This window comes from Triticum aestivum, chromosome 5D (genome assembly GCF_018294505.1).
Source record: "Triticum aestivum cultivar Chinese Spring chromosome 5D, IWGSC CS RefSeq v2.1, whole genome shotgun sequence".
NCBI lineage: Eukaryota > Viridiplantae > Streptophyta > Magnoliopsida > Poales > Poaceae > Triticum > Triticum aestivum.
In genome coordinates, this window is record NC_057808.1 from 236,614,645 (window position 1) to 236,686,550 (window position 71,906).

At 46.2% G+C, this 71,906-nt stretch overlaps 3 protein-coding genes across 3 annotated transcripts; 1 reads left to right on the forward strand and 2 right to left on the reverse strand.

The window, feature by feature from the left end:
- The first annotated feature begins 31,824 nt into the window (after positions 1 to 31,824).
- On the forward strand, positions 31,825 to 34,214 carry LOC123120387 (bifunctional bis(5'-adenosyl)-triphosphatase/adenylylsulfatase FHIT). The gene is made up of 4 exons (XM_044540364.1): positions 31,825 to 32,179; positions 33,254 to 33,400; positions 33,695 to 33,793; positions 33,877 to 34,214. Exons 1-4 carry the CDS (start codon positions 31,925 to 31,927, stop codon positions 33,991 to 33,993), a joined length of 618 nt encoding a protein of 205 aa, XP_044396299.1. The 5' UTR covers positions 31,825 to 31,924; the 3' UTR covers positions 33,994 to 34,214.
- Positions 34,215 to 37,072: 2,858 nt separating this feature from the next.
- On the reverse strand, positions 37,073 to 38,486 carry LOC123124590 (protein LURP-one-related 8). Its single transcript, XM_044545177.1, has 2 exons — positions 37,933 to 38,486; positions 37,073 to 37,827 (listed from the first exon to the last, which is right to left on the reverse strand). Exons 1-2 carry the CDS (start codon positions 38,242 to 38,244, stop codon positions 37,348 to 37,350), a joined length of 792 nt encoding a protein of 263 aa, XP_044401112.1. The 5' UTR covers positions 38,245 to 38,486; the 3' UTR covers positions 37,073 to 37,347.
- A 4,518-nt stretch (positions 38,487 to 43,004) lies between these two features.
- LOC123124591 (protein LURP-one-related 8) lies at positions 43,005 to 44,721 on the reverse strand. Its single transcript, XM_044545178.1, has 2 exons — positions 44,374 to 44,721; positions 43,005 to 43,828 (listed from the first exon to the last, which is right to left on the reverse strand). Exons 1-2 carry the CDS (start codon positions 44,641 to 44,643, stop codon positions 43,346 to 43,348), a joined length of 753 nt encoding a protein of 250 aa, XP_044401113.1. The 5' UTR covers positions 44,644 to 44,721; the 3' UTR covers positions 43,005 to 43,345.
- Positions 44,722 to 71,906: the final 27,185 nt, after the last annotated feature.

Consider the following 71,906-nt stretch of genomic DNA (forward strand, 5'->3'; position numbering starts at 1 on the left):
TTTCTTTGCTTGATCCATTGAACTTCTTCAAAACTTTATCAAGGTATGTGCTTTGTGAAAGTCCAATTAAGCGTCTTGATCTATCTCTATATATCTTGATGCCCAATATATAAGCAGCTTCATCGAGGTCTTTCATTGAAAAACTCTTATTCAAGTATCCTTTTATGCTATCCAGAAATTCTATATCATTTCCAATCAACAATATGTCATCCACATATAATATTAGAAATGCTACAGAGCTCCCACTCACTTTCTTGTAAATACAAGCTTCTCCAAAAGTCTGTATAAAACCATATGCTTTGATCACACTATCAAAACGTTTATTCCAACTCCGAGATGCTTGCACCAGTCCATAAATGGATCGCTGGAGCTTGCACACTTTGTTAGCATCCTTTGGATCGACAAAACCTTCTGGTTGCATCATATACAACTCTTCTTCCAGAAATCCATTCAGGAATGCAGTTTTGACATCCATTAGCCAAATTTCATAATCATAAAATGCGGCAATTGCTAACATGATTCGGACGGACTTAAGCATCGCTACGGGTGAGAAGGTCTCATCATAGTCAACTCCTTGAACTTGTCGAAAACCTTTCGCAACAAGTCGAGCTTTGTAGACAGTAACATTACCGTCAGTGTCAGTCTTCTTCTTTAAGATCCATTTATTCTCTATGGCTTGCTGATCATCGGGCAAGTCAACCAAAGTCCATACTTTGTTCTCATACATGGATCCCATCTCAGATTTCATGGCCTCAAGCCATTTCGCGGAAGCTGGGCTCATCATCGCTTCCTCATAGTTCGTAGGTTCGTCATGGTCAAGTAACATGACCTCCAGAAAAGGATTACCATACCAGTCTGGTGCGGATCTTACTCTGGTTGACCTACGAGGTTCAGTAGTAACTTGATCGGAAGTTTCATGATCAACATCATTAGCTTCCTCACTAATTGGTGTAGGAATCACTGGAACTGACTTCTGTGATGTACTACTTTCCAATTCGGGAGAAGGTACAATTACCTCATCAAGTTCTACTTTCCTCCCACTCACTTCTTTCGAGAGAAACTCCTTCTCTAGAAAGGATCCATTCTTAGCAACAAATATCTTGCCTTCATATCTGTGATAGAAGGTGTACCCAACAGTCTCCTTTGGGTATCCTATGAAGACACATTTCTCCGATTTGTGTTCGAGCTTATCAGGTTGAAGATTTTTCACATAAGCATCGCAGCCCCAAACTTTAAGAAACGACAACTTGGGTTTATTGCCAAACCACAGTTCATATGGTGTCGTCTCAACGGATTTAGATGGTGCCCTATTTAACGTGAATGCAGCCGTCTCTAAAGCATAACCCCAAAATGATAGTGGTAAATCAGTAAGAGACATCATAGATCGCACCATATCTAATAAAGTACGATTATGACGTTCGGACACACCATTACGCTGTGACGTTCCGGGTGGCGTGAGTTGCGAAACTATTCCGCATTGTTTCAAATGAAGACCAAACTCGTAACTCAAATATTCTCCTCCGCGATTAGATCGTAGAAACTTTATTTTCTTGTTACGATGATTTCCACTTCACTCTAAAATTCTTTGAACTTTTCAAATGTTTCAGACTTACGTTTCATCAAGTAGATATACCCATATTTGCATAAATCATCTGTGAAGGTCAGAAAATAACGATACCCGTCGCGAGCATCAACACTCATCGGACCGCATACATTAATATGTATTATTTCCAACAAGTCTGTTGCTCGCTCCATTGTTCTAGAGAACAGAGTCTTAGTCATCTTGCCCATGAGGCATGGTTCGCAAGCATCAAGTGATTCATAATCAAGTGATTCCAAAAGCCCATCAGCATGGAGTTTCTTCATGTGTTTTACACCAATATGACCCAAACGGCAGTGCCACAAATAACTTGCACTATCATTATTGAACTTATATCTTTTGGCTTCAATACTATGAATATGTGTATCACTACTTTCGAGATTTAGTAAAAATAAACCACTCATCAAGGGTGCATGACCATAAAATATATTACTCATATAAATAGAACAACCATTATTTCCTGATTTAAATGAATAACCGTCTCGCATCAAACAAGATCCAGATATAATGTTCGTGCTTAACGCTGGCACCAACTAACAATTATTCAGGTCTAAAACTAATCCCAAAGGTAGATGTAGAGGTAGCGTGCCGACGGCGATCACATCGACTTTGGAACCATTTCCCACGCGCATCGTCACCTCGTCCTTAGCCAATATTCGCTTCATCCGTAGCCCCTGTTTCGAGTTGCAAATATGAGCAACAGAACCAGTATCAAATACCCAGGCGCTACTGCGAGCATTAGTTAAGTACACATCAATAACATGTATATCAAATATACCTTTCACTTTGCCATCCTTCTTATCCGCCAAATACTTGGGGAAGTTCTGCTTCCAGTGACCAGTCCCTTTGCAGTAGAAGCACTCAGTCTCAGGCTTTGGTCCAGACTTCGGATTCTTCACTTGAGCAGCAACTTGTTTGCCGTTCTTCTTGAAGTTCCCCTTCTTCCCTTTGCCCTTCTTCTTGAAACTGGTGGTCTTGTTGACCATCAACACTTGATGCTCCTTCTTGATTTCTACCTCCGCAGCCTTTAGCATTGCGAAGAGCTCGGGAATTGTCTTATCCATCCCTTGCATATTATAGTTCATCATGAAGCTTTTTAGCTTGGTGGTAGTGATTGAAGAACTCTATCAATGACACTATCATTAGGAAGATTAACTCCCAGTTGAGTCAAGTGGTTGTGGTACCCAGACATTCTGAGTATATGTTCACTGACAGAACTATTCTCCTCCATTTTGCAGCTATAGAACTTATTGGAGACTTCATATCTCTCAATCCGGGCATTTTCTTGAAATATTAACTTCAACTCCTGGAACATCTCATATGCTCCATGACGTTCAAAACATCGTTGAAGTCCCGGTTCTAAGCCGTAAAGCATGGCACATTGAACTATCGAGTAGTCATCAGCTTTACTCTGCCAGAAGTTCTTAACGTCATCAGCAGCACCTGCAGCAGGCCTGGCACCTAGCGGTGCTTCCAGGACGTAATTCTTCTGTGCAGCAATGAGGATAATCCTCAAGTTAAGGACCCAGTCCGTGTAGTTGCTACCATCATCTTTCAACTTAGCTTTCTCTAGGAACGCATTAAAATTCAAAGGAACAGCAGCATGGGCCATTGATCTACAACAACATAGACATGCAAAATACTATCAGGTACTAAGTTCATGATAAATTAGAGTTCAATTAATCATATTACTTAAAAACTCCCACTTAGATAGACATCCCTCTAATCATCTAAGTGATCACGTGATCCAAATCAACTAAACCATGTCCGATCATCACGTGAGATGGAGTAGTTTTCAATGGTGAACATCACTATGTTGATCATATCTACTATATGATTCACGCTTGACCTTTCGGTCTCAGTGTTCCGAGGTCATATCTGCATATGCTAGGCTCGTCAAGTTTAACCCGAGTATTCTGCGTGTGCAAAACTGGCTTGCACCCGTTGTATGTGAACGTAGAGCTTATCACACCCGATCATCACGTGGTGTCTCGGCACGACGAACTATCGCAACAGTGCATACTCAGGGAGAACACTTATATCTGGAAATTTAGTGAGAGATCATCTTATAATGCTACCGCTGAACTAAGCAAAATAAGATGCATAAAGGATAAACATCACATGCAATCAATATAAGTGATATGATATGGCCATCATCATCTTGTGCCTTTGATCTCCATCTCCAAAGCATCGTCATGATCACTGATACGTCTCTAACGTATCTATAATTTATGAAGTATTCATGCTATTATATTATCCATCTGAGATATTTTATATGCATTTATATGCTATTTTATATGATTTTTGGGACTAACCTATTAACCTAGAGCCCAGTGCCAGTTTCTGTTTTCCCCTTGTTGTTGAGTTTTACAGAAAAGGAATACCAAACGGAGTTCAATTGACGTGCCAATTTTTGACGATTTTTATGGACCAGAAGAAGCCCACAGAGCATCAGAGATGGACCATAAGAGTCCCGAGCCGTCCACAAGGGTGGAGGGCGCGCCCTACCCCCTGGTCGCGCCCCCTATCTCGTGGACGACTCGGAGACCCCCCTGACGTGAAACCGACGCCAAAAATTCCGATAAATACAGAAACCCTCAGAAAATAACCTAGATTGGAAGTTCCGCCGTAGCAAGCCTCTGTAGCCACGAGAAATCAATCTAGGCCCTCTCTAGCACCCTGCTGGAGAGGGCTATCATCACCGGAGGCCATGGAGGAGGATCCCGGAGGGGCCATCATCGCCATGAAGGCCAAGGACCAGAGGGAGAACCTCTCCCCATCTAGGGGGGAGGCCATGGAGGAGGAAGCACAAGGGGGAGAACCTCTCCTCCTCTCTCTCGGTGGCGCCGGAGTGCCATCGGGAGGGGAATCATCGCCGCGGTGATCGTCTTCATCAACATCACCATCATCATCACCATCCTCATCTTTTTACACGGTCCACTCTCCCGCACCCCGCTGTAATCCCTACTTGAACATGGTGCTTTATGCCACATATTATGATCCAATGATGTGTTTCCATCCTATGATGTTTTGAGTAGATATCCTTTGTCTTTGGGTTAATTGATGATCTAGATTGATATGAGTTGTATGTTTTATTTTGGTGCTGTCCTATTGTGCCCTCCGTGTCGCGCAAGCATGAGGGATTCTCGCTGTAGGGTGTTGCAATACGTTCATGATTCGCTTATAGTGGGTTGCTTGAGTGACAGAAGCATAAACCCGAGTAAGGGGGTTGTTGCGTATGGGATAAAGGGGACTTGATATGTTAATGCTATGGTTGGGTTTTACCTTAATGATCTTTAGTAGTTGCGGATGCTTGCTAGAGTTCCAATCATAAGTGCATATGATCCAAGAAGAGAAAGTATGTTAGCTTATGCCTCTCCCTCATATGAAATTGCAATGACGACTACCGGTCTTGTTAACAATTGCCTAGGATAATTCCACAGACCGATCCATCATTATTCCACACTCGCTATTTATAATATTTAGTAATATATTCTAACTTTATGATAACAACACCTACTATTATGTTTTAGCTCTCCGATATCATGCAAAGTTATCCTCTTCATACCCACAACGTAGTTTTATTTCTCGTTTCTAGTTGGAAGCAAACGTTCGGTGTACGTAGAGTCGTATCAGTGGCAGATAGGACTTGAGAGAATATTGATCTTACCTTTAGCTCCTTGTGTGTTCGACACTCCATACTTATCACTTCCACCATTGGGAATTGCTACGATGATTCCCTGCACTTGGGGATTATCAAGCTCTTTTCTGGCGCCGTTGCCGGGGAGCAATAGCGTGGGGTTTGATATTCTTGTGTGTGCTTGTTTGCTTTCTTCACTAAGTAGATTTTGTTTTTCCTTTTTGTTTCTGTTTCGTTGTGGGTGAAACATACAAAAAAATTAAAAGAATGAAAATACAAAAAAAAATTACTTGCCTTTCATGCCTAAAAAGTTTTTCAATAAGACAAGTGATTGGAAGATTATGCATTGAAGAAGTGAGGGTCGACCTTGAGCACTTGTGTTCATGCTCATGGAAACAATGTAAATTTTTTCATGGAAGCTTCTCTGAAAATAATTATCTCCTTGTATATATCCATTGTATTATAAAAATAATGTGCCAAGCTTTGGTTTTAGGATGATTAGATTGCTTGTTTACTATGTGCAGTACAAAAACAGAAACTTTGGCTGTAGTGCGTGAATTTACATTTTTTACTGGAAAGTCAAATGGGTCTGAAACTTTTTGCACATTACTTATGTACAAATTTTTTAAATTTTCATATTTTGTTAGAATTTTTTTGGAGTTACAGAAGTTTACTAAACTTCCATATTACTACAGACTATCCTGTTTTTGACAGATTCTGTTTTCTATGTGTTGTTCGCTTATTTTAATGAATCTATGGGTAGTATCGGGGGGTATGAACCATGGTGAAGTTGGAATACAGTATATAAAGTGCTAATATGAAATTGGAATGAGTTTGCAACAGTACCTAAAGGTAGTGATTTGCTTTAGTATACTAACGGATCTCACAAAGTTTTTGTTAAGTTTTTGTGGATGAAGTGTTCGAAGAACGAGGAGTTACCGATGTGAGAAGAATAAACAGAGGCAAGAGTTCAAGCTTGAGGATGCCCAAGGCACCCCAAGTAAATATTCCAATGATACTCAAGCATCTAAGCTTGGGGATGCCCCGGTTGGCATCCCATCTTTTTTCTTCAACAATTATCGGTATACCTCAGTTTTTGTTTTGTTCACATGATTTGTGTCCTTTGTGTTTTTCTTTTTCTTTAAGAACCATGCTAGTATGAGATGTCACTTCATCAATATATAGAATGATTCATGTGCTTCACTTATATCTTTTGAGTATGACCTTATAGAATGCTCTTTGTGCTTCACTTAAATCTTTTGAGTATGGTTTTATAGGATGCTTCGTGTGCTTCACTTATATATTTTGAGCTTGGATATTGGTTAGTCTATATTAATTGTAGAATGCTCCATGAACTTCACTTATATCTTTTGGAGTATGAATAATACTATCATCTAAAGCGGTTTTGGAAGAGTGTCAACTTTAGGAATTAGTGATCCCACTATTCCGAATGAGAAGAATTTTGCTAATGTGGAGAGTAGAAAAGTTTCTATGCTTGTAGATCATGAAAAGAATGCTTTATGTGATGGTTATATTGTTGAATTCATTCATGATGCTACTGAAAGTTATTATGAGGGAGGAATATATGCTTGTAGGAGTTGCAATAATATCAAGTTTCCTCTCTACGTGCTTAAAGTTTTGAAGTTATACTTGTTTTGCCTTCCTATGCTAGTTGTTTCTTGTTCCTATAAACTATGTGTTCACAAAATCCCTAGGCATAGGAAGTGTGCTAGATTCAAGTGTGCTAGTCATATTCTTCATGATGCTCTCTTTATGTTTCAATTCTTTTCTTTTATGTGAGCATCATTGAAATCATCATGCCTAGCTAAAAGGCATTAAAGAAAAGCGCTTGTTGGGAGACAACCCAATATTTACCCTTACTGTTTTTGTGTGTTTACATGATTAAGCTACTGTAGTAATAATGTTTTATAGCCTTTTGTTTCAATAAAGTGCCAAGTAAGACCTTTGGGAAGACTTGGGTGAGAGTTAATGTGATCTTGCTGTAAAAAACAGAAACTTTACGCTCACGGGATTAGCTACCATTTTTTACAGAAGAGTGCTTTTGAGTTGATTATTTTTGCAGAAGATTAATAGACAAATTCCTCACGTCCAAAAATTTATTTCATAATTCTTGGAGTATCAGAAGTATCGTTGTTGTTCAAATCATTACAGACTGTTCTGTTTCTGACAGATTCTGTTTTCATTGCATAGTTTGCTTGTTTTCTAGTTTCTATGGATTATATTTCTAAATATAAATTGTAGAAATGATATGGTACAGTAAGCATTGCATGAGAACAATTATGAATCTTGTCTTTGACAGTACCAAAGTGAATGGTTTACTCTTTATCATACTAACCTATCTCACGAAGTTTCGTTAAGTTTTGTGTGATTGAAGTTTTCAAGCTTTGGGTGAGATATCGATATGAGCAGAATAAGAAGTGGAAAGACCCTAAGCTTGGGGATGCCCAAGGCACCCCAAGGTAATATTCAAGAAAGACTCAAGCGCCTAAGCTTGGGGATGCCCCGGAAGGCATCCCCTCTTTCGTCTTCAAAACTATCGGTATACCTTACTCGGAGCTATATTTTTATTCGTCACATGATATGTGTTTTGCTTGGAGCATATTTTCAATTTTACTTGCTGTTTGAATAAAATCATTGGATCTGAAATCTTGAATGAGAAAGAATCCTCCCATGGCTAGTTAATTATTTGACTACTTAGTGTTTTTCACTTATATATTTTTGGAGTAGTTTGTCATTTACTCACGTGCTTCACGTATATCCTATGAGTAAATGGTTGAATGAATTGAATATCATAAATCTGAATTTATATACGTTTCATATGCTTATAACATGGGGAGTAATGACTTCACACATAATAAGTATAGGTAGTAAACTTGTTAAAAGTTAGCAAATGCAGAATTGGTCACTTGAACAATTCATGAAAGAATATTAAAGGAAGAGAGATTTCACATGTAAATACACTATCTTGGACATCTTTTATAATTGTGAGCACTCATTAAAAATTAAAATATGACATGCTAAAAGGTTGATGTTGGACAAGGAAGACAACTTAATGGGTTATGTTTTCCTATATCCGAAACGTTATATTGTCTTGGATCATCCAACATGTTGAGCTTGCCTTTCCCTCTCATGCTAGCAAAATTCTTTGCACCAAGTAGAAATACTACTTGTGCTTCCCAACATCCCTTAAACCAGTTTTGCCATGAGAGTCCACCTTACCTACCTATGGATTGAGTAAGATCCTTCAAGTAAGTTGTCATCGGTGCATGCAACAAAAATTGCTCTCTAAATATGTATGATCTATTAGTCCGAAGAAAATAAGCTTTATACGAACTTGTGATAGGGAAGAAATAAAAGCAACGGACTGCATAATAAAGGTCTTTATCACAAGCGGCAATATAAAGTGACGTTCTTTTGCATTAAGATTTTGTGCATCCAACCATAAAAGCGCATGACAACCTCTGCTTCCCTCTGCGAAGGGCCTATCTTTTACTTTTATCTTCTACCCTTATACAAGTGTCATGGTGATCATCACCTTTCCTTTTTACACTTTTTCCTTTGGCAAGCACTTTGTGTTGGAGCGATCCGGATATATATATCCACTTGGATGTAGGTTTTCATAAATTATTATTGTTGACATTACCCTTGAGGTAAAAGGTTGGGAGGCGAAACTATAAGCCCCTATCTTTCTCTGTGTCCGATTAAAACTTTGAACCCATAAATATCACATGAGTGTTAGCAATTGTGAAAGATTAAATGATAGTTGAGTATGTGGAGTTTGCTGAATCAAAGCTCTTACATAGACCCTTCCCGAAAATAAGATGAATTGCAATTGTTTGATGACTAAGGGCACGGTTTGTTAGTTTTCAAGAAAGTTTATGATCTATACTTTAATATGTGAATAGCTTGTTACTTGATCATGAGAAGTTTTATGAGTTGAGGAACTGTTATGATATATAATGATGCTAGAAAAAGTGATTGAAACAATCATTGATCAAATTTAGGCACTTTCTAGCATTCACACTTCATAAATTATTTCTTTTATCATTTACCTACTTGAGGACGAGCAGGAATTAAGCTTGGGGATGCTGATACGTCTCCAACGTATCTATAATTTATGAAGTATTCATGCTATTATATTATCAATCTTAGATGTTTTATATGCATTTATATGCTATTTTATATGATTTTTGGGACTAACCTATTAACCTAGAGCCCAGTGCCAGTTTCTGTTTTTTCCTTGTTTTTGAGTTTTACAGAAAAGGAATACCAAACGGAGTCCAATTGACGTGCCAATTTTTGACGATTTTTTATGGACCAGAAGAAGCCCACGGAGCATCGGAGATGGACCAGAAGAGTCCCGAGCCGTCCATGAGGGTGGAGGGTGCGCCCCCCTATCTCGTGGACGACTCGGAGACCCCCCTGACGTGAAACCAACGCCAAAAATTCCTATAAATACATAAACCCCCAGAAAATAACCTATATCGGAAGTTCCGCCGTCGCAAGCCTCTGTAGCCACGAGAAATCAATCTAGGCCCTCTCTGGCACCCTGCCGGAGAGGGCCATCATCACCGGAGGCCATGGAGGAGGATCCCGGAGGGGCCATCATCGCCATGAAGGCCAAGGACCAGAGGGAGAACCTCTCCCCATCTAGGGGGAGGCCATGGAGGAGGAAGCACAAGGGGGAGAACCTCTCCTCCTCTCTCTCGGTGGCGCCGGAGTGCCATCGGGAGGGGAATCATCGCCGCGGTGATCGTCTTCATCAACATCACCATCATCATCACCATCCTCATCTTTTTTACACGGTCCACTCTCTCACACCCCGCTGTAATCCCTACTTGAACATGGTGATTTATGCCACATATTATGATCCAATGATGTGTTGCCATCCTATGATGTTTTGAGTAGATATCCTTTGCCTTTGGGTTGATTGATGATCTAGATTGGTATGAGTTGTATGTTTTATTTTGGTGCTGTCCTATTGTGCCCTCCGTGTCGCGTAAGCGTGAGGGATTCCCGCTGTAGGGTGTTGCAATACGTTCATGATTCGCTTATAGTGGGTTGCTTGAGTGACAGAAGCATAAACCTGAGTAAGGGGGTTGTTGCGTATGGGATAAAGGGGACTTGATATGTTAATGCTATGGTTGGGTTTTACCTTAATGATCTTTAGTAGTTGCGGATGCTTGCTAGAGTTCCAATCATAAGTGCATATGATCCAAGAAGAGAAAGTATGTTAGCTTATCCCTCTCCCTCATATGAAATTGCAACGACGACTACCGGTCTTGTTAACAATTGCCTAGGATAATTCCGCACACCGACCCATCATTATTCCACACTCACTATTTATAATATTTAGTAATATATTCTAACTTTATAATAACAGCACCGGTAATTGCCTTTGGTCCCTAGGTGCATATGACCCATTATCGAAATACACATTTTGAAAAGTTAAAAAATTCGAAACAAAAACCCCGCATGTATATCCGGACATTTTATGTGCGTGCACAAGGTTTCGGTGAAAAATGACGTTTTTTTTGGCTTGTGTAAAAAAGACAATTTCTGATGCTTCATTCTAACTATTCACGAGGCATTTTTTTTATCTTTTTTACACAAGCCACAAAAAACGTCGTTTTTCACCGAAACCTTGTGCACGCACATAAAATGTCCGGATATACACGCGGTATTTTTGTTCTAGATTTTTCAACTTTTCGAAATATGTATTTCGGTCTGATATCATGCAAAGTTACCCTCTTCATACCCACAACGTAGTTTTATTTCTCGTTTCTAGGTTGAAGCAAACGTTCGGTGTACGTAGAGTCGTATCAGTGGCATATAGGACTTGAGAGAATATTGATCTTACCTTTAGCTCCTTGTGGGTTCGACACTCCATACTTATCACATCCACCATTGGGAATTGCTACGATGATTCCCTGCACTTGGGGATTATCAATCACCATTGTCACCGGCTTGACACCTTGATCTCCATCGACGCATCGTTGTCGTCTCGCCAACTATTGCTTCTACGACTATCGCTACCGCTTAGTGATAAAGTAAAGCAATTACATGGTGTTTGCATTTCATATAATAAAATGACAACCATATGGCTCCTGCCAGTTGCCGATAACTGTTACAAAACATGATCATCTCATACAACAATTTATATATCATCACGTCTTGACCATATCACATCACAGGATGCCCTGCAAAAACAAGTTAGACGTCCTCTACTTTGTTGTTGCAAGTTTTACATGGCTGCTACGGGCTTAGCAAGAACTGTTCTTACCTACGCATCAAAACCACAACGATATTTCGTTAAGTGTGCTGTTTTAACCTTCAACAAGGACCGGGCGTAGTCACACTCGATTCAACTAAAGTTGGAGAAACAGACACCCACTAGCCACCTGTGTGCGAAGCACGGCGGTAGAATCAGTCTCATGAATGCGGTCATGTAATGTCGGTCTCGGCCGCTTCATCCAACAATACCGCCGAATCAAAGTATGACATGCTGGTAAGCAGTATGACTATTATCGCCCACAACTCTTTGTGTTCTACTTGTGCGTATAACATCTACGCATTGACCTTGCTCGGATGCCACTGTTGGGGAACGCAGTATTTCAAAAAAATTCCTACGATCACGCAAGATCTATCTAGGAGATGCATAGCAACGAGCGGGGAGAGTGTGTCCACGTACCCTCGTAGACCGAAAGCGGAAGCATTAAGTAACACAGTCTTCGTTGTCCAACCGATCAAGTACCGAACGCACGTCACCTCCCCGATCTGCACACGTTCAGCTCGGTGACGTCCCATGAACTCTAGATCCAGCTGAGGCCGAGGGAGAGTTTCATCAGCATGACGGCGTGGTGACGCTGATGATGAAGTTACCGACGCAGGGCTTCGCCTAAGCACTATGACAATATAACCGAGGTGTGTTTCTGTGGAGGGGGGCACCGCACACGGCTAAAAAAATTGTCAACTTGTGTGTTCTAGGGTGCCCCCTGCCCCCGTATATAAAGGAGCAAGGGGGAGGTCGGCCGGCCCTATAGGGAGCGCCCAAGGGGGGCAATCCTACTCCAAGTTGGAGTTGGACCCCCCCCTTTCCTAGTCCAACTAGGAGAAGAAGGAAGGAGAGGGGAAAGAGAAGGAAAGAGGGGGCGCCGCCCCTCCCCCTAGTCCAATTCGTACTAGGCCCATGGGGGCGCACGGCCAGCCCTTGGCTGCCCCTCTCTCTCTCCCCTAGGCCCAATAAGGCCCATTACTTCTCCGGTGGTTCCGATAACCCTTCCGGAAGTCTGATATTTATCCGGTGACCCCCGGAACTCATCCGGTGTCCGAATAACATTGTACAATATATCATTCTTTATGTCTCGACCATTTCGAGACTCCTCGTCATGTCCGTGATCACATCCGGGACTCCGAACAACCTTCGGTACATCAAGTCACAAAACTCATAATACATATATATCATCATCAAACGTTAAGCGTGCGGACCCTACGGGTTCGAGAACTATGTAGACATGACCGAGAGTCATCTCCGGTCAATAACCAATAGTGGAACCTGGATGCTCATATTGGTTCCTACATATTCTATGAAGATCTTTATCGGTCAAACCGCACAACAACATACGTTGTTCCCTTTGTCATCGGTACGTTACTTGCTCGAGATTCGATCGTCGGTATCATCATACCTAGTTCAATCTCGTTACCGGCAAGTCTCTTTACTCGTTCTGTAGTGCATCATCCCGCAACTAACTCATTAGTTACAATGCTTGCAAGGCTTATAGTGATGTGCATTACCGAGAGGGCCTAGAGATACCTCTCCAAAAATCGGAGTGACAAATCCTAATCTCGATCTATGCTAACTCAACAAACACCATTGGAGACACCTCTAGAGCATCTTTATAATCACCCAATTACGTTGTGACGTTTGATAGCACACTAAGTGTTCCTCCGGTATTCGGGAGTTGCATAATCTCATAGTCATAGGAACATGTATAAGTCATGAAGAAAGCAATAGCAACAAACTAAACGATCATAGTGCTAAGCTAACGGATGGGTCTTGTCAATCACATCTTTCTCTAATGATGTGATCCCGTTCATCAAATGACAACTTATGTCTATGGCTAGGAAACTTAACCATCTTTGATTAACGGGCTAGTCAAGTAGAGGCATACTAGTGACACTCTGTTTTTCTATGTATTCACACATGTACTAAGTTTCCGGTTAATACAATTCTAGCATGAATAATAAAAATTTATCATGATATAAGGAAATATAAATAACAACTTTATTAATGCCTCTAGGGCATATTTCCTTCAAAAGGTTGCAATATTTGCATAAAGGATATAAAAAGAAAGCTTGTCACGATAGCAACTATATGGCTTGTTCTGCTAAGCCCCCTGTCTGTAACACCAAAGTCATAAAAAATTTAAATTCCTCTTATTGCAAGGTGGATCCAAAGGTGTGCACAGAAGAGAACCTTCTACAGAAGAAAGCTAAGAGGGGAGGAAAGCAACCAGCATGGAAAGACTAAAGCTTGTGAGAGAGAGGGACTTAGACCTAGTAGGAGGTCTCATTTTGGGTGTTTTAAGCAGTTTATGTAATGGAGCTTTACATCAGTTCACTTTTGTAATTGGCACACTTTCTGCTTTTCTTGCATTCCAAAGACTTTGCTTGCTATGGGTTTGTAACAGTGGTGACTGTCTGATATACTTTAAGTGCAAGAGTGCTGTTATAAATCTCTGTTGCTTTGTTTGTTTGACTTACAATGAATAAATCCTGGAACATATTGAGTTGGAATGTTAGAGGTATAAATTCAAGTGATAAGTGGCTAGCTATTTCAAAGAAAATTGATGAAGCCCAAAGCTTAGTTATCTGTTTGCAAGAAGCAAAAAGAGAATCTTTTGATAGCTCCTATATTAATAATTTTTGCCCCAAAAGGATCAATAAATTTGATTTCCTGCCTTCTGTGGGAGCTTCAGGTGGTTTGCTCATTGCCTGGAATGATAATATGTTTCAAGGAGAATGCCTATTCAAAAATTATTTTTCTATCTCTATGAGGTTCATCTCAGTTCACACTGGTGATTCTTGGGTTTTAACAAACATTTATGGGCCTTGTGATAATGAAGGCCGACACAATTTTTTGTCCTGGTTCAAAAACATTCAGATGCCTTTAGAGACTGATTGGATAATCACTGGGGATTTCAACCACATAAGGTATCCTTCCAACAGGAACATAGGATCTGGAGACATAAATAATATGATGCAGTTCAATGCAGAAATCAGTCAACTTGCCCTAGTTGAAATTCCATTGAATGGTAGAAGTTACACTTGGAGCAATATGTAGCAAGCTCCTCTACTCGAAAAAATTGATTGGGTGTTCCCTTCTGAAAATTGGTCTTAAAATTATCCCAATACTATGGCAATTCCCCTTTCCAAACCTGTTTCAGATCATTTCCCTTATGTCATCTCAATTGGTACTAGCATACCAAAGGCTCAAGTTTTTAGATTTGAAAACTTTTGGCTTCAGCATCATGATTTTAAAGAGATAGTTCAAGCTAATTGGCAACAACCTCTGATGGCTAGTGATTGTGCTAAGTTAATCACTGCTAAGTTCAAAAGGCTCAGAAAATGTCTTAAAAATTTGGAGTAAGAGCATTTCAAATTTAGCTGGCAGCATGCAGGCTACCAATAATGTGATTTTGATGTGGGACTCTTTTGAGGAATATAGAGTGCTCACTGATAGTGAACACAATGGAAGGAAAATGCTCAAGGAACATCTGTTGAAGCTTCTATCTTTTCAGAGGATATATTGGAGACAAAGAGCAAGAATTAGATGGGTTAAATTTGGTGATGAAAACTCTAAGTTCTTTCAGGCAAAGGCCACTATTAAATATAGACACAACTTCATGCAATCTTTGCAAAATGATCAGGGGATTGAGCACTCAGAACATCATGCAAAGGTTGCTATTCTTTGGGCTTCTTTTAAAGAGAGACTGGGTCAGACTGGTAATATTGCAGATCCTCTAAATCTGATCAGCCTCATCACTAGAATGGAGGGTTTGCAGGATCTAGATGCTCAAAACAAGAGATTGATTCTGTCATTAAACACCTCCCTTCAGATAAAGCACCAGGACTAGATGGATTCAATGGAGATTTCATTAAAGCTTGTTGGAACATAATTGTTGAAGATTTTTACAAGCTGATTGATGACTTTTATCATGGAGCTATATCTCTTCAAAGTATTAATGCTTCCTTCATCACTTTAATACCAAAGAAGGACAATCCAGTCAGAGCATATGATTTCAGACCAATTTCTCTTCTCAACTGCACAATCAAGATTATAACTAAGCTTTTGGCAAACAAGCTACAGACAGTTATTCTAAATATTGTGCATACCAACCAATATGAGTTCATTAAGAGCAGAACAATTCATGATTGTCTTGGGTGGGCTTTTGAATACTTGCATCAATGCCAAAAGTCTAAGCAACGAATTGTTTTGCTAAAATTGGACTTTGAAAAGGCTTTTGATCTGCTCAATCATAAAGCAATTATAGCAATATTGAGAGCAAGAGGTTTTGGAGATAGATGGTTAAATTGGATCACAATGCTGCTGTCCTCAGGAACATCTTCGGTTCTGCTAAATGGTGTACCAGGAAAGTTCTTTCATTGCAAAAAAGGAGTCAGGCAAGGAGACCCTGTGTCTCCTCTACTTTTTGTTCTTGTAGCTGATCTTCTTCAGTCAATTCTTAATGAGGCAATGCATCAGAATTTGATTCATGCACCTATTAACCATCAAGCTTGCCCAGATTTTCCTGTTATCCAATATGCTGATGACACCATCTTAGTACTACCTGCTGATGCCAGACAAGTGTTTCAAGTGAAGAACCTCATTTTGCACTGTACTGCCTTTACTGGGCTCAAAGTTAACTATGAGAAATCCTTCATGGTGCCAATTAATGTGACTGAACCCTAGATCAACAACTTGCTCAATATCATGGGATGCCAACAAGGACATTTCCCCTTCACCTATTTGGGCCTCCTCCGGGCACAACAAAGCCAACAATTGAAGATTTCAACCCAATGATGCAAAGAATTGAGAGAAGGCTAACTGGTTGCTCTACCATGCTATCTTATGATGGAAGATTTTTACTTATCAAATATGTATTTGCAGCTTTACCAATCTTCTTTATGTGTACTTTGGCACTTCCCATGGGAGTTATTGAGCAAATCAACAAATACTTGAGGAACTTTCTATGGAGGAAATTTGGCATGGAGGACAGAGGGACAACTCTGATTGCTTGGTCCAAAGTATGTCAACCAAAAAAGCAGGGAGTTCTTGGTATACTAAATATTGCTCTTCACAATAAGGCCCTACTTATGAAAAATCTCATCAAGTTCCTCAACAAAGAATATATACCTTGGATCAATCTTGTCTGGGAGAAATATTATCATACAGAAGCACCAAGAGGAAAAGTTGAAGAGTCATTCTAGTGGAAAGCACATATTGCACTCTTAGACAGGTTTAAGCAAATTAGCAAATGCAAAATAGGCTCTGGACAAACTGTGCTGTTCTGGAAGGACAAATGGCATGATCAGGCTCTGCAAATTACACTTCCACATCTTCACTCCTTTGCAGTTAATGAGGAGCTAACATTGCAGGATTTCTTTCATGAACATGATTGGACTGAGCACTTTCATCTGCCCTTATCCATTGAAGCCTATGAGCAATTGAACCAGTTATAAGATCTTGCTCCCATCCTTCACCCACACAGAAAAGATAACTGGGGTATTATTGGGGCTGTAGGTAAGCCCACAACAATTCATATTTACAATCAGATGATGGATTACAAAGAAGAACATCCCTTTTTTAACATCATTTGGAGTAGCTCCAGTAGGCTTAAACATATAATCTTCTTCTGGCTAGTTGCACATTGCAGAATCAACACCAGGGCTCTCTTACTCAGAAAAGGCATGCAACTTGATGGCATCTTTTGCCCAAACTGTAACCAACAGGCAGAAGAGACCACCATGCGCTTACTGTGGGACTGTAACTTTGCACAAGAATGTTGGAACACCTTGATCCCCAATAGGCAGAGAGGCACATCAGTTTATGAGGACACCACCCTGGGTACAAGCCACCTGCCAAAGCAGTTTGCATCAGAGATCATCATTCTGGGTTGCTGGAACATATGGATTCAGAGAAATGGAAAGGTATTCAGGGCAATCCAGCAGTTTGTACAATCTTGGAGATTTCACCTTAAGCAAGATATAAAGCTTCTCAGACACAAGATCAAGCAAAATTTTGAACTTAGATTCTCTCAGTAGATAGACCATAATTTGTAATCATGAACTCCATACCTAGAGCAGGCATTGGCTAATTCTTTAGCCAAACTTCTACCCCCGGGGATTGTACTATATTTATTTTTAATTTATTTACCGTAGAACAATTGTTCTACGGTGTTGGGTTCAATATAAAAACGATGAATGAATTGGAAAACAAGACAGTACTACTCCAATGGCTTAAGGTAAGTATAGTAGTAGTAGTATTGATAACAACATACACCATGTAGATTTGACTCATGCCGTTTAATAATCCCAGGCAAGTATATATGCCTAGGCATGTGGCAAGGTAGTGCGCATATGTTGATGGGGACTTTATCAGTTAAGTACAAGTCATGGTGTTGATGGAAAACCTACGCAGCATGCACAAGCACCACAAATGATCACTCCTACTACTTGGACAATGGGCAGGCAAATTTGTAACGTTACCTAAAGCGACGGAGTAAGAGAATCTACAACGGGACCCCTTAAACCCGTCTCAAACGCCCGGTCACTCACCGGTCATGAAATTTTGACCCAAGCGAGCCTATCAAACTAGACTCAAACGCCCGGACTGACCGGCACCCCATATCCAGCCCAAATATGAGGCGGATATGGGGGAATCTAGGCGCGCCCGGGAATGCCCGCCATGTCGGCCTGATGGTGTGGCCCCACGCGGACTCGCCGGGAAACCCGACGGTCCGACGGGCGCCTCGACCGTCGCCGCGTGGCACCGCTCCGGCAACCCGCCCGAGGCCGTAGCCGGCTATTTACGCCGGCCGGCCGCCCCAGCCCTAGCACATCCGCCTCTTCCCTCCCTCCGCCGCCACTCAAGCCCGTTATCCATGCCCCCACGCCGCCGCTACTGCACGATCCAGCACCGTCTCTTCCTCCTTGAGCAGGTCCGGATCCGTAGGGAAGCGGGGCTACCTATGGAACTAGAGGAGGATTTCGAGGAGGTGGAGGAGGAGGTGCCGACGGAGGAGGAAGAGGAGGAGGAGCCGGAGCCGGCGGAGGAGGCGCTGCCGCTGGATGTGGGGGAGGAGGAGGCGCCGGCGATGGAGGAGGACGTGGATGTGTGGCCGGAGCAGCACGCCATCCTGAACTCCATCCGCTCGGAGTCGGCGGCGGAGCTAGGCGTCGCCGTCGGCAACAGATGGAGGCGGCGCAGGCGCCTCCGGCTCCAACACAGGCGACTCAGGCCATCTCCGACAACGACAGAATTTGAGTAGTATAGAACGTAGTACGTAGCTATATATTCTACATGATTTTCTATATGTGAGAAAGTTGTATGTGGAGAAGAAAATATGAGGCGTGACAGGTCAGTGTCCACGGATGCGCCTGATTGCGTCCACGTGTGTTTGAGGACCAGATTTGTCAAGTCCGACCGTAGATGCTCTAAGCAGCACAAAGTAATAAACAACCTTAGCTAGACTTGTGGCGTCAGTACAATATGCATGCGACTTCTGACTAATGTCAACTCACCAAACAAATTCGCAATACTAACAGTGGAACCTTTTTCTGTTACACGGTGAGTGAGGTGATGTACGCATGTTGGGTCTTGCTTGTCAGCTTGCTTTTCGTTTGTGCATGCCAACTGGCTGCTAAGATAACTTAATTAGATCGCATTCTTTGTAGATATTGGACGGTGTATCATCATGGCTTCATGTTTTTCTTTTTCTTTTTTGAGAGAGTGTGCTGGTTGTTAGTCAATGCCCCTGCATATTTTGCCCCTCCACTTTCTGGAGCCAGCATGCATGCGCGCGCACATCTTTAGCACCTCCCTATATCCACTCCACAAAGTCAACTGCACACATCATTCCACTGCCACCTTTTTCTTTTAGTGAAAATCATTGCATTAGTTTTATCGAATGCTAGGATAATGTCCACCGTCGCTAATAGGGGACCAATACAACTGACTAGGTCGTCATTGCCGGTACCCACCCCCCCCCCCCCCCGGCGCCCCAGACAACACCTCCTGATGGCTGCCTGGCTCTGTCGTTTGACGGCTCGTTTCAAGCTGAAGATGGCTCGACAGGAGCAGGGATGATCCTAAGGAACGACAAAGGAGAAATTGTATCCGCGGCATGTCAAGTCCTCTTCTACCGCAACGATGCCCTAGAAGCGGAAATTCAAGCAATCTTGCAAGATTTGAATCGAGCTCTCCAATGGTCATCTCTGCCTATACTTATACAGTCTAATTCTATGATAGCTCGATCATCTTTGACGGACACGTCGCTCATTAAGTCTCCTTTTGGTAATTTAGTCAAAGAAATTAAGAATTTCTTCCTGAGTAGGGAGTTTAAACCTATGATAATAGCAAGAGTTTAGAATAGGGTTGGACACTGACTGACTAGTTATGCTCGTACGGCCCGAAGCACCGCTTGTTGGTTGCATTAGGGACCGGGCTTTATTGTCGATCTTGCATTAGCCGATTGTAATCCCGTTGAAGTTTAATAAAACTTCTCTTATTCTTGCAAAAAAAAGACTAAATTATAAAATACCGCTAAATAGAGCTATTGTACCTGTGCGGGCTTCGGTTCACGCGTGAAATTCGAGGACCGACCCTCGTCGTCGTGTGTGATTACGACACAAATTGTATGGAAGTCTACTTCTTAGATGTGATTGTTCATATACCTAAACTTGAAGGGGTGCCCAACACCAATTGACAGTGATATTGTATTTTTCCTTTTTTGTGAATGGCAGCTTTCATTGATTAAGGAGTTTCAGTACAACCGTCTTGCACAACTTGCCAATCTTGTCTGGTCCATGCTGGAGCCAAACTGCAGTGCGAGTAGTAGGCCTCCTCATCTATAGAAGGGTGGGGTATTGTATTCTAATGACACTGGTCCTCCACGACATTCAACAACAATAGGCCCTCATACATTTTTTTTGGCTTCGTCCGTGCACGCATGCACCAATCTCGGCATCCAGGATGCTCGAGCAGATTGACATGAAATGGCAGCATGCAAAGACGATGTTGCCCACTTGGTCTCTCAAGATCATGCCCGCACTTCCCATTTCATCCCGCTCTCTCAAGGAATCATCGATGTTGAGCTTGTTCCAACCCAATGGAGGACAGCTCCAACGCACTAGAGGTTTAGCACAGGGCGCAACCGGGGCCCTGGTCGCACGTTTGCGCGGGTCTTGCTCATGGTATAAGACAATATTCCCCTTCATGTCGACTTTAGGGTGTTGCTTGATGCATGACAAGGAGTCGATGTAACATGTTCAAGAAAATTCTCGAAGCAATGATTGATGGCACTAGTTTGTCATGAGTCACCTCGTTGCGTAGGTGCCAAGTCCGCCACAACGTCATCAGGACAACTAGTCGGTAATCGTCGGTTCAATGGTGTAGTAGGTGCATGAGCCACTCATGCCCCATGTTCTTGATCTCCTCTGGCCTTGGCATTCTCAGGTGCTCGTTCAGCACATGCCAAAGCCCCTGCGCCATTGTAAAACCGCAAAATACATGGAATGTGTCATTTGCATTCCTCCCAACACATTCATGAGATACCATGATGTTTCTTTTAACTTTATTTTATATCATAGCCCTTGAGTTAGTGACGAGATGCCACACAAATATACGTGCCTTGGGAGGGGCAGGACACTCCCACAATGTTTCCCAGACAACACGTGTCTCATCAGATGCCTTGCTCGTGGCGCATGTGGACGTGGGGATAAGCTCATCGTGAGCAAGCGTTAGGTGCTGCATATGTTGAAGTTCTCCTTAAGATCTAAAGCCCATGCAAGGACTTCATAGAGTTGACGTCATCACGACTTTATTATTGAATGGTTTTCATATCAATCGGGAGGAAGTGTGGTTAGGTAAGATCAATATTCCACCCCCTGTGCTCTCCCAAGAGCTCTGCTAGTCACCAAAGCTAGCAGGTGCCGCACAGGCAACACCAGTGTGTAGGAGGTAGGTCGAGGTCGCCATGGATCCCTCGAGATCCTAACTTGTTTGTCATTGTTGACGTGCCATTCAAGACCTCTTTTTAGGAGGGTTGGGCCACGATGAATACTGTACCATGCCGATGAGGCGGTCCTTGCAAAATCAGTCTTCAAAAACATCGTTAGGATAGTACTTCACTTAGAGGACTATGGCAAGTCCGACCAAGTGAGGAGCTGCCAAGCTTGCCTTGTGAGCAAGGCTTGGTGAAACAGAAGGAAGTCACAGACCCTAGTCCTCCCTTGCAGTCGGGCTCAGTATCTTTTCTCAAGACATCGAGTGGGACTTCCTTTTATCTTTCTTTGAACCCCACCAAAAATTACGAACGAGCCATGACAGATCACGCACAGAGAGGGGCAACTTGAATACACCCATAGTGTAGGTTGGTATCGCCTGCGCGACTAACTTGGTTTCAACAAAAGACAAGAACATTCTTTCATGAACTTCAATGACAAAATGTAGTTGCATTTGTAATGAATACACTGGAGCGTTTGCCTCCCAACGAAGGCCAACGAGCTTATTTTCGTGTAATCTGAGGAGCAACATTATCCTTTCTTTGCCGCAGATGTATGTGTTGGAAATATGCCCTAGAGGCAATAATAAAATGGTTATTATTGTATTTCCTTCTTCATGATACTTGTCTATTGTTCATGCTATAATTGTATTAACTGGAAACCGTAATACATGTGTGAATACATAGACCACAACATGTCCCTAGTAAGCCTCTAGTTGACTAGCTCGTTAATCAATAGATGGTTATGGTTTCCTTACCATGGACATTGGATGTCATTGATAACGGGATCACATCATTAGGAGAATGATGTGATGGACAAGACCCAATCCTAAGCATAGCACAAGATCGTGTAGTTCGTTTGCTAAGAGCTTTTCTAATGTCAAGTATCATTTCCTTAGACCATGAGATTGTGCAACTCCCGGATACCGTAGGAATGCTTTGGGTGTATCAAACGTCACAACGTAACTGGGTGGCTATAAAGGTGCACTACAGGTATCTCTGAAAGTGTCTGTTGGGTTGGCACGAATCGAGACTGGGATTTGTCACTCCGTATGACGGAGAGGTATCTCTGGGCCCACTCGGTAATGCATCATCATAGTGAGCTCAATGTGACTAATGAGTTAGCCACGAGATCATGCGTTACGGAACGAGTAAAGAGACTTGCCGGTAACGAGATTGAACGAGGTATTGGGATACGGACGATCGAATCTCGGGCAAATAACATACCGGTGGACAAAGGGAATTGTATACGGGATTGATTGAATCATGGGTATCCAGATCCCGCTATTGGTTATTGGCCGGAGAGGTGTCTCGGTCATGTCTGCATGGTTCCCGAGCCCGTAGGGTCTACACACTTAAGGTTCGGTGACGCTAGAGTTGTTATGGGAAATAGTATGTGGTTACCGAAGGTTGTTCGGAGTCCCGGATGAGATCCCGGACATGACGAGGAGCTCCGGAATGGTCCGGAGGTGAAGATCGGTATATTGGACGAAGGGTATTGGAGTCCGGAATTGTTCCGGGGGTACCAGGCTATGGCCAGCATGCCCGAAAGGGGTTTCGGAGGCCCCGACAAGCGTTGGGGGGCCTTATGGGCCAAGGGGAAGGGGCAAACCAGCCCACTAAGGGGCTGTGCGCCCCTCCCAACCCCTCTCACGTAACCAGGAGAGGTGGGGGCGCCACCCCTAGGGCAGCCGCCCCTCCCGGCTTGGGGGGCAAGTTTCCTAGGGGGTGGGGGCGCCCAAACCCATCTAGAGTTTCCCCTGGCCGCCGCCTCCTCCTCTAGATCCATCTAGAGGGGCCGGCCCCCTCTCCCCTTCCCCCTATATATAGTGAGGGGGTGGGAGGGCAGCCACACCCTTCCCCTGGCGCAGCCCTCTCCTCCTCCAACTCCTCCTCCTCCTCCGTAGTGCTTAGCGAAGCTCTGCCGGAGCCACGAGCTCCATTGCCACCATGCCGTCGTGCTGCTAGAGTTCTCCCTCAACTTCTCCTCTCCCCTTGCTGGATCAAGAAGGAGGAGACGTCCCCGGGCTGTACGTGTGTTGAATGCGGAGGCACCGTCCGTTCGGTGCTAGATCGGATCTTCCGCGATTTGAATCGCCGCGAGTACGACTCCATCAACCGCGTTCTTGTAACGCTTCCGCTTAGCGATCTTCAAGGGTATGAAGATGCACTCCCTCTCTCTCGTTGCTAGCATCTCCTAGATTGATCTTGGTGACACGTAGGAAAATTTTGAATTATTACTACGTTCCCCAACAGTATGAACATACAAGGTTGAACACAAACTAGATTTATCAAAACTTTTGAAATTGACGAATTTCGTTACTTAAAAAAACAGATGAAATCTGCGGGCCTTGGCTATTTGCAGCCTAGCCGCTACTAAGATGGGCTAACATTGGCAACAAAGGCCCACAACTATCACGTTCCCCTCAGTCGTTTTCTTTCCCCTTGCGCAAGGCTAGGGTTTTCTTTCCTCCGGCGATCCCTATCGCCGTGAGTTTTTTGGGTCCGATCGGATCTCCTTAGGGCGATCGCGATGGAGACAGGTGAAGGCGGCGATTCTGCCGATCCGGTGGACAGACTCCTGGAGTGGCTCCACCTCCATGAAGAACAAGACGAGGGTTTCGTGTGGGAGGAACTGGCGGAGCCGCCGGCGAAGGCCAAGTGGTTGGCGATTGCGAAAGTGCACACGACCAGGGGCTTTAGCCTGAGCGCCTTGTTTGCAGACATGAGATCTACTTGGAATCCTGCAAAGGATGCAATTTGGAGAAGTGTTGATGATAATCTGTTCACAGTGCAATTCGGCTGCCTGGGAGATTGGAATAAGTTGATGATGATGGGGCCGTGGTTTTTCCACGACCATGCTTTAATGATGGAGGAATATGACGGTTTTGCTAACCCTAGATCGATGGTCTTGAATAAGATCACAGTTTGGGCTCAGGTTCACAAGTTACCGGACAATTACCTCCATGAACAGGTTGTGAGGGGGATGTGCAGGCCGATGGGAGATGTCAAAGAGGTTCAGATCAAGATCCCAGCGGGCTTCGTGGGCAAATTTGTTAGAGTAAAGGTCAGTATGAGGGTGGATAAGAAGATCACACGTTTTGTGTCTATAACAAAGGATGAGAAGAAGGAGTGGTACCAAGTAAAATATGAAAAACTGCCTACGTTCTGTGGTTTTTGTGGTCTCATGGGACACTGGCATGAAGAGTGTGGCAATGGTGAGCATGACGAGGATACCCTGGAGTGGGGAGATTTTATACTGGCTGATGGAGGACGAGGTAGAGGAAGAGGTGGAGGCCGACGACCAGGGGGACGATCAGCTGCTGCAGACAACCCTTTTGGGAGGGGACGAGCTACTAATACAGTTAATCCTTTTGGGAGGGGGCGTGGTTCGGATGATGTAGATGCTGTAGGAGGTAGAGGAAGGGGCGAGTATGAGTACCCTGCTCCATGGCGTTTCAATGCTTTGGGAAGAGTGAACCCTGGCCAGGGTCAGACCAACCAACCAGCCTCGGGGAGCGATGGTGTGCTTGGCAAGAGAATAGCTGTAGATTCAGTATCCACTCCCGTGAGTGAGCCCACGGCGGTGGAGTCAAAGCTATCTAGAGCGATTGTGGTAGCACAAAAAGGTGCGGCTAACACAGGAGAAGATGATCTGCGTGTCGGGGAAACCAGTGTGGCTGATCCAATGAGCACCCCACAGAAGAATGCCAACAGAAAGAAATCTAGGGCTGAGGATGGTACGCCAGTGAGGATTGATATGAATGCGACTGTTGATGATGCATCGGCTGCTCCCTTCGAGGGAGACCGCGGGGTGCAATGAGTATTATATGTTGGAACTGTCGCGGTTTGGGCAACCCCGCGACAGTTTGAGAGGTACGCAAGTTAGCGACCAAATTTGCCCCGGCCGTGCTGTGCCTAGTAGAAACTCAACTTCAGAGTGCACGTGCTGAAATTTTAGCTGCTTCTTTTGGTTATAATAAATCGTTCTCGGTTAGTAGTAGCGGAAGGAGTGGTGGCATTGTAATCTTTTGGAATGATGAAATAAAAATGGAGGTTTCTTGTTATTCGAAATATCATATTGATGCAAGGGTTTTGGAGCTGGGCCCTGTCCCTTGGAGGCTCTCATGTGTATATGGCGAAGCGCAGGTCCCGGAAAGGCATAAAACATGGACCACTTTGTGTAATTTGGCAGCGACAACGGGTGATCCGTGGGTGGTTATAGGCGATTTCAACGAGGTTCTCAAGCATTCTGAGTATGAAGGAGTAGGTCAGAGAAGTCAGGCCCAACTTGACAAATTCAGAGACGCACTTGATGTTTGCGGTTTGGCAAATTTGGGCTGTGTGGGGAAACAATGGACGTTCGAGAAAAAGGTCGCGGGTGGGTCGTACACCCGAGTGCGTTTGGATAGAGCGGTTGCAGATCCAAGTTGGTGCTCTCTGTTCCCAATGGCGAGTGTGACACATGTGACAGCAGCGTGCTCGGACCACACGCCAATATGGCTGCAGTTCTCTGAGGATCTGAAGACAAAGAAGGGGGAAAAACCTTTCAAATATGAGCTGATGTGGGAAACCCACCCGGAGCTAAAAACTTTTGTGGCAACTGGGTGGAAGGATCAACCAGCAAGCATGACGGTTTTTGAGCTTCAGAAGAAATTAAAACAGCTTGCCGGGAACCTATCATCCTGGGATCGTACACATTCGGCAATGTTAGAAGGGAGATCGAGCGCATGAAGCAAGAGTTGGAAATTCTACGGGATGTTCCTGGACGTTTGGGGCCAAGTGCACAAGAACTGAAAATTACAGAGCAGCTGGTAGAGTTATACCATCGTGAAGAAATACTCTGGAAACAACGGTCGAGGGTGGAATGGTTGGTAGGAGGAGACAAGAATACTAGATTCTTTCATCTGAGGGCCATGATGAGAAGGAGAAAAAACCTCATAAAATCCTTGTTAGGAGCCAATGGAGATGTGGTTACAGAGATCAATGAGCTTGAAGAGATGGCAACTCAGTTTTATACTCAATTGTATACGTCGGAAGGAGTGCATAATATGCATGAGGTGCTAGATACGGTCCCAACAAAGGTGACGCCATAGATGAATGAAACCCTAAATGCAGCTTATACGGGGGAGGAAGTCAAAAGGGCTCTATTTCAAATGTTTCCATCCAAAGCACCTGGTCCGGATGGGTACCCAGCTCATTTTTTTAGAAGCACTGGGATGTTTGTGGTGAGGAAGTAACTAAAACTGTTATCCGAATTGTGGAAGGGGTAGAGAGTGCCGAGTGCATCAACAAAACATGTCTAGTTCTCATACCAAAGGTGAAGAGCCCAACATCTTTATCTCAATTTCGTCCGATAAGTCTTTGTAATGTTCTTTATAAGATTGCATCTAAAGTCGTTGCTAACCGCCTCAAAGAGATATTGCCAGAGATAATATCACCGGAGCAATCTGCCTTTGTCCCTGGTAGGCTCATTACGGACAATATCATCATGGCATATGAATGTTTGCATTTTATGAAAAGAAACAAGGCTCTGAAACATCGTCACTGTGCTTTGAAATTAGACATGATGAAGGCATATGATAGAGTTGAATGGGAGTATTTGGAAGCGGTAATGCTCAAATTGGGCTTCTCACCAGTGTGGGTCAACAGAATAATGGGGATGGTAAGATCGGTGTCTTTTTCAGTCCTTTTCAATGGGAGAAAGTTGGAGGAATTTAAACCTACAAGAGGTATTCGGCAGGGAGACCCAATATCACCCTACCCTTTCTTGTTAGCAGCAGAGGGCCTATCAGGCCACCTCAAATCTAGAGATCAGTCATCGCATGTTGGTGGAATTCAGGTGGCCCCCTCGGCGCCTCCAGTTAACCATCTTTTATTTGCTGATGATAGTCTGCTGTTTTTCAAGGCGAACGGTGCGGGGGCGACAGAGGTGTCAAACTTAATGAATTCATATTGTCAAGCGTCAGGGCAAAGGATCAATAATAGTAAGTCATCTGTTTTTTTAGTAAAGGGTGCCCGGAGGTGGTTAGAGAAGAGGTAAAAGGCATCCTTGGTGTACATACAAAAACTTTAAATGAGAAATACTTGGGGTTGCCGTCTGACATAGGGACATCGAAAACAGGGGCTTTCAAATATCTAAAAGATAGACTTTGGAGCAAAGTGGAAGGTTGGATTGAGAAAGCTATCTCTGCTGCGGGCAAGGAGATTTTGATCAAGTCAGTGGCTCAAGCGGTACCGGTTTTCTCTATGTCATCTTTCAAACTGCCACAGGGTTTATGTGAACACCTAAGAGCATTACTAGTAGAGCCCTCAAACCCTAAAACCCCTAAAAATAACCGCTTTTTTACAGTTTTCGCCCAAAAAACGCCGTAGACTAGAACCTCTAAACCCTCAAACCCGTAAAAAAATTTAGAGGTCCAACCCTCAAACCACTTTGCAACCTGAAGAAGTAGGGGTTGAGAGGAAAACCTCCCCCCAACCCGCACTTCTCCTCCTCTCTCGCGCGGGAGCCAACTGCCTCCTCCTCCCGGCCTCCTCCTCCCACCGCCTCCTGCCGCGCCGGCCATGGAGGGCCCCGCCGCCGCGGCGCCCCCGCCCGCCCCGCCCGTCCCGCCCGCCTCGCCCGCCCCGGCGCCCGCCCACCCGACCGTGGCCGACGTGGTGGCGGCGACCCACGTCGGGGCCAAGCGGCGGCGGGCGGGCCTCGCACCTCCTCCTGCCGCCTCCCCGGCTCCCGCCCCGGCCACCGTCACCGCCCCGGCGCCCGCCCTCGCCGCCTGCCCGGCGCCCGCCCCGGCCACCAAGAAGAGCCGGCCGAAGGCGGCCTCTCATGGGCCGCGAGGGGCGGCCTCCAAGGTCGTCGGCTCGTCCCCGGCCGTGACCAAGCCGCGGAAGAAGCCCGCGCAGCGGAACAAGCCCGCGGCCCCGCCCGCCGCCGTCGCCGAACCTCCTCCCGCCGCGCACGAGGTGTTCGAGGAAATGGCAACCCCATCCTCATTCATGGACCTCCTCCAAAACGCGGAGGTGGACCTCGGAGCTCCGCCCCTAGACCCCTTTAGGGTTGGTGACGACTTGGAGGAAAAGGAGGAAGATGAGGAGGATGAAGGGGATGACGAGGAGGAGGTGGCCGAGATAGGGGAGGAGGCATTCACCGCCACTTCCCACCCACACGCGCGGTCGACAAACTACACCGAGCCGGAAGATGTCCTCTTGGTTCGTGCTTGGGCAGCTGTGGGAATGGATGCAACCATCGGCACCGATCAAACCGGTAAACGGTATTGGCAAAGGATCGAGGACGTCTATTGTAGGATCAAGCCGAAGAATAGTGGGTTCATCCATCGCACTTTCCGGTCGCTTCAAGGCCGGTGGGAGTTGATCAAGCCCGCTTGTGCTCGTTGGAGTGCGGCCATGGACCAAGTGAGGGATGCACCACCTAGTGGAACCGTGGAGAGCGACTATGTGAGTACATATTTCTTCACTATTTTGATTATGTGTGTGCACTATGCTATTGGTGGGTTCTTATGTGATTTATGTGTGGTTGATAGGAGACAATTGCCGGCATGAGGTACAAGGAGATGGCCGCTTCCAAGGGCAAGCCATTCCCATTTAAGCATGTTTGGTCAATTCTTCAAACCTTTGACAAGTGGAAGTTGAGGGATCAAGAGACCGCACCCAAGAAGTCGGCAATGCTAAGGATGGATGATAGTGAAGATGAGGAGGAGAGGAACTTGGGCAAGCCCGAGGGAACCAAGAAGGGCAAGCTAAGGGTGAAGATGGAAGAAGAGGCGTCAAGCCTAAGGGAGAAGATGGACCACATGATGAAGGCAAGAGAGGAATTGACAACGAAGACATTGGAGACGAAGCTTCTTATCACCGAGAAGAAGAAAGAGGTCAAGCTTGCACAAGTTGAAGCAAAGCGTGAAGAAGCAAAGCGCAAGGCCGAGTTGGAGGAGAGGATGATCAAGCTCAAAGAGGCAAAGGTATGGAAAGAACTCATGGTGGAAGAGAAAGAGCACATTATGATGTCCAAGAAGGACATGGATCAAGACCAATTGCAATGGTGGAAGGACACCAAGGAGGACATCGCAGAGAGGAAGAGGATGTTCCGTGTTGCGTCCTCTACTTTTCGAGGTGACACTCCGATGAGTAGTTGTGGTGATGGCGGTGTGTACGACTCCACCGGTGCCGATGGAGATGCTTGATGGAGCCCGCTTGTGGTCTAGGAGATGGCGCCGAGGTGCAACTTTTTGGTGATGGTGCCGATGAGAGGAGGAAGATGATGATTTTGTGATGTAAACTATTAAACCATGCATCAATGATTGTCATTTGGTAGTTTGTTTGGAAGTTGATTGTGTTCTTGTTGTCATAAATTATGAGATGTCAAATGATAGATTTAAAGGTTGGGGTCGAGGCAAAGACTAGAACCCTCAAATCTAATCCTTAAAGCAGTTTAAGGGTTGGGTTTAAGGGTTCTAGTATTTGCCCCTGTTTTTCAACCCTTAAAAGTGTCAAAAAGTGGCACTTCTCAACCCTTAAAACTGCTTTAAGGATTTGAGGGTTTGAGGGTTCTACTAGTAATGCTCTAAACAAACTCATTAGGCAATTTTTCAGGGGCAGCAATGAAGGGCAGCGGAAACACCATTGGGTATCGTGGAAGGCCATGACACAACCGAAGAGATGCGGGGGTCTTGGTTTCAAAGACCTTGAGTTATTCAACTTAGCATTATTGGCACGTCAAGCTTGGAGGATCTTAACAGTTCCTGACTCACAGTGTGCTCAACTTCTGAAAGCTATCTATTTCCCAGAAGGTGACATCTTAAATGCCCTCTTGGGACCTCATCCATCACAAGTATGGCGATCACTGATGGAGGGAAGGGATGCTTTTTCGATGGGCTTGATTAGGAGGATTGGTGATGGCACTTCCACACATATCTGGTCGCAGAACTGGATCCCGCGAGATCATGCGATGAGGACAATAGCCTGCATAGGCCAAAACCCACCGAGAGTGGTGGCAGAGCTAATTGACCTAGTTTCAGTGTCCTGGAGAGCTGACGTTTTATCTCAATTCTTCCTCCTAGTACATGTGACAGCAATTCAAAATATTCCTTTGTGCACACAATCAATGGCAGATTTTTGGTCTTGGTAGTTCGAAACGAGGGGAGTTTTTTTTGGTAAGATCAGCATATCGGATGCTTTGGGAAACAAAGAAGAGGGGAGAAGATCTGTTGAGTGGAAGAGCATCATCATCGGATCATACTCCGGACGAGAAGGGGTGGTCCTCACAATCAATGGCAGACCAAAGTGCCATCGAAAATCAGATCGTTCTTGTGGAGGCTTGCTAGGCAATCTCTGCCAACAGAGGATGTTCGGCAACACAGAAACATGAGTATGGTGGACAATTGCCAGTTATGTGTAACATTGACTCGTGGAGACACTCTTTGGTTGAATGCTCTATGGCACGGTGCGTATGGGCCCTAGCAGATGAAACCATGGTTGAAACCATGATGGAAATAGTGGAACCGAATGCTAAACACTGGCTATTCCAGATGCAAAGGTTATTATCACATGCCCAGTTCATGGAAGCATCTGTGACTCTTTGGACAATTTGGACGGCGAGAAGGAAGGCCATTCACGAGGAAGTTTTTCAGAGCCCGCTAGCAACGCATGTATTCGTTAAGCGTTTTATCCAGGAGCTCAAAAGTATAGAAGTCTTGTAGAAAACAGCATCGTCATCCAGTACGAGGCAAACCGCTATCCCGATTGGTGCATGGCAACCTCCGCCTAAGGGTCACGCGAAAATCCAGGTGAAGGGGAGTATCGACCAGGAACAAGGGAAAGTGGCGGCAGCTGCAGTATGCCGAGATCATCTAGGACATTTATATGGGCTCCTCCTCGCTGGTCATCTCCGGGAATGTTTATCTAAATATACTGGAAGCAGTAGCATGCCGGGAAGCGTTGGCCTTAGCTCAAGACTTACAGGTGCAGAAGGTGGTGGTGACTTCAGACTGCAAATGATTGATATCAGATGTCCATGGAGGGACGGGTGGAGGTTACCTGTCGGTGATCAAAGAAATATCTCTCACAAGCTCTATTTTTAATAACTATAGCTTTATTTCTAAACGTAGATCAGCAACTAGCGAGGCGCTTTGCCTTGCCAGACACTCTCTTTCACTTGATCAGGGGCGCCACCTGTGGCTGTTATCCCCGCATGATCCATCTTGTATTCCTCTGAACTCTTTCATAGATCAATAAAGTGTCTGGTTTCCCTAAAAAAAAAAAGCTATCACCTTCCCCTACTCTGCTCTTCTCCGACTCGGTGCTGAACTGTTGCCTGCTGCTATCCCTCAAAAAAAAAAAAAAAACTGTTGCCTGCTGCTGATGCTGCTTGGGCTGTGCTCCGCCCTGCGCTCGCGTGCCCTCCTCCTCCCTCTGACCCCGCCGCCTCGTACGGGCACGGCCACCCTTCGCCGCCGGACTTGGCCGCGGGCCACCTCCTCCTTGTCATCTCCGCCGCCGCCGGTGATGGAGGCGTCGGCGTACAAGTTCGGGCCCTACAGGATCGACGCGAGGGAGGTCTTCCATGCCACGCCCCTCTCCTACGCCATGGTCAACCTACGCCCCCTCCTCCCTGGTAAAAATCTCTATGATTGCCCCAACTTTCCCTTGACTAATTTCTGTTCAATTTTCACTTCCACCTCAGAATCACAGTGTATTTCTAGGAATTGTTTGTGATTGTTTTTTTTTGTCTGACGGAGATGCCAATGCGGCTGATGGTTTATTATAAATCACACTTTAGGTTTCCAGCGCTAGCACAATTTGTTTCGTTATAATTTTGTACTCTCTCCGTCCTAAATTTAAGAGCGTTTTTGACACTAGATACTTAGTGTGGTGAATAATCGCAAGTCTGACTCAGAATTATCGACGATAGCGTCGGAGTAGCATGCACATTTAAACCCTGACGATGTTGTATTAACATTGTATGTATTAACATGTCCCAATCTTGCTCTGCAGGTCATATCCTTTGTTTTGGCATACTCATCGCCGAGGTTTACAGTTAAGCACTGCCGGCAAGCCTGGAACCTCGTTTTTTGTCGGACTGTTCATAAACTTTGTTTCACTTGCTTGTTTCTGAAGAGTGTCCAAGGTGAAGACACATACAGTAGGAAACACATATTAGAATCAAAAGAATTATTGCACTCCCTTTCGACATTGTATAGAGGCTGGGTCAACTAATTTGGATTGGAGGGAGTATATCACTCTTTCATTTTGCATTGATCTCTAAATATGCATGGCTAATGTAAATCTGAATGTCAAGGATGTCAAGCGAATTATGCTAGGGTTAGCTATTTATATAAGTGAATGGTTCACATAAAAATAGCCAAATAGTTATCTCTTGCTGGAATCTGTTTATACCTGATGGACTCGTGAGTGATGACATCGTCATCTTTTTATGAAATATGATATTTACTGTTATGTCCATCACTTCCTGCACCGACAAGTTCACCCAAAAGCTTAACCCCTTGAGGAAAGGCAGGAAATGTACTCATACTGCAACATTTACTGTGCTACATATACTGATGGTATAATACTTAACTTGAGGTAGCTATCCATTGTTGCCCCCTTTGCTGTCCCGTGGTTCGCAGCTTTCATAGTTCAAACTGTAAAACGTCTACTTACACTGTATGTCTTTTTCCTTAACAAAACATACATGTCCTTGTGTGCCCCAAGCGTGAAGTGAAACGCTTTACTGATCTAAGCACTGATGAGACAAGCGATTTATGGGTGACTGCAAAGGAAGTTGGTGTACGGCTTGAGCAGTACCACAAAGCTTCTTCGCTTACATTTGCAATTCAGGTCAACTCTCATTCTCGCTATATATGTACTGAATAGCTTATGCTTCCAAATTTTATATAATTAGTTCATCCAATTGAAAGTGCATGATGTTTGGATTCTGCTACTGGGGTTCCGAACAAAATAGATCAGGCTAATCACCTAAATTACACTTAGAATGCCATATGAGGTTCCTGTCTGTTCTTTGGACTTTTACTCCAAATCTGCTGCTGATTTGATTACCTTGTTTGCCTTTTACCTTTTAATAACCTATGAATGAAAAAGAAGCATTTCCTTATTGATAGCTTTTTGGTACAGGATGGTCCTCAAGCTGGCCAAACAGTTCCGCATGTCCACATCCATGTGATCCCCAGGAAGAAGGGAGATTTTGAAAATAATGATGAAATATATGACGCGGTTCGTTGACCACCTGTTTCGTCATCCATATAATTTTCTTATGATTTTTTCCCACTAAATCCTACTATTTTCCTTTGTAATAGATTGATGTGAAAGAAAAGGAATTGAAGGAAAAACTTGATCTGGATGTTGAAAGAAAAGATAGAACCATGGAAGAAATGAGTCATGAGGCTAACGAGTACCGTGCTCTTTTCTCCTAGATGTATTTCTTACAAACTGTTTTCAATTTTTTTTCACTTAATAAACTTCTGGACTGTTTGTTCTGCATTGTTTTTCGAGAGTGTAGCAATGAATATTTTATTTTTCGCTGACCTGGTCATGTCGAGTATCAACTGATGAGTCTGAGGTAGTGGGTTACTTATGTACTCCCTCCGTCCGAAAATACTTGTCATCAAAATGGACAAAAAGGAGTAGTACGCAATAACAGTTGTTCCTCGCAATTTATGGCCTTATGGATATTGATGGCTTTAGGTTTATTGATCTCAAACATGCATGAAAAACACAGGCGTCCGAGGCTCTGAGCCTTACAATGCCTGCAATGTTTCTTAGTTTGCAAGGTTTAATACATGAAAAAAGTACTGCAGGCAAAGTATTTATTTATGAGATGCACAAGACAGTGGCTAGATTGTAGCAAAAATGATATATGGTGTTTAGACATTCCATTGCAGGGTATGTAATAGCTTCCTAGGCATGGAGCATTAGCTGTTTTACTTCTCAACCGAAAAGCATTATTTGTTTTACATTTGTGATTATGCCATGAACGATAAAATCTGCTATTATCTATAGTAACCATACTATAGGCAACAGCTCTAGCATGGACCTAACATGATCTTTTAATACGTGGAAGACACTGAACTAGGCCTCTTGCAGATTGTTCTATGGATATACCAAGAGTTGCAATTGTAAACTGGCATCACGAATTAATATCAACCAACTAGACGCATCATTTAGTTTCAGTTTACACCTTGGCTCGACATTGCCTGTACTATTCAAGTTAGCGAAAGGCAAATTTTCTTGATATTACTTTGGAAAGTGCATTAAGGGTTATACCGCACAGAGGTGATAGTTTAATTGGGTGGGAGTATTCTGCCCATTTTAAAGCCTAAGATGTTACAGCTGATACATTGCGCAACATTAGCAAAACTGAATTTGTAATACTCAGTTCAACTTATTCTTGATGGGGACTGGAGGAGCTGTATCACCTGTATGAGGTTACGTGTTTATGGGCTAAAGTTTTATTCCCTGAGCTGGCTAAGCATTTAGCTTGTGCTTTGCCGAAAGTGAACTCTTCACTGTTATAAAATCTTTATTAGCAAAACAATTAAGTCATAAATCCACTCATAACCTGTCGTAATTAAGTCGTAAATCCACTCATAACCTGTCGTAAGTTGAGCTTGCCTTGTGCATACAAGAAAACCAACTGTTTAAAGCTTTGTTTTTTGCGGGGGACTTTTCTTTTTGACAAACGATACTTTATTTATTCATATGTGAGAGCCAACGTATCCGATACAATAAACGAGACCACCTCAACCGGAGGTGACGCCATCCAGGCACCGGGGCTAGCAAATCTAGCTAACCTAGCTATTTCATGAGCAACTTGATCGCTCTCAGTATTACAATGAGCAAACAAAACATGATTAAAGCTTTGTTTTTTGCGGGGGACTTTGTTTCTCCATCTCGTAAAGCATCATAGCATCAAATTTCCTTGCGATGGACGAACGGGAAAACACGTTTCTTAGAGCATCTCTACTAGGCTCCCCAAGAGGCCCTTTTTTCTAACTTTGAGAGCGCCGGCAGTGAAAAAAGTCTCCACTCATGCCTTCAGGATCGCTTTTTTCGCCGGTTTCGTGCAATTTTAGCGCCGGCAGTATCACCCGAAACCCAGCCCCCAGGGAGGCATCTGAGAGCGCCGGCGGTTTGTTTATGCATGCAAAGGCCCACCTGCAGCCACATCTCCCCCCTCCCACGTCGCTTTCAGCCCGGCCCCCACCATCTCTCTCCCCATCCGCTTCTCTCTCCCTGCTCCGCCCGCGGCCCCGGTGCCTCCCCACAGCGTCGCCGCCCGCGGCTGGTGCCTTCCTTGTGCGTGGCCGGGGCGGAGCTCGCGCGGCGGCCGGAGGTCAAGAAGCAGCAGCGACAGGCCCGGCCAGCGTTGAGGCGGGGCGAAAGCGGCGGGGCGGGGCGCGCGTGGCCGCCAGGGGCGCGGCGGGGCGCGCGCGGCGGCCAGGGTGGGGCGGAGCTCGCGCGGCAGGTCCGGCCAGCGATGAGGCGGGGCGAGCGCGGCCATAGTATGTCGGCGACGGCGGCCATCTGGGAGGAGTCGCCTGTGCTGGTGCGTTCGTCGGTTGGGTGGGGGGTGGGAGGGGCGGCTGGAAAATTTGTCATTCCCAGAACAAAAAATCCGCCGGTGCCTCCCCACGAGGCGGAAAAAAGGCCTCCTGGGAGGCACAACGGCTGGAGATGCTCTTAGCCTCGAAGGACAGGTAGATCCTTTCATGGTATTTGATTGATTGAATTTCAGCACTTGGGGTTTCTTTACGCGTCGCGGAAGAAAGCTCAGGTAACGGCTGAATTCGCTTGCGGAGTCTGGGCAACTTTTGTCCCTTTCATCCTGTGCGTATTCTGGCTGTGGAGCTTGGGTGACTTTGGTCATTTTCATCTTTTACGCTGCGTGCCTGGTATGTACGCCAAAGAGGACCTTTGTTCTTGTGGCAGCGGAAAGAAGGCTTTTGTCTCACCGGATGCCCCTGGCTGGATGCCACATGACATGATAGGATGTGCTGATGGAGAAGAATATTTCTGCCCTGTGCTTGCTCTGGATTGCAATTCGCCACATCTGCTGGTGTCTTTGCCAAGCGGTGAGTGGTCAGTGTTGGATTCGTTGCCTCCGTACTAGGTAACCTGCACCAGGTAATTTCCTCCCCGTCGTGGTCGTGTGTCCTGGAGGGCTTGGCAATGGCATGCCAACAACTAGGGCCGTCGCTTTGGCGCAGTTGCTTGCCATTTATTGTTCGCCTGTTGGGTTGCCCAACATGTTGGTTGGAACGTGGCGTAGGTCTCCTCCTCCTTCGGCAGATGCACGGCAAAGGCAACCATTTCTCAACTCCACTGGAAATGGAATTGGGTATCAACTAATCCCACTGAATTTCTCAACTCCACTGGGAATGGAATTGGCATCCTGAGGTCACAGTGTGCGTGTCAGTATATTTATTTTTTATACGCAACACAAGTTTTTTTTCCCCGCCTATGCATCGGGTGACGCACTCGACCGGATTTTATCAAAGTGATTTTCAAGATATTTGATGCTCAAATCAGCTTACAAAATGACAGCAAATGCCACTTTGAGGCATGACGGTACTGCTACTATTTTACAACCCGTACAAATGACTAAAAACCACGCTAATAAAACAGATAAAGAACAGCTCTTCGACATCGCAATGTCTTCAGGAAGGGGGGCGGCGTTCATGTAACGCCGCGGTTCTCCGATTCATCCAACCAAAGGACGAAAAACTCTTGACTGACGTGGGCTCACCGTCTAGTACAGTAGCTATTGGTTACTGTGAAGAGCACGCCATTGGTGCGTAGGGCCTCCGGCAGATCCGGTCCATGACAACGACAATAGCCATGACCGTGGCGGCATCGACGCCCGGCCGAACGACCAGGCTGAACACGTCGTCGCCGAGGGCGACGGGCCTTGACGACGCCGCTGCCGCCGTAGGTCCACCGGCTTTCTTCCTCAGTATCCGTGCCGCCTCCTGGCCGTCGCTCCTTGTGATCTTGCAGCTCCTCCTGGAGAAGCAGCCCTCGACGCGGTAGCCGGGAGGAGGGGAAGGCGGAGCCCGGCAGCCGCGCCCTGACGTCGTCGCCGTCGAGGCCGACGACATGTGGACCTCTGCGTCGTCCGTGCTCTGCAGAGCGGCGCACTTCCGCATGGAGAAGAGCTGCTGCGCGGAGGAGCTCCTGTCCGTGTCCGGGCAGCCCTCTTCTCCCGGTGCAACTCTGTAGCAGTTCCATCGGTCGTGCAGGCTAAAGATCTGTCACGAGCAGAGAGAGTAAGGAGAGTTAATAACGACCAGACGCAAAGTTTGATGGCGTTACGTGAGAAGAAGCTGTTGTGATCATGCATGCATGCACGGTACCTGTGGCCTGAGGGAGAGGAGAGGGGCGCCGCGGCCGTCCATGAGCAGCAGCTCGCCGGCGAAGGCCTTGGGGCGGCGGGCGTAGTTGTCGACGCGGAAGGCGAGCCTCCCGGCGGCGTCGTAGACGGAGAAGCCGTCGGTGCCCTGGAACCCCATGCTGGACCTCTTCCACACCGTGTACACCGCCGACTGCTGCCGCTGCCGCTCCGCCGCCGTCCGCGCCGCGCGGCGGGCGCCGTCGCCGCGGTCGGAGGGGTGGATCCTGCTCATGCTGGCTGATCCGCTGGTGCTGCCGGAGAGCAGCAGGCACATACGGGATGTGCGTGATGGATGGATGAATGGAATGAGATGGGCGGGAAGCAGCGTGGTGCTTGGCTCCTGATTTGTGGAGGGAGAAGCGAGCGTGCGCGCGCGCGCGCGAGTCGATTGCGATCGGTGTACGTGTGCGTGCGCGTGTGGAATGGTTCGAACGAGAGTAGGGGCGCGGGTGTCGTGAGGGGGCGGGCGCTCGATCGAGGATGGCTGCGGATGGATGGGTATGGAATTATGGAATGGAGACCTGGCTTGCATGCATGCTGGACAACGAGTGTGTGCCAGTATTTAAGGCCGGTGTTGCAAGCCCGTACACCAGCCCGTTAAAGCCCAAAAGTGCCGTCTCCGGCTCTCTTCAGTCGCTAGTCGCTACTCCGTCCAGTGGAGACAAAGTATAAAGCCATTATTTTTCTCAAAGAAAAAGTATAAAGCCATTATACACCTAAAAAAAGTATAAAGCCATTATTCAGCAGACAGCCATTTTTTCTCGGTTTAGTGAAGTGCCACGTATCTACTTCTACTAAGACTAGCATTTCATGCGTCGGGTTTTGGGGTTCGATGATGGACCCACTTGTAAGTGAGTAAATTGATGTATGTGTGCTACGTCTGGGTCTACTTTCAGGTAAACATGACACCCGTATGTTAGTTTCTGTGTTACGTGTGAAAGCGGGTGCTAAGAAGGTAGGGAATATAATTATTGGAGACTAATCATTCGTGTTTGTAAGGGTGTCGTTGTAGCAAAAACTCTTTTCCCCCTTAATCAATAAATGGGGCGAAAGCTTATGCCTCCGTTTCAAAAAATAAACATCACAATCAAGCACATAACATTTTAGTATACCAAGAACACTAGATACCACATCCATCGGATAAGAGCAAAGTCAAGGAAAAAAAACTAAGAGCATGTGCAATGGGTCATAAGACAGTGTTATCTTAAACATGGCACAAAATGATGAGTGGAGGAAAAAGATATCAGAGGAAAAAAAATTGCGTTCTATGAATTAAGAGATGGTCTTTTAGCAACATATCTCTCAACATATATTTAGAAATACCATAGTTATTAGAGATAAAACAAGTGATAACCCATTTTACATCATGTTTTTATTGTCATCTCTAAATTTCGTGTCATGTTTAAGATAAGACTGTCTTATCACCCACTGCACATGCTCTTATTTTTTTTAGGGGCACATGCCCTTAGTTTGTGTCTCTTGAACTGTGGTATGCTAAACCTATTTTATAATCTGTCATGAGGAAGTAGGCACAAGAAATAAAAAAAGTTGATTAGCCAAACAAACAAATCACAATTTTTTTTGACCATGTATGTTAATATTTCTCCTTTTTGGAAAATTAGTTATTTGAGTCACTTCCGCTGTGACGGTTGGTTAAAGGTGGCAACCTGGGTAAAGCAGAACAATCAGTTTTGGAAAGACAACTGGCTTGGTGTTTGCTCTATCTATTTCTTCTGGAATTTCTCAATTCTATCAAACTAATGATACTCACATTGTTGCAGAAATGTTTAATAAGATTTGGTTATACACAAGATGAATATTTTGAGTAATAATATGATAGTAAAACTAAAATATATACGATTTATTGTGTTTGATTATTGTATAGTTGTAATATATTTATTAAATATGAATAGCATAATAGAATGGAAATTCTCATGAATGTTTGCATGTTTATGTGAGCTTTTTCCTGTGCATGTTGCATGTTGAGGTGAGATTTTTCTCATGCATCTTGCATGCTGAGGTGACATGCTTGAATACTGGGAGAAACAAGTTAATGAAGGCTACTATTCAGAAATAGAAGATGACAAGGATTTCTTCTGCGTATTATGCGATTCCTTCAGGCGATATTTCTCCCCTAATTATGCGATGGCAGGACGATCTTATGATGATCCTGCAATCTGTATCCTTGACTCATACCCTAATACAATGGTTTGGATGCTTCACAGTGAATGTGTCTTTACGGTGAAATCACTCTATAACATGTTTAATTTCCAGAGGATACCCACTGCGCATTCACAACATATTCTGTATATATGTGTGCCATCTTGTCTACATGTTTTGCGGTATTGATCATACACAACAAGTCGCTGTCCTTAGTAAGGGCCAGTTCTTTTGAGCAGCTCTCTGGAAATAAGCTGCTGTGGAAATAAGTCCAGGATAAGCTGCTGTGGAAATAAGCCCATGAAAATAAGCTATCCAGTTCTTTTTAGTTTCTGTCATTAAGCTTATTTTCTCATATGTCACGTGAATTGTCTATAATACCCTTGAACTATAATTTGAGATCTCAATGTGCAGAAAATGGATCAAACAATTTCACATTTCAATGTACATAAAATGGATCAATCAAATTTGAGATCTCAATGTACAGCAAAATGGATCAAACAAATTCACATCTCAATGTACAGAAAACGGAGACGCAGGGGAAAGGCGTGCTCGCCGGAGGTCCTTCCGCGGTTCTGCCAGTCGTCTCACATGCCGGAGGCCACCTGCGCCGCCGCTTCGGAGCTCGCCGGCGTCCGCGCGCCAGTGGATCAAACGGGATACTCCTGCCTGGGCTCGGGCTCCCGGCCAGCTGCGACGCGGCCTCGGCATTCGACGGCCAGCGGATGAACGGTGGGGGTGCACGAATGGCGGGGGCGCCGGAGGACCTGAGGCGGCAGGACGCCCATCCCCGTCGATGGCAGCGGCGGCGGAAGGACTGGAGGAGGACATGAGGCGGCGGGACGCCTACCCCCATCGATGGCAGCGGCGACGGAGGAACTGGGGGAGGACGTGCGGCGGCAGAACCTCCGGTGCGGATGACCGCTGCAGGCAGCTCGAGTGGCGGCGGCGGCGGAAACCCTATCGGGAGAGCTCTCCTCCTCGTCTGTGGCAGACTGGCAGGTCGCGCGGTGGCAATCTGGCAGTAATTTGCATCAACTTCAAGGGCAATGACGTATACCGCTTCGTTTGTAAGTGGCTTCTGCGCGGAGCTGGTCTACCCCCAGCTTATTTTCATTGTGAAGGAGGAGGCCGTGGAAATAAGCTAAGCCCAACACCTCAGTTCGAGTTCTTTTGGGCTTTTAGCTTAATTTGACCAGAAGCTGAAAAAAGCTACAAGAACTGGCCCTAAGTATCAGCATGTCAATGATAAAAACCTGCCCATCTTGCCCTGCTTAAGAATCTGTCTCACATTTGTATTTTGAGTGCTCGGTGTGACCATGTGTTGGGAGTTTATCCGTAACTTACAGAGTGATCGACCCTGACTTTGGATTCTTGGCACAATATTGGGCTCATCCGCTGCCGCCATCTGACCTTATTGTGCCATTGTGGAACTGAGTTACTCCTTTTAGGGGCGGTAATGCGCCAGACTTTGGGCGTTGTTGGCGCAATGCTTGCACTGCTAGAGGAAGTTGTGCCCGGTGAAAGTATCTATCAACCTTGGATTGCTGAATCATTCACTTGGAGAACAACTTTCGAGAGATCCTTTGGATAACCCGGGAGTGAATATAGACCGGGATAGCCTGAATGTTGGCATGTTGTAATTGGTTGCTCCATCATTAAGCCTGTTGGTCCATTAATGGTTCGACGTGTGTTGTTTTCCCCGTGGGTACATTCTAATGGTGCCCTTGTTTACCCTTTAGATTTGTTATTGTTGATTTCGGTGAAATGAAATCCAGGGCGTCTACCCTTTCTTCAACAAAGACCACAAATGACGGGAAAAACTAGATTATCATAAACCACCTCAATAGCAAATACAACCTACTTTCAGAGTACCACTTGTGAAAAAAGAGTAAGTACTAACTGCAATTATGAAAAAAATGGTTTATATGATTCACATAATTTGTTATGATAGTGACATGGTATCCAGAGTAACACTTAAACCACAAATGTTAAAGAAAACTATGTTGTTTCAGAAAATATTTACTATATTCTTGACAATGATTACTATATATTATGGAAATATATTTCATGTCAAATCTAGTGGTATTAATTGATGTTCAAACCAAAAGATGTTTTTTTCTCTATGAGGATCAAACCAAAAGATGTTAACCTCTCAACAACAACGAAAAATATAAAAGTTAGAGTGGCACAAATTATAAATATCCTTATATTATGAATCAGAGTGAGTATTGTAATTAGGAGGTTCTATTTACTTATATAAATACCTGATTTTTAAGGAAGCACGCAGTCAGAAACTGTATAACTCCGATACGTGAAAAATTACTTAGATTTTAAGTAAGGTAAAACAATCGATTGTATTAGCCTGAGCAATATTTTATAGTATAATGCCAACTAAAAATATATATTTTGTAGTATAATAACTTCTGAACTTACAGACACATCCAAACATTAGCAGAATGAGATGCATGGTTGTGCTGATGTATAAAACGCCAGCTATTCCCGAACAGAAGCAGTACCCTTCATCACTGCCATGTTGCATTGTGCATCCAGCTAACTTGTCAAAAGTAGTAGCTTAGATACGAAAGGACTGCGAAGACAAGAGAGCTATCCTTTACAGCTATATTCCCTCAACTTCGTCCATCTTCTTGACTCTTCTGATATTCTGTACAAATAAAATTCCCAGCACGGAATCTCCTTTTCTGCAGTATATTTCAGTCATATTCCGAATCATCCTGACGGGGATCGCAGATGTAAGGAGATGCAAATCATGCAATAGACACTGAAAAGATGGCACAGCAGACACAGGCTTCTCTGCTGGGGTTCGACAAACTTGTCATTTTGTCTTCTGTACTGTCCTTGACACTTTCTCTGACGGTGCAACTAACACTAGGTGGCCCATTAATATGGCACCGTCATGTAGGAACAATAATCTACAGATTAATGGTACGGGCATTTCAAGTCCGAGATTCATATTGTTGGGATTTCATTTTTGATGCACCGCATTGCTGCATGTCAGAACTTTGTTCGACGTTTTACTACAAGTTAGATCAGGCTTTCAGCCAACCCACAGTTGCAACTAACTGAACAGCACTTCATCTCCACTGGCTCTTGCTTGCTTCAGGCGACAGTCACTTGAAGAACTGGAAAAAAAAGCATCTACATTTCCTTGTGTAAAACGAACAGAGGTTCGTCGATCACCGCCTCAGCGCGGGCTACGAAGAACATATCAACGGCGTATACGGCCTCCAGCAGATCCGGTCCAGAACGACGACGAGGGCCATGATCATCGTGCAATCGGCGTCCCGTTGCACCACGAGGCTGAAGACGTCCTCGCCGAGTGTCAGAGGCGCCGTGTCAGGCGTCGCAGGTGTCCTCGCCTTCTTCCTCGCGATCCTCGCCACCTCTTTGCCGTCGTGAGCCCTGCGGATCTTGCAGTTTCTCCTCCGGAAGCAGCCCTCGATCCAGAAGCCGGGGGACTGGTGGCCAGTGGTGCCATGGTCTGATGCTGATGCGTCGGTGGTGGTGGTGGTGGTGGTGGTGGTGGTGCAGGCTGAAGACATGTAAACTTCTGCTTCACGGTTGTTCTGCAGGACCGAGCATTTCCTCACCGAGAAGAGCTGCTGTGATCTTGCCCTCTTTGCTTGGCCTTCTTCTGGTGCTTTGTAGCAGTTCCATTGGTCGTGCATGCTGATGATCTGTTACGGCACAACGGAACTCTGTCAGCTGTTACTCCAACTAGTTGTCGTTGTTTTCATGAAATTCCTCCCCAAAATGAGACAGGAAATGGGGTTACCAAGTACAAACCCACATTCTTGTTTTATTAATTTAGTCTGCTATATGTTGGTAAAATTACTGAGAAAATGACAGCGGCTCCCGTGCAGATAGGATACAAAGTTTCAGATGTGTTCTTCAGTTATATTACATACAGACTGAAGAAATTGACAGAGCACAGTGCAGATAGGAGACGAAGTTTGGCTTTTTTTTTTCTTCTACTCATTTTCAGATGTGTACGTTATGAATTCGAAATTGAAACGGCATGCGTCCCAAACAACTAGCCGGTGGATGTGTCACAGGCACCTCGTGGAGGCAATAGCACGAATATGTTGTGTGCATCCATCAGAGGTTCAGTCGATTCGATCAAACCCCTAGATTGTTTAACAAAACTAAAACCCCAGCGCTGAGATAAGAGATGAAGCCAACAATCGTCTCTTTCAAATTCGTCGAATGGGAAGAGCCTGACCTGCGGCCTGAGGGAGAGGAGCGGCGCGCCGTGGCCGTCCATGAGCGTGAGCTCGCCGGCGAAGATCTTCCGGCGGCGGGAGTAGTTGTCGACGCGGAAGGCCAGCTCGCCGCCGGCGTCGTAGACGGAGAAGCCGTCGGTGCCCTGGAAGCCCATGCTGGACCTCATCCAGACCGTGTAGCACGCCGGCGCCGCCTCGGCGGCGCCGGCGCCGGCGCCGTCCCGCAGGAGACGCCTGGAGGCCTCCGCGTTGGGGTGTATGCGGCTCATGATCGCTGTTGTCTGGTCCGTCGATGCGATCGAGGAGCGCCGTTGGTTTTATATTTCGGCAGGCCATTGGATGGAACGGAATGGAACGGGACGGAGCGGCTCGGTGTGTCCGACGTTGCGTCTGCGTTGGGTTTTCGGTGGGGCATTGCGAGTGACGTGGCGGTCTGCCTTTATGAGTGTGTTGGGCGCATGCGTTGGAAGATTCTGCAACCCTAGGGCAGGATAGGGTAGGCTTTAGCTTGGGGAGGGAACCTTCTAAGAATGTACTGATGAGAATGGTTTTCGATCCACCGTGGATCGCACCTTATCCCCGGCCGGCTCAGAGCATCTCCAGCCGTTCGGCCCAGGCCGTCAAAAAAGAGCCACCTGGGGGCGAGCCGGCGCTAGATTGGCGCGTGGGGCGACGTAGCTCCTAGTCGCCGGCCCACAGGTCGCCCGAGTTCGATGACGTCGCGTATAAAATATGTGCAAACTCGGCAATTTTTGCATGAACTCGGTGAAACTTTGTTAAAATTTGTACAAAAACATCAAACCATGCAAACTACGACTGAATTACGCTTAAACTATGCCAAACTACGCCTAGCCGCCGCCGCCGCCTACATGCCGAGAAGCCAGTAGAAGCGGGTGTAGTCGCCACTGTCGCTGTCATCGTCGTCGTCATCGTCGTTGTCGCGCGGCTGGCTTGGGCCGGCGCCGTCCCTGCTGCAGCCCTGGCCAGGGTCGCCGAGGCGCGGTGGCGCGCTGGACGGCCCGGCCTCGTCCTCCTCGTCGCTGTCGAGGACGATGACGTCGCCCTCCTCGCGCCCGCGGCGCCTGGCCTGGAGCTCCGCGTACGCCCGGCGCTGGCGGCGGACCTGCTCCCGGACGTAGTCCTCCTTGGCCCACCTGAGGGCGGACTCGTCGTCGGGGGCTGCCATCTCGGCGTGCTCCGGCTTCACCGGGAGCAGCCTCGGCTCGGGCTTCAGCCGGGCCAGGCGGAGGGAGCGCCTTCCCGCAGCCGGAGCAGGCGGGGAGGGCCGGGCACCCTCGTTGATGACGAGGGCGCCACTGCGGGTGCGGCACCCGAGCGGCGTCTCCTCCGGCTCGGGCTTGACGGGGCGGAGCGCGGCCGGCGAGCCGGAGCCCGACGACGAGGACGACCCCGGTTCCATCCGCCGCGGCGTCTAGGAGCTACCATGGCGGCGAGAGAAGGACGGCCGCGGCGTTTACTCGAGGCGCGGCACGTTGCCGCACTCGATGTGGTCGAGGACGGCCTCGAGGGTGCGGCCGGGCACGCCCCACCACTCGCGCCGCCCGTCGGTGTTGAGGCGGCCCCGCGGGATGACGCCGTTGGTGGAGGTGATCTGCTCCTCGCGGCGGCGCTGGAAGTACATGGTCCAGAGGGTGTGGCTGTCAGCGGCGTAGCGCGGCTCGTTCCGCTGCTCCTCCGTCAGGGACGAGCGGATGCGGGCGATCTCGGCCCGCCGCACCGCCCCTTCGGGCACCGGGACGCCGCCGGCGCTCAGCCTCCACGTCCCCGGCACCCGCATGTCCGGGGGCGCCGGGTACTCCGCCTCGTACAGCAGCCGCGCCTCCGGCTCTTGGAGGTGGCGGTGGCCGAAGCCGTGCGCCGCCGCGCCGTCGCCTGGGTACCTCTCGGCCATCTTTCTCGTCGGCGGGAAGGGGGGAGAGAGCTGCTTTCTGCGCCGGAGAGGGGGGAAATGAGAGTTGTGGCGTCCACCGGCGGGGAGGTCGCCCTTTTATAGCCGTGGCTGGCGGCGACGGGCTGCATGCCGCGCGACACGTGGTTGGACGCGCGTCGCGACGCGTTCACTGCACCGCCTGTGAGGCATCAATGGAGGCTGACCGACGCGGCAGCGCGGCAGCCTTCGCATTGATTCCCGCGGGAACCGAGGCGATGAGGGCAACGAAGCGGCGTCTCGCTGACTCGGCGGGCCCATCCGCTTTCGCGCCAAAACCACTCGCCCCGGGTGCCCCCAGCGCGCCGGGTTCGGCCTGGGTCCGCCGGCGCCAGTTTCAGCCCAAACCGGCGAAAAACGGGCTCCTGGGGACGCGACTAGGCCGATTTTTCGGCGCCGGCGCGGAAAATCGCCTGGGAAGGGCATGTTGGGGGCGCGGCTAGAGATGCTCTCATCAGGTGGACTCTCAAATGGGGCATATTTGCCGGCAAAAGAAGAACGAAAAATATGGGGTACTGCTGTACATGCAAGAACGGGTGTTCATGCTTCCTTTATTCACAAGTAGGAGAATCAAGGGCCCTGAGCCCTAAATCAGACACGGTATCCGTCCGCGGGCTCGTAAGGATCAATTCCCGGACAATGATGTGGAACAATGGGAGCCGGTTATCGAACTGTGTCCGCATTCATTTTAAAATAAATTTGAATACACTGGATAAATTTCATCAAACACAACAGAATCCAACATATTTCGGACATAATTTACATAAAACAGACAATATTTCACCCGTTTCGCTAAAAACTTAAGAAAAACCTACTTCACGCCTTTACGCGGCAGAGAGGCGACGCCGACTCCTGCTTCACGCGGTAGTGCGGCGAGGAGTGCGGCTCCTCCTTCACGATGCCCCGCGGCGGCAAGTGCGGAAAGGAGGCGTGGCTGTTGCGGTGTTACCTAGTCCTCCATGTCGTCGGAGGAGATGATGTTCTCCTTGTCAGAAGGAGGCGTGGCTGCTGCGACGCCTGCTGAGGAAGACAACCTCGGAGAGCAACGGTGGCGACGCAACGATTCAGAGCCGCCGCCACCACCAACGTGGAGAACCATGACTTCGGCATGGTGTGGAGATGATGGTGTCGCCGGCGCCGGAGCAGAGAGGAGCGGAGAGGGTCGAAGAGCAGTGCGGTGTGGACAGACAGGGCTGGATTCCTGGTTAAATAGGTGCGGCGGCCAGGCGAGGGACTTGATGATGGCTTCAATGCGGTGCAGCGGCCGGAGTAGGCTTCTCAATCACCACGTTTGGATTGAACCGACACCACTCGCTCGTCCGGTCATGTCGCTCTGACCGGCATCAATGCCGGTCCACCAAGTTCGCTCTCGAGTGACTCTGACCGACATGAATGCACGACAAGCGCTTCGTGTAGGAGGGTTTTCGGGTGGGACTGGGTTGTCGGATGCGCGTGTGGCAGCAGTCCGGACTCCTGCAAAGCTCCCTTGGCTTGCCTCTTTTTTGTGTGAAAACAAACATCCGGACCGGTCCACGGACTGATGTGGTACCGTGTTCGATGGCAAAACACGTCCTGACCGCTTGGTCCGGACGGTTGCGAGTGGTTTAGTGGTCCGCGTTAGAGATGCTATAATGTCATCGAGCCTCTAAATTATATCTACTAGATGACACCCATGCATTGTCGTAGAATTGGATATATATCTTTTAAATATTGTGTAGAATACTACTTCCTCCGTTCCAAATTATAAGATGTTCGAACTTTTTCTTCAATTGGATGTATGTAAACACGTTTTAGTGTGTTCATTCATTCATTTGAGTCTCTATGTAGTTCATACTAAAATATGCAAAATATCGTATAATTTGGAACGGAGGTAGTAATTCAATCCTTACGATTTCAACTACGTGAGAATTTCTGCATAAGTACAAGAAAATGTTAACATGAAAAGTGGTGCACGTTGTAATTAAATACAATGTGATTCAAAATCCACTTAAAATGCACTAATTCATGTTGCATGGTCGAAGATTTTCATGCGTAGATCAAACGGATGCTAGTGGATCAAGCGAGTAATCTAGCAGCTACAATAATTTTGATAACGTTGAAGCACACAATATGTGATAATTAGAAGCAGGGGGAATCACTCACTTATGACGTATTTGGTAGGTTGCATCCAACCCAACCAGTCCTTGGTGATGCAACTTTGGCATGTTTGGTTATCTAGACTACATCATATTCGTGGCCCACATGAACCTCAAAGCACCCCTAGGCCTAGCCGAGGGGGAACGACCAAATCAGACATTTTTCCAGAGCCAGGCTCCAGCGAGCCACGCATGCCCCTGACCTGCGCGCCCGGGGAAGCACGGGAGACGAGCGGGACATCTCGAATCCTTCATAACCCCCTCCCATCTCTCCCCTAGTTGTCCAAATCTCATTCACACATCACTATCTGACCGTCACTTTGGTCTCACTGATGCTGCTCCACCACTGCGTCGTTCAATCCTTGCTCCGCCAATGATGAACCCCATCAACACTGGCTCGACAGTTTGATACGTGGGGGTGATGACCCACAAGTATATGGGATCAATTGTAGCCTTTTCAATAAGTAAGAGTATCGAACCCAACGAGGAGCAGAAGGAAATGACAAGTGGTTTTCAGCAAGGTAATGTCTGCAAGTGCTGAAATTGTAAGCAACAGAGTAGTTTGATAGCAAGATAATTTGTGACGAGCAAGTAAGGATAATAGTAACAAAAGTGCAGCAAGGTAGCCCAATCCTTTTGAGGCAAAGGACATGCCAAAACGGTCTCTTATAATAAGCAAAGCGTTTTTGAGGGTACATGGGAATTTCATCTAGTCACTTTCATCATGTTGATTCGATTTGTGTTCACTACTTTGATAGTTTGATATGTGGGTGGACCGGTGCTTAGGTGTTATTCTTACTTGAACAAACCTCCTACTTATGATCAAACCCCTCGCAAGCATCCGCAACTACGAGAAAAGTATTAATAATAAATTCTAACCATAGCATTAAACTTTTGGATCCAATCGGTCCCTTACGGAATAGCGCCTAAACAAGGGTTTAAGCTTCTGTCACTCTCGCAACCCATCATCTAATAACTACTCCACAATGCATTCCCTTAGGCCCAAATATGGTGAAGTGTCATGTAGTCGACGTACACATGACACCACTAAGGGAATCACAACATACATACTATCAAAATATCGAACACATATCAAGTTCACATGATTACTTGCAACATGATTTCTCCCGTGACCTCAAGAACAAAAGTAACTACTCACAAGTGATAAACATGCTCAAGATCAGAGGGGTATTAAAAAGCATATTGGATCTGAACATATAATCTTCCACCAAATAAACAATATAGTAATCAACTACAAGATGTAATCAACACTACTAGTCACCCACAAGCACCAATCTATAGTTCCGGTACACAGATTGAACACAAGAGATGAACTAGGGTTTGAGAGGAGATGGTGATGTTGAAGATGTTGACGGAGATTGCCCTCCCCAAGATGGGAGAGTTCTTGGCGATGATGATGACGATGATTTCCCCCTCCGGGAGGGAAGTTCCCCCGGCGGAATCGCTCCGCCGGAGGGCAAAAGTGCTCCTGCCCAAGTTCCGCCTCGAGACAGCGGTGCTCCGTCCCGAAAGTCCTCTCCTTATTTTTTCTAGGTCAAAATGACTTATATAACAGAAGATGGGCACCAAAGGGGGGGCCACCTGGTGAGCACAACCCACCAGGGCGCGCCTGGGGGCCAGGCGCACCCTGGTGTCTTGTGCTCACCAGGTGGCCCCCTCCGATGGTTATTTGCTCCAGTATTTCTTATTTATTCCATAGAAAATCCTCGTGAAGTTTAAGCTCATTTGAAGTTGTGCAGAATAGGTGGCCTGACGTAGCTTTTCCAGGTCCAGATTTCCAGCTGCCGGAATTCTCCCTCTTTGTGTGTACCTTGCATATTATGAGAGAAAAGGCATTAGAATTACTCCAAAAAGCATTATTATGGATAAAGACATCATAAATAATAGTAGGTAAACATGATGCAAAATGGACGTATCAGGGGGGGGGGCATGGGCCCGTTTAGTTGCCAACGACTCTGAAGTCTCCTTTCCCGTTTCTGTATGAGGCCACCACCCGCGCTATAGACCGCCCATCGGCCTTTGTTGCTCCTCCAGCGGCTATGGGTAGTTCGTCTACTACAGCAAAGACGTGGATGGGGGTTGCATTGTGATGTCCTGCAAGTGCACAGGGAGCACATGGATCGGTGTTTGTCTCTCATAGAGTTTAAATAATAGTTCCTGTAAGTTAATTGCAATTCAAAGCAAATGGGAAAACTGTTGGAAATATTGAGCGATTGTAATGAACGAAAATGTAAACTGCAAAAGTAAAATAAAGTAGCGCGAGACATGAGTAACGATTTAGGACTAAAACGTTCCCAGGGAGTTTGGATTCCCCACCAGTATGTATCTAACACGACCGATGCCTGAGCATAATTCTAGGTCAAATTCCAAAGTCACTTTATATGTTTCTCTTTGTGGACGGAGCCAGGTACAGATGTGTGCATACATGCAACAACCCCGTATCATATACACCACTACTATTTATCCCACTCCGGTTACCGAACGGTAATTAAGGGTCTCCCCATGGCGCAGCTAAAGCGGTCTTCGTCTGGGAAGCAGGGAGGATAGGCACTGTCACTAACCTACCTCCTCAACCGACCTTCACGTTAAGAGTAATAACCTTCCATTCAAAAGAGGCATTTGTTGAATGGTCGACTTCACCCAACATCGAGAAGATTATTAACATAAACATATAAATAAGATGTCAAATCCTAGTATTAATCAAAGACATACTAGGGTTCCTTCATATCCCCTAGAACTAGGGAAACTACTCGCACATCGAGAGTACAAACATCGCTGGATGGATCATGATGAACATGGTGATGGCGCAAAAGTAGTACAAAAGTGAATCCACAATGACTACTGTATTAGAAGGAGATGGAGATGGTATGGAGATGATGGTGATGATACCCTCTTGATGCGGTGTTGCGGCGTGATAACCCACAAGTATAGGGGATCGCAACAGTTTTCGAGGGTAGAGTATTCAACCCAAATTTATTGATTCGACACAAGGGGAGCCAAAGAATATTCTCAAGTATTAGCAGTTGAGTTGTCAATTCAACCACACCTGGATAACTTAGTATCTGCGGCAAAGTATTTAGTAGCAAAGTAGTATGGAAGTAACGGTAACGGTAGCAAAAGTAATATTTTTGGTATTTTGTAGTGATTGTAACAATAACAACGGAAAAGTAAATAAGCGAAGAACAATATGTGAAAAGCTCGTAGGCATTGGATCGGTGATGGAGAATTATGCCGGATGCGGTTCATCATGTAACAGTCATAACATAGGGTGACATAGAACTAGCTCCAATTCATCAATATAATGTAGGCATGTATTCCGAATATAGTCATACGTGCTTATGGAAAAGAACTTGCATGACATCTTTTGTCCTACCCTCCCGTGGCAGCGGGGTCCTAATGGAAACTAAGGGATATTAAGGCCTCCTTTTAATAGAGTACCGAAACAAAGCATTAACACATAATGAATACATGAACTCCTCAAACTATGGTCATCACCGGGAGTGGTCCCGATTATTGTCACTTCGGGGTTGCCGGATCATAACACATAGTAGGTGACTATAGACTTGCAAGATAGGATCAAGAACTCACATATATTCATGAAAACATAATAGGTTCAGATTTGAAATCATGGCACTCGGGCCCTAGTGACAATCATTAAGCATAGCAAAGTCATAGCAACATCAATCTCAGAACATAGTGAATACTAGGGATCAAACCCTAACAAAGCTAACTCGATTACATGATAGATCTCATCCAACCCATCACCGTCCAGCAAGCCTACGATGGAATTACTCACGCACGGTGGTGAGCATCATGAAATTGGTGATGGAGGATGGTTGATGATGACGACGGTGTCGAATCCCCCTCTCCGGAGCCCCAAACGGACTCCAGATCAGCCCTCCCGAGAGGTTTTAGGGCTTGGCGGTGGATCTGTATCGTAAAACGCTATGAATCCTTCTCCTTGATTTTTTCTCCCCGAAAGTGAATATATGGAGTTGGAGTTGAGGTCGGTGGAGCATCAGGGGGCCCACGAGGTAGGGGGGCGCGCCCTAGGGGGGCAGGCGCGCCCTCCACCCTCGTGGACAGGGTGTGGGCCCCCTGATGTGGCTTTTTCTACCAGTATTTTTCTTATTTTCCAAATAGATGTTCCGTGGAGTTTCAAGTCATTCCGAGAACTTTTGTTTCTGCACATAAATAACACCATGGAAAGTCTGCTGAAAACAGCGTCAGTCCGGGTTAGTTCCATTCAAATCATGCAAGTTAGAGTCCAAAACAAGGGCAAAAGTGTTTGGAAAAGCAGATACGACGAAGACGTATCAACTCCCCCAAGCTTAAACCTTTGCTTGTCCTCAAGCAATTCAGTTGATAAACTGAAAGTGATAAAGAAAAACTTTTACAAACTCCGTTTGCTCTTGTTGTTGTAACTATGTAAAGCCAGCATTCAAGTTTTCAGCAAAGACTAGCGAGCCATAATAATAAATCTCGGATGACAACACTTTCTCAAAACAATCATGATATGATATAATAAGATGGTATCTCGCTAGCCCTTTCTGAGACCGCAAAATATAAATGCAGAGCACCTTTAAAGATCAAGGACTGACTAGACATTGTAATTCATGGTAAAAGAGATCCAGTCATAGTCATACCCAATATAAATTAATAGTAATGGATGCAAATGACAGCAACGCTCTCCAGCTAGTGCTTTTTAATAAGAGGGTGATGAGTCAACATAAAAGTAAATAGATAGGCCCTTCGCAGAGGGAAGCAAGGATTTGTAGAGGTGCCAGAGCTCAGTTTTGAAATAGAGATAAATAATATTTTGAGCGGCATACTTTCATTGTCAACATAACAACCAAGAGATGGCGATATCTTCCATGCTACACACATTATAGGCGGTTCCCAAACAGAATGGTAAAGTTTATACTCCCCCTCCACCAACAAGCATCAATCCATGGCTTGCTCGAAACAACGAGTGCCTCCAACTAACAACAGTCCCAGGGGGACTTTTGTTTGCAATTATTTGTATTTAGTTTGCATAAAGCATGGGACTAGGCATCCCGGTGACCAGCCATTTTCCCGTGAGTGAGGAGCGGAGTCCACTCCTCTTGAGAATAACCCGCCTAGCATGGATGATACGGACATCCCTAGTTGATACATGAGCTATTCGAGCATACAAAACAGAATTTCATTTGAAGGTTTAGAGTTTGGCACATACAAATTTACTTGGAACGGCAGGTAAATACCGCATATAGGAAGGTATAGTGGACTCATATGGAATAACTTTGGGGTTTAAGGGATTGGATGCACAAGCAGTATTCCCGCTTAGTACAAGTGAAGGCTAGCAAAAGACTGGGAAGCGACCAACTAGAGAGCGACAACAGTCATGAACATGCATTAAAATTAATAAACATTGAGTACAAGCATGAGTAGGATATAATCCACCATGAACATGAATATCGTGAAGGCTATGTTGATTTGTTTCAACTACATGTGTGAACATGTGCCAAGTCGAGTCACTTAAATCATTCAAAGGAGGATACCACCCACTATACCACATCACAACCATTTTAATAGCATGTTGGCACGCAAGGTAAACCATTATAACTCATAGCTAATCAAGCATGGCATAAGCAACTATGATCTCTAATTGTCATTGCAAACATGTTTATTCATAATAGGCTGAATCAGGAACGATGAACTAATCATATTTACAAAAATAAGAGAGGTCGAGTTCATACCAGCTTCTCTCATCTCAGTCAGTCCATCATATATCGTCATAATTGCCTTTCACTTGCATGACCGAACGATGTGAAAATAATAAGAGTGCACGTGCATTGGACTAAGCTGGAATCTGCGAGCATTCAATAAGCAGGAGAAGACAAGGCAATATGGGCTTTTGGTTAAATCAACAATAATGCATATAAGAGCCACTTCAACAATTTAATCATGGTCTTTTCCTATTGACCCCCAAAGAAAAGAAATAAAACTCTTTACACGGGAAAGCTCCCAACAAGCAAAAGAAGAACGGGAAATATTTTTTGGGTTTTCTTTTTAATTATTACTACCACAGCAAGAAAAGTAAACTACCTTAAAGCTACACTATTTTTTTTTGTTTTTCTTAAGGTTTAACAAACACACAAGAAGAAAGCAAGAAAAGAAAATAAACTAGCATGGATATTACAATGAAAAAGTATGAGCACCGACATCTAGCAATGAGTGTGTGAACATAAATGTAATGTCAGTGAGAGATACGCACTCCCCCAAGCTTAGGCTTTTGGCCTAAGTTGGTTTATTGCCACGGATGGCCTGGCGGATATCCATAGTTGTAGCTGGGGTCGTACTGAGATGAAGAAGACTCTGACTGCCACTGGTTGGCAATCATATCCGGTCCCACTGGTAGTTAGACTATCGTGGAGGTTCAAATTGTGGTTCCGGCTCCGTGGCTGGTGTAGGGTTCCGGTAGGCGTGAATGGCCGCCAACGGAACGAGATACGGACCTTCAGATAAATTAAACAAGGAGGGAGCAGGCGAGGTAATAGTCTCAGGGTGATGTTTATCAAAGAAAAAATTGTATTTAAGCGCTCCTTCCCTATTCTTAACAATAAAGTCATGCGCTACCATACTCTTATAATCTAAATAAGCATTGGGCAGCAATTTTTCTCCTTTTTCATAGTGCCTAATAGGTATGTTATAATGTGCAGCAAGGCGTGAAGCATAAATACCTCCAAAGATGGGGCCCTTTGTATGGTTCAAACTTAACCGTTTAGCAATAATACTGTCGGTGTCAAAACCGGCGGATCTCGGGTAGGGGGTCCCGAACTGTGCGTCTAAGGCGGATGGTAACAGGAGGCGGGGGACACGATGTTTACCCAGGTTCGGGCCCTCTCGATGGAGGTAATACCCTACTTCCTGCTTGATTGATCTTGATGATATGAGTATTACAAGAGTTGATCTACCACGAGATCGTAGAGGCTAAACCCTAGAAGCTAGCCTATGGTATGATTGTTGTTGTCCTACGGACTAAACCCTCTGGTTTATATAGACACCGGAGGGGGCTAGGGTTACACAGAGTCGGTTACAAGGGAGGAAATCTACATATCCGTATTGCCAAGCTTGCCTTCCATGTCAAGGAGAGTCCCATCCGGACACGGGACGAAGTCTTCAATCTTGTATCTTCATAGTCCAACAGTCCGGCCAAAGGATATAGTCTGGCTATCCGAGGACCCCCTAATCCAGGACTCCCTCAGTAGCCCCCGAACCAGGCTTCAATGGCGATGAGTCTGGCGCGCAGATTGTCTTCGGCATTGCAAGGCGGGTTCTTCTCCAAATTCCGAATACCTGTTAAGTAGTGTACGGCTTCCCATAAATGTTGCACTCCTTGGCTTCCACGCCTAATAATGGCTATCTTCCACGCGTCGAGCGAATGCGAGAAGCCAGGGCATTTTTACATTTGCCACCCTAGACATGCGAATAAATTGTCTATTAAAGAGACGGGGATTCTCAGATCCAGATCACATCATCCTCCCACAGCGAGTATCCATTGGAGCGCGCCCGGAAAAAATCCATTCCAACATGGCCGGCCATTGCAGCTCCTCCTCTCGCTCCCGTAGCCCTAAGCCCGGTAATTGGAAGAAGTGTTCTGTCCCCCATAGCCAATTAGTAGAGTTGCAGACCCAGGGATTTCTCCCTCCAGCGTATATGGTCCCCGTTCGAGTCGGGCACGCCACCTACAACGGCGGGGAGCAAGCGGAGAGCTTTCCCAACCCATCCATGGGGGAGCGGGTATGCCTTGTCCCTTACTTATTAAGAGGGCTTGGATTTCCAATTCATCTGTTCCTCCGCGGGCTCCTGGAGTTCTACGGCCTCCAGCTGCATAATCTTACTCCTGCCTCTATATTACACATCGCCGGCTATGTCGCCCTTTGCGAGTTGTTTTTGGGCTGCGAAGCTCATTTCGAGCTATGGAAGAGGCTATTCTGCCTCGTACCCCGCACACTGGAGGGGTCAATATACCAAGTGGGCGGAGCCGAAATATGGCGCATCACCGGGACCGGATACCTGTCCGGTACTCCGAAGAAGACACCCGACGACTGGCCTTCGGAGTGGTTTTATATGGAGGACGTCCCCCTTCCGGACCCTATTCGGATGGGCCTTCCTGAGTTCGACAATGCTCCCTTGAAGAAACGCCGCAGTTGGCGCCCTCGAAGCCCCCAGGAGGAAGATAACGGAGAAGTCCTTTACCTAATGGGCCGGATAAAAACGCTGGCTCAATCAGGACTGACAATGATCGAGGTTATGTCAATCTGTATAATGCGGGGGGTGCAGCCACTTCAATATCGGGGACAACCCATGTGGCACTTCAACGGAGAAGACGATGCCACCCGCTGCAGTCGTAAGTGACCGGACTCAGTCGCTGCTCTAGCAAAAATCCTGTCCGATTTGTACAAAGGAGAGGAAGAGGAGTTCACCCGCATTAAGCCACGGGATGGATTCTCCATGTACAACCCTCCAAGCTGGGTGAGCTGCCAATTTTAACTCCAGACCTTTCCACTTTCTTTGTCATAAATATTTACCTTGCTGTTTCATAGTAGGAGTTGCGAAAAGCTGTGAGGGAGGTCCACAGCGTGCATCCACAACCAGAGGACCCTGACCGGGCCCTCGATCCCGGACTCGAAGAGGATCTGGACATATTTGTGGAACTGATTGACATGACGTTCTATCAATTGAGCTGCGATGATGCCATGGTGGCCATCATAGCTGATTATCCTGGACTACTCCCTGCATCGCATGTAAGTAAAACCGGAGTCCCAACTTCCGAGAAGGATCCCCTTTTCTGCACTTCACCTACCGCACACATATGGTGTTTTACAGGGAAGGCCCTCGGGACGCCATGCCGAATCCGCAGTGATTCACCAACAAGGGGCACCGAAGCCGGATAGGCTTAAAAGGAAGGCGGTCAGGACTGAGACGCCGTCGCAGAGGTATGATACAGAACCCCGCTCCGTGGTTGTCGTCTTTTAAAATATAATAACGTCCATGTTTCCTAGTAGGAAAAACGCTCGCCGGACTATATCCGGAGAGGTTGCCGGTCATGCCTCCACCAGTCGGGCTCCAGAGCCGGACATAGAGGCGGACGCTAACATGGGGCGAACGCCGGATGTTCCTCCTACAGAGGATGCGGATAGGCTATCCGCTACACATTCCGAAGTGGAGAGCGCTATGAATCACAGGCGTCGCCGGGCCGTACTCCGTGACGCTTGTTTCTCCCAAGAGGCGTTCGATGCCTTCAACTCAGGAGACGCGTACATCCGTGCTGCTCAAAATGGTCTTGCCAGAGCCACGGACCAGTATGTAAAGGATATACGGGTAAGAAAATCTGATGATTATGTATATCAGTAGCCCCTGAGACTTGAAACAGTTGACACAACTGATTTAAGGATCATTATATGTGCAGGTTCTTACGGAGAAGAATACCCAATTGTCTCAAGAGCTGGAAGAGTGCAAAGCCCAGCTACGGGCCGCAGTTGCCGCAATGAAGGAGTCCGAGAAGGCCCCCTCTGGTAACACTTGTCTCTATCAAAAGAATGACATGTACCGGTTAGTATGCGGCATGCATGCAAATCTAACAATAGATTCTGCAGATGATCCCGGGGTTAATCCGGAGGTAGTGCAAGGGGATGAGCAACATGCTCAACGACAGTTAAAGGCTGGCGAGCGCGTGCTTAAGCAGGTTAGGCAGGAGAAAAACGATCTCCAAGATGCCAATATCCGGCTGAATGTTGAACTGAAAGATGTTCGGGCCCAACTTGCTGACTCCGTAAAGGAGAATAAGAGGCTTCGACGCGGCATTTTTAGTAAGTGCTTGAACGAACTTTTTATGGAGTTCGGCGAAGAAACCGGCTAACAGAGTTATATCTGTAGGTATGCTGACGGGTCGTCCCGCAGAGGAAATGCCCGGGTCTGCAGGTGATCTTCTGCCAGAGCTCTCACAACTGCACGAACAAGTTCGGCAGGTGATGCAGGGCATTGCCCAAGCCTTGTGGCCATCCGCCTCCCTGCCAGGAGGCATGGGGGAGCTCGTAGAGAAGCTCAAGGGAGCGCGGCGGCGCTTCCGATTATGGAAGATATCAGCCTGCCGACAAGGTGCAAGGGAAGCCTGGGCCATGGTGAAGACGCGATATACCAAGGCTGACCCGAACCACATGGCCGAGGTCGGACCTGTGGGGCCTGATGGGAAAGAGATCCCCGTCAGTTTGGTGTATGACCAAGTAGAATTAGCCGCAAAGTATTCCCAACAGGATTGTAGGCTAGACAGCCTGTTGGATGGTATAGAAGAAGAATTTAGTCAGTCTAAGTGACTGTGTACTTCAAGTGACATGTATTGTCCCTAGCCGGATTGTAAATCATTTGTCATGGCGGACCTTTTCGCTTCAACCTCTGGACCCGACAGTCCGGAGTGTATCCGAATACCCGCTCAGTTATGTAAAAACCGGGGTACGCGTGGAAACCAGGCGTAGGGGTCATAAGTGCTTGAACAGACAAGTACCCAACTAGCTATGTTATATTACATGGATAGTAAGAAACATCTTCCAGGGAGAATAGTTCCGTTAAGGGTTCCTTTCCCTGGGTACGCATGCCCTAATGTGCATGTCCGAACTGCGAAAAGAGACGCAGGATATAAACATCTGGGGGCATGTATTAAAATAAATAAAAGTCATCTTTTGTTCACCGACCGAGTATTCCCTTAAGAACGCTAGCTTTCGGCTTCACCCAGTCTGAGGTACACATCCGGCTGACCCGGCAGTAACAATCGCAGAGGTGCTCCCCTTATGCCCTAGCCGAATTAACGGGAACGTAGGGCATAAACACAAGAGCCAGGCAACCCAGCTTGGCCAAAACTTAAGTCATATCGATGCATATAATGGCGAAAAAAGGTACATGTGGAAGAATAACACATGTGTGGGGCATAGAGCCCGGAAAATAGTTATATTAAGCTTCTGTATAAGAAGCCCCCAGGTATAATGAGCGCGGTTAGCGCGTCAAGATTGTGTAGTCAAGACACAATTTAGCCTTTTAAGGCCTTGAAGAAAAAGGAAAAAAGAAAGAAATAAAAGACAGATAACGGATATGTAAAAAATTGACGGAGGTAAGGAGACGAACATAGAGTCCGGCACTAGGCGTAGAACCTTCGGAGTCTGGCTGCGTTCCATGGGTTTGGCTCGAGTCGATTGTCCGATGCATCCCGCAGACGGTACGCTCCACCGGTCAGAACTTGGTCAATAATGAAGGGACCTTCCCATTTGGGCTTGAGCTTGTTCTTTTTCTTCTCCGGTAGGCGTAGAACGAGTTCGCCAACGTTATAAGTTTTGGCCCGTACTTCTCTGCTTTGATACCTTCGAGCCTGTTGCTGATAGAATGCGGAACGGGCTTTTGCCACGTCACGCTCCTCCTCCAGGGCGTCCAAACTGTCCTGCCGATCAAGCTCGGCTTCTTTCTCTTCATACATGCGCACTCGAGGTGAGTCATGAATTATGTCGCAGGGCAGTACCGCCTCTGCGCCGTACACCATAAAAAACGGTGTGTATCCGGTAGTGCGATTCGGCGTGGTCCGCAGCCCCCATAGTACGGAGTCGAGCTCCTCTACCCAGTGCGTGTTTGATTCCTTTAAGGACCGCACTAATCTGGGTTTAATGCCGCTCATGATAAGACCATTTGCTCGCTCGACTTGACCGTTAGTTTGCGGGTGATAGACAGAAGCATAATCGAGCTTGATGCCCATGTTGCTGCACCAAAGTTTTACCTCGTCGGCTGTAAAGTTCGAGCCGTTATCGGTGATGATGTTGTGGGGGACGCCATAAGGTGTACAACCCCGGATATGAAGTCTATCACTGGTCTGGATTCGGCCGTTTTAACTGGTTTGGCTTCTATCCATTTGGTGAATTTATCCACCATGACCAATAAGTATTTTTTTCTTATGGCTTCCCCCTTTGAGGGGTCCGACCATATCAAGCCCCCAGACCGCAAAGGGCCAAGTAATGGGGATTGTTTGGAGAGCGGTAGGCGGCATATGGCTTTTTTGCAAAAAGCTGGCAACCGACGCAACGTTGGACGAGGTCCTGTGCGTCTGCTCGGGCCGGCGGCCAGTAGAAACCTGTACGGAAGGCCTTGCTTACAAGGGCCCGAGCTGCGGCGTGGTGGCCGCCAAGTCCAGCGTGAATTTCTGCCAAAAGTTGCCATCCTTCCTCTTCGGAGATGCACCTTTGAAGGACTCCGGTAGCGCTTTTCTTATAAAGCTCTCCCTCATGGACCTTGTAGGCTTTAGACCGCCGCACAATGCAGCGTGCCTCGTTTGGGTCCTCAGGTAGTTCCTGCCTAGTTAGGTAGGCCAGGAATGGTTCTGTCCACGGGGCGATGACAACCATTATCACGTGGGCGGAAGGTGTTATTTTGGTGGCAGAGCCTCTGAGTACGTCAGAGTGTTCGGTATCTGGTGTTGTGGCCAAGTCCGGACTGTTGTTGCCGGTCTCTCCTTCCCATACCACGGATGGCTTAAACAGCCTTTCCAAGAAAATATTGGGTGGGACAGGGTCACGCTTAGCGCCGATGCGGGCGAGGATGTCCGCCGCTTGATTGTTTTCTCGGACCACATGGTGGAATTCGAGCCCCTCGAACCGAGCTGACATTTTGAGGACGGCGTTGCGGTAAGCCGCCATTTTTGGGTCCTTGGCATCAAAGTCTCCATTTATTTGAGATATCGCGAGATTCAAATCCCCACGCACCTCTAGGCGTTGAATGCCCATGGAGACTGCTATCCGGAGAACATGCAACATGGCCTCATATTCTGCTGCATTGTTGGAGTCTGTGTATAATATTTGGAGTACGTATTGGACTGTATCTCCGGTGGGGGATGTCAGGACGACGCCTGCCCCCAGACCCGCCAGCATCTTTGAACCGTCAAAGTGCATGATCCAATTGGAGTACGCGCCGTACTCTTTACGGAGTTCGGCTTCCGTCCATTCGGCGATGAAATCGGCCAGTACTTGCGACTTAATGGCTCGCCGTGGTTTATATGTTATGTCGAATGGGAGGAGCTCGATAGCCCATTTAGCAATCCGGCCCGTGGCATCGCGGTTATTTATTATGTCATTGAGTGGTACTTCTGAGGCCACAGTAATTGAACACTCTTGAAAGTAGTGTCATAATTTCCGAGATGCCATGAATACTACGTATGCTATCTTTTGACAATGTGGGTACCGTGATTTGCATGGAGTGAGGACAGTGGATACATAGTATACCGGCTCTTGAAGTGGGAATTTATGTCCGTCCGTCTCTCGTTCGACGACGAGCACTGCGCTTACAACTTGGTGAGTTGCCGCTATATATAACAGCATTGGTTCGCCGACATTTGGCGCGGCCAAGATTGGGTTGGTGGCCAGGATGGCTTTTATTTCTTCCAATCCGGCCGTGGCCGCATCCGTCCACTCGAAGTGTTCGGTGCACCGAAGAAGGCGATAAAGTGGAAGTGCCTTTCTCCCAATCGGGAGATAAAGCGGCTTAAGGCCGCCACACATCCAGTTAATTTCTGGATTTGCTTGAGGTCTGTTGGGATAGCCAACTGTGACAAAGCTCGTATTTTAGCCGGATTTGCTTCAATTCCTCTACTGGAGACGATGAAGCCCAGGAGCTTTCCGGCGGGCACGCCGAAAACGCATTTTTCCGGATTGAGCTGGATGTCGTATGTTCGGAGATTGACGAATGTGAGCCTCAAGTCGTCTATTAAGGATTCGACGTGTCTGGTTTTAATGACCACATCGTCTACGTATGCCTCCACTGTTTTGCCGATCTGTGTTTCCAGGCATGTCTGAATCATGCGTTGATAGGTTGCACCGGCGTTCTTAAGCCCTAAAGGCATAGTGTTAAAACAGAAGGGGCCGTATGGGGTGCATCATTGCCGATGATCGAAGGAGCCATCAAGCCTTATGGGAGTCTGCTTGACCGGCTTGAACCCCTTTAGAATGTTAAGGCTATGCTCGGCCAGCCAGCTCTTGGAAATATGCCCTAGAGGCAATAATAAAATGGTTATTATTATATTTCCTTGTTCATGATAATTGTCTATTGTTCATGCTTTAATTGTGTTATCCGGAAATCGTAATACATGTGTGAATACATAGACCATAACATGTCCCTAGTGAGCCTCTAGTTGACTAGCTCGTTGATCAATAGATGGTTACGGTTTCCTGACCATGGACATTGGATGTCATTGATAACGGGATCACATCATTAGGAGAATGATGTGATGGACAAGACCCAATCCTAAGCATAGCACTAGATCGTGTAGTTCATTTGCTAAAGCTTTTCTAATGTCAAGTATCATTTCCTTAGACCATGAGATCGTGCAACTCCCGGATACCGTAGGAATGCTTTGGGTGTACCAAACGTCACAACGTAACTGGGTGGCTATAAAGGTGCACTACAGGTATCTCCGAAAGTGTGTTGGGTTCGCTTGGATCGAGACTGGGATTTGTCACTCCGTATGACGGAGAGGTATCTCTGGGCCCACTCGGTATTGCATCATCATAATGAGCTCAATGTGACTAAGTAGTTAGTCACGGGATCATGCATTACGGAACGAGTAAAGTGACTTGCCGGTAACGAGATTGAACGAGGTATTGGGATACCGACGATCGAATCTCGGGCAAGTAAAGTACCGATTGACAAAGGGAATTGTATACGGGATTGCTTGAATCCTCGACATCGTGGTTCATCCGATGAGATCATCGTGGAACATGTGGGAGCCAACATGGGTATCCAGATCCCGCTGTTGGTTATTGGCTAGAGAGGTGTCTCGGTCATGTCTGCATGATTCCCGAACCCGTAGGGTCTACACACTTAAGGTTCGATGACGCTAGGGTTATAAGGAAGGTTTGTATGTGATTACCGAATGTTGTTCGGAGTCCCGGATGAGATCCCGGACGTCACGACGAGTTCCGGAATGGTCCGGAGGTAAAGATATATATATGGGAAGTCACCATACGGTCACCGGAAATATTCTGGGGTATACCGGTATTGTACGGGGACCACCGGAGGGGTTCCGGGGGTCCATCGGGAGGGTCCACCTGCCCCGGAGGGCCTTATGGGCTGTAGGTGGAAGGGAACCAGCCCTTAGTGGGCTGGGCGCCAACCCCCTTAGGGCCCATGCGCCTAGGGTTTGGGGGGAACCCTAAAGGGGGGGCGCCCCCCTTGCTTGGGGGGCAAGCTCCCTCCCCCCTTGGCCGCCGCCCCCTCTAGATCTCATCTGGAGGGGTCGGCCCCCTTCCCCCTTCTCCCTATAAATAGAGGGGTGAGGGGAGGGCTGCAGCACCACATCCAAGGCGCAGCCCCTCCCCTCCCCAACACCTCTCCTCCTCTGCGTGTGCTTGGCGAAGCCCTGCCGGAGAACTGTCACTCCACCACCACCACGCCGTCGTGCTGCTGTTGGAGCCTTCTTCCTCAACCTCTCCCTCCTCCTTGCTGGATCAAGGCGTGGGAGACGTCACCGCTCCGTACGTGTGTTGAACGCGGAGGTGCCGTCCGTTCGGCGCTTGGATCATCGGTGATTTGGATCACGACGAGTACGACTCCATCAACCCCGTTCTCTTGAATGCTTCCGCTCGTGATCTACAAGGGTATGTAGATGCACTCCTCCCCTCTCGTTGCAAGTAAACTCCATAGATTGATCTTGGTGATGCGTAGAAAATTTTAATTTCTGCTACGATCCCCAACACCTGCGTGGGATTCCTGGCATGTCTGAAGGATGCCAGGCGAATATGTCCCAATTCTCGCGCAAGAACTCCCGTAGTGCGGCGTCTACTGTGGGGTTTAACTGTGCCCCGATGGATGCTGTTTTTGTAGGGTCCGTTGGGTGGACTTGGAATTTGACTATCTCATCCGCTGGTTTAAAAGAGGTGGACTTGGATCTTTTGTCAAGTATCACGTCGTCTCTGTCCACTGTGGAGCATAGCGCAGTTAATTCCTCGGCTGCGAGGGCTTCGGACAACGCCTCGAGGGCCAGTGTGGCTGTTTTATTTTCGGTACGGAGTGCTATGTCCGGATCACTAGTTAGAGTGATGATTCCATTGGGCCCGGGCATTTTGAGCTTCATGTACCCGTAATGGGGTATGGCTTGGAAGATCGTGAATGCCTCCCGCCCTAGAAGGGCGTGGTATCCGCTATTGAACGGGGCCACTTGGAATGTGATTTCTTCGGACCTATAATTCTCTGCTGTGCCGAATACCACATCTAGTGTGATTTTCCCAGCACATCGTGCCTCCCGACTAGGGATGATTCCTCTGAAGGTCGTGCTGCTTTGCTCAATGCGGCTTCTGTCTATTTCAATTTTTCGAAGAGTCTCCTCATAGATGAGGTTTAATCCGCTGCCGCCATCCATGAGCACTTTAGTAAGCCGGAAGCCGTCCATAATTGGACTAAGGACCAAGGTGGCTGGTGCTCTGGCTATTCGGAATTTAGGTTCGTCACTGGCGTTGAAGGTGATGGCCGTATCGCTCTATGGATTTATTGCCGCCACGTGGCAGACTTCGGCAAGGCTGCGGAGTGGTCGCTTACGCCTATTATTTGAGGCGAAGGTCTTGAAGACTGTCAATACTGTATTGTTGTTCTCCACGGGATGGTGCTTTGCGGTATTGTTGATGAGGAGACCCTCATCGCTCTTGGCCACCTTCCGGAGTACCCAACATGCTCTAAGGCTGTGTGTTGGTATGGTATCCGCTGTACTGTGAATTTTGCATGGCCCATTAAGCCATCCCTCCAATACGGTTCCACGCCCTGTAGTGGGCTTTTGTTTCTTTGTAATTGGGTCGGGCGACTTACGAGAGTGCACCCTTTTAGTTCGGACTGGGGGTTTTGTCAGAGCCGGAGGATCCCAAAATTTTGTTTGGGTTTTCCAGGCGCTTTCCATCGCACAGTACTTCCGTACTATGGCCGCCAAGTCAGCGAAGTGTGCTATGTCACGGCGACTTATGGCGTTGAGGATTCCCTTGTCCGTGCAATTATTGCAAAAGAATGAAATTACGTCTTCCTCGCGACAGTCCTTGACCTTGTTCATTACAAGGAGGAATCTGGCCCAATAGTGGTGTACTGTCTCCTGGGGCTCTTGTCTAATGTGGGAAAGATCGCTTATATCTGGGTGGGTGGGTAGATTTAGGTCCGAACCCTGACGTGATCTGAGACCCAGGGGCGGAGGAGTTTCCGATCTTGGAAGTTCAGGCTCGGGGATGTTGCCCAATAGGTCTGGCCCGCTGCCTGATTCTAGGTTGAAGGTTTGGGCCATGTCCTCCCATAGACGGGTATCCGGCTCGGAGAGCTCGGGAATCCGGACATACTTTGTCCTCAAGATAGAGGAAGAATCGCCGCATTGCTCCTCCACCACCGCTATCCGATGGGTAACCGGCGGGGAGTTGATCTCCCTTTGGTCAGGTTTAAGCCCGATCTGATCATAGTCCTTAGCGACTCCCAAGGCGGCGATGTGATCCAAGAGCTCGTTCAAGGAAGTGAGCTCCGTTGGATCCAACTGCTCGGCGAATTCCGAGCCGACGTGGGGGCTGTTTTCGATGACCCGAGAAGTCATCGTCGGCGCAGCGGCCGAACAGGCGGTCATGACGAAACCGCCTAGTCGGCGAGTTTGGCCTACAGCCAGGGCTCCCCCAGAAGTGATGTTGTCCTTGACAACAAGATGGGCCATCAAGCCTTATGATGACGACACAGTGGAACTCTCAATGAAAGCACCAATGTCGGTGTCAAAACCGGCGGATCTCGGGTAGGGGGTCCCGAACTGTGCGTCTAAGGCGGATGGTAACAGGAGGCGAGGGACACGATGTTTACCTAGGTTCGGGCCCTCTCGATGGAGGTAATACCCTACTTCCTGCTTGATTGATCTTGATGATATGAGTATTACAAGAGTTGATCTACCACGAGATCGTAGAGGCTAAACCCTAGAAGCTAGCCTATGGTATGATTGTTGTTGTCCTATGGACTAAAACCTCCGGTTTATATAGACACCGGAGGGGGCTAGGGTTACACAGAGTCGGTTACAAGGGAGGAAATCTACATATCTGTATTGCCAAGCTTGCCTTCCACGTCAAGGAGAGTCCCATCCGGACACGGGACGAAGTCTTCAATCTTGTATCTTCATAGTCCAACAGTCTGGCCAAAGGATATAGTCAGGCTGTCCGAGGACCCACTAATCCAGGACTCCCTCAAATACCGCCCATACTAGCAGTGTTATCGCAGAATAAACCATGGAACAAAATGATAATATCAGGAACACTAAGGTGTCCACAGTTTCCGTGACCAATTAAGCAACGACTAGCAAATATGGCAAAGTAGCATAAAACAGGAAAATGTATGCTAGTGATTCTTGCATCGGAAACCTTCCTAGTTTCCCCCACAGTAATAGTATCAATAAACCCGTCCACATCTTTACGATGTGGTTCCTCTAAACTACCCTCAAAAGGTATTTTGCAAACCTTGCAAAATTCATCTAGTGGCATCTTCTTAACAACATCATATAAATGAAACTCTACTGAAGGAGGTGATTCCTTAGGATAATAGTAGAAGTTTTGCACAAAAGTATTGGTGAGTAAGAGATACTGATTGCGTTGGTCATGGAGGAAGTCGGTGAGGCCTGCATTCTCAGCCAATTCATAAAAATCATCATAAATCCCGGCTTCTCTCAAGAAATCATTTAAAGGCCATTCACACGGCCGGACCTCCGTGGTGCGAGGCAAATTATATTTGGGCCTCTGTGCTTCTTCACTTTGCTTTTCCTTTGAGCTTCGGCTTGATGAGCCCCTCAAAAATCTCTTCATTATTTTCTGAAAAATTCTGAAATTTTTAGTAACTTCAAATAAAAGTGAACCAAGCTCAACAAAATTGATAGCAACTACTCCTACAAGTGCCTAGAGCCTATATCATGCATTAGAACTACTTGGAACCATATAAATTTGACATGCAAGCTCAAGAACATGGTCACCTAGGCAGCACAAGTTTGCAATGAATAAAGCACTAGAACAAAAACTAATTGGAGCAATGGAGGAGTCACATACCAAGGAACAATCCCCCAAGCAGTTTTGTGAGAGGTGCTTTGAGCAAGGAGATCGAAAATCGCAGCAAAATGAGCTAGAACTCGTGCTTGAGCTGGATGGTGATTTTTTTGGGAGGAAGGAGTGTGTGGGTCCAGGAATAAGTGGAGGGGAGCCACCATGGGCCCACGAGGCAGGGGGCGCGCCCAGGGGGGTAGGGCGCACCCTCCACCCTCGTGGCCAGCTGCTTGCCCCTCCTGCTGTGTTCTCAGTGCCAGATATTCTCAAATATCCCAGAAAAAATCATATTCCATTTTCAGGGCATTTGGAGAACTTTTATTTTCGGGGTATTTTTATATTGCACGGATAAAACAGGAAACAGACAGAAAAATACTATTTTTACTCAATTTCAACTAAATAATATAAAGTAGAGAGAGGGTACAGAAGGTTGTGCCTTCTAGTTTCATCCATCTCATGCTCATCAAAAGGAATCCACTAACAAGGTTGATCAAGTCTTGTTAACAAACTCATTTTGAATATCATGGAACCGGAGAAATTTCGAATAACACTATGTTACCTCAACGGGGATATGCACATCCCCAATAATAAGAATATCATATTTCTTCTTGACAGTAGGAAGAGGAAATTCAAAACCTCCAAAAATAATTGATGGAATTTTTCCAATAGAATTGATACTATGGACTTGAGGTTGTTTCTTTGGAAGGTGTACCGTATGATCATTACCATTAACATGAAAAGTGACATTGCCTTTGTTGCAATCAATAATAGCCCCTGCAGTATTCAAAAAAGGTCTTCCAAGAATAATAGACATGCTACCGTCCTCAGGAATATCAAGAATAACAAAGTCCGTTAAAATAGTAACGTTTGCAACCACAACAGGCACATCCTTACAAATACCGACAGGTATAGCAGTTGATTTATCAGCCATTTGCAAAGATATTTCAGTAGGTGTCAACTTATACAAATCAAGTCTACGATATAAAGAGAGAGGCATAACACTAACACCGGCTCCAAGATCACATAAAGCAGTTTTCACATAGTTCCTTTTAATGGAGCATGGTATAGTAGGTACTCCTGGATCTCCAAGTTTCTTTGGTATTCCACCTTTAAAAGTATAATTAGCAAGCATGGTGGAAATTTCAGCTTCTGGTATCTTTCTTTTATTTGTAACAATATCTTTCATATACTTAGCTGATTCCTGTAGTGCTAGAAGCATGCAAAGTCCTATCATTTTTCTTTTTCTTCTTTTTAGAAGAACTAGGTGCCTCAATATTATTTCTCTGAGAATCTTGCTCAATTCTCTTAGGGTGGCCTTCAGGATACAAAGGTTCCTGAGTCATTCTACCAGTTCTAGTAGCCACTCTAACTGCATAATCATTTTTCTTACTATTCAACTCATTGAGCAAATCATTTTGAGCTTTAAGTACATGTTCTACTTGAGTGGTAACCATAGAAGCATGTTTACTAATGAGTTTAAGTTCACCTTTAACTCTAGACATATAATCACCCAAGTGTTCAAGAGTATCGGAATTGTATTTCAATTGTCTACCAAAATAAGCATTGAAGTTTTCTTGTTTGACAATAAAATTATCAAACTCTTCTAAGCATTGTCTAGCAGACTTATAGTGAGGAATATCAGCTTCATCAAATCTATAGAGAGAATTTACCTTTACTACCTGTGTCGGGTTATCAAGACCATGTGTTTCTTCAATAGGTAATGGATTAGGATCACATATTTCTTCAACAGGCGGTAAATTAAGACCATGTATTTCTTCAATAGGAGGTAAATTCTTAACATCTTCAGCTTTAATACCCTTTTCTTTCATAGATTTCTTTGCTTCTTGCATGTCTTCAGGACTGAGAAATAGAACACCTCTTTTCTTCGGAGTTGGTTTAGGAATAGGCTCAGGAGTTGGCTCAGGAGCTGGCTCTGGAAGTGTCCAATTATTTTGATTTGTCAACATATTATTCAATAGAATTTCAGCTTCATCCGGTGTTCTTTCTCTGAAAACAGAACCAGCACAACTATCCAGGTAATCTCTAGAAGCATCGGTTAGTCCATTATAAAAGATATCAAGTATTTCATTTTTCTTAAGAGGATGATTATGCAAAGCATTAAGTAACTGGAGAAGCCTCCCCCAAGCTTGTGGGAGACTCTCTTCTTCAATTTGCACAAAATTATATATATCCCTTAAAGCAGCTTGTTTCTTATGAGTAGGGAAATATTTAGCAGAGAAGTAATAAATCATATCTTGGGGACTACGCACACAACCAGGATCAAGAGAATTAAACTATATCTTAGCATCACCCTTTAATGAGAACAGAAATATTTTAAGGATATATATGTAGCGAGATTTCTCATCATTAGTGAACAGGGTGGCTATATCATTTAATTTAGTAAGATGTGCCACAACAGTTTCAGATTCATAGCCATGAAAAGGATCAGATTCAACCAAAGTAATTACATCAGGATCAACAGAGAATTCATAATCCTTATCAGTAACACAGATAGGTGAAGTAGCAAAAGCAGGGTCAGGTTTCATTCTAGCATTAAGAGATTGCTGCTTCCATTTAGCTAATAACCTCTTGAGCTCATATCTATCTTTGCAAGCTAAAATAGCTAGAGCAGTTTTTTTTTCAAAAAACATAACCCTCTGGAACAATAGGAGAGTGTTCATCATCACTTTCATCAAAATTATCAGTTTCAATAATTTCATTCTCTCTAGCCCTAGCAAGTTGTTCATCAAGAAATTCACCAAGTGGCACAGTAGTATCAAGCATAGAAGTAGTTTCATCATAAGTATCATGCATAGCAGAAGTGGCATCATCAATAACATGCGACATATCAGAACGAATAGCAGAAGCAGGTTTAGGTGTCGCAAGCTTACTCAAAACAGAAGGTGAATCAAGTGCAGAGCTAGATGGCAGTTCCTTACCTCCCCTCGTAGTTGAGGGGTAAATTGTTGTCTTAGCGTCTTTCAAGTTCTTCATAGTGACCAGCAGATATAAATCCCAAGTGACTCAAAGAATAGAGCTATGCTCCCCGGCAACGGCGCCAGAAAATAATCTTGATAACCCACAAGTATAGGGGATCACAACAGTTTTCGAGGGTAGAGTATTCAACCCAAATTTATTGATTCGACACAAGGGGAGCCAAAGAATATTCTCAAGTATTAGCAGTTGAGTTGTCAATTCAACCACACCTGGATAACTTAGTATCTGCAGCAAAGTATTTAGTAGCAAAGTAGTATGGAAGTAACGGTAACGGTAGCAAAAGTAATATTTTTGGTATTTTGTAGTGATTGCAACAATAGCAACGAAAAAGTAAATAAGCGAAGAACAATATGTGAAAAGCTCGTAGGCATTGGATCGGTGATGGAGAATTATGCCGGATGCGGTTCATCATGTAACAGTCATAACATAGAGTGACATAGAACTAGCTCCAATTCATCAATATAATGTAGGCATGTATTCCAAATATAGTCATACGTGCTTATGGAAAAGAACTTGCATGACATCTTTTGTCCTACCCTCCCGTGGCAGCGGGTTCCTAATGGAAACTAAGGGATATTAAGGCCTCCTTTTAATAGAGTACCGGAACAAAGCATTAACACATAATGAATACATGAACTCCTCAAACTATGGTCATCACCGGGAGTGGTCCCGATTATTGTCACTTCGGGGTTGCCGGATCATAACACATAGTAGGTGACTATAGACTTGCAAGATAGGATCAAGAACTCACATATATTCATGAAAACATAATGGGTTCAGATCTGAAATCATGGCACTTGGGCCCTAGTGACAAGCATTAAGCATAGCAAACTCATAGCAACATCAATCTCAGAACATAGTGGATACTAGGGATCAAACCTAACAAAGCTAAGTCGATTACATGATAGATCTCATCCAACCCATCGCCGTCCAGCAAGCCTACGATGGAATTACTCACGCACGGCGGTGAGCATCATGAAATTGGTGATGGAGGATAGTTGATGATGATGACGGCGACGAATCCCCCTCTCTGGAGCCCCGAACGGACTCTAGATCGGCCCTCCCGAGAGGTTTTAGGGCTTGGCGGCGGCTCCGTATCGTAAAACACGATGATTCCTTCTCCCTGATTTTTTTCTCCCCGAAAGTGAATATATGGAGTTGGAGTTGAGGTCGGTGGAGCGTCAGGGGGCCCACGAGGTAGGGGGGTGCGCCCTAGGGGGGCAGGTGCGCCCTCCACCCTCATGGACAGGGTGTGGGCCCCCTGACGTGGATTTTTCTACCACTATTTTTCTTATTTTCCAAATAGATGTTCCGTGGAGTTTCAGGTCATTCCGAGA

Excerpts from the sequence above, each read along its gene's own strand:
- LOC123120387 (XM_044540364.1), top strand. The coding sequence starts at position 31,925 with ATGCTGCTTGGGCTGTGCTCCGCCCTGCGCTCGCGTGCCCTCCTCCTC. Across the intron at positions 33,401-33,694 it reads CGCTTACATTTGCAATTCAG|GATGGTCCTCAAGCTGGCCA; the intron begins GTCAACTCTCAT and ends TTTTTGGTACAG. Across the intron at positions 33,794-33,876 it reads ATGATGAAATATATGACGCG|ATTGATGTGAAAGAAAAGGA; the intron begins GTTCGTTGACCA and ends CCTTTGTAATAG.
- LOC123124590 (XM_044545177.1), bottom strand. The coding sequence starts at position 38,244 with ATGTGCCTGCTGCTCTCCGGCAGCACCAGCGGATCAGCCAGCATGAGC. Across the intron at positions 37,828-37,932 it reads TCCTCTCCCTCAGGCCACAG|ATCTTTAGCCTGCACGACCG; the intron begins GTACCGTGCATG and ends TGCTCGTGACAG.
- LOC123124591 (XM_044545178.1), bottom strand. The coding sequence starts at position 44,643 with ATGAGCCGCATACACCCCAACGCGGAGGCCTCCAGGCGTCTCCTGCGG. Across the intron at positions 43,829-44,373 it reads TCCTCTCCCTCAGGCCGCAG|ATCATCAGCATGCACGACCA; the intron begins GTCAGGCTCTTC and ends GTGCCGTAACAG.